Genomic DNA, 72,089 nt, shown 5'->3' with positions numbered 1-72,089 from the left:
TTATCTACAGAGACACTGCGCTTGAAATCTAGACTGATCTTCAAGACACATTCAGTCAAGGAAATGGCACTAAGGTCTTCAATCTCCAAAAACAAATTGCAGATTCATAGGAGAGCAATCACTCACTGATTACTTCACTCAGCTCAAGGTTTTGTGGGATCAACTTCAAAATCTTAGTCCATTCCCTCAGTGCACTTGTGGAAAGTGTGTGTGCAACATCAACCAGAGGCTGAAAAGTCTTCAAGAAAAGGAATCCACAATGAAGTTTCTCATGGGAGTTAATGATGTGTTTTCTCAAGTCAGAACACAAATCTTGCTCATGGATCCATTGCCTTCTGTTAATAAGGCACATTCTTTGTTTATTCAAGAGGAGATGCAGAGGTCTAATTATGTGAGGGTTGAATCTACTGTTTTGGCCACCAAGAGTTCAAGCAGCAATCCTAAAGGAAAGGAACGGCCCATGTGCACTCACTGTGGAAAATTAGGTCACACTGTGAATAAGTGTTACAAACTCCATAGTTTTCCCCCAGGTTACAAATTCAAGAACAAGAACATTATGGCTCATCAAGTCTCAACTGTTGCAGACCAATTTCAAGGCAATCACTCTCATCCAACTTCAGATCATGCTTATGTTGTTGCTCAAGCACCTGCTTTTACTCCTGATCAATACCAGCAACTCCTTTCTTTAATTGGTTCTTCTTCAATTGGAGTGCACCAAGCCCCAACAGATCAGGCACCTCATATGGTCAATGCTATTTCTTTGCCTTCCAATGCAATTGCAGGTACTATTCCTTGTTCTTCCCATTCAGTCTTTTCTGTCAAGATTGTGAATAGAAAAGCCTTTGGTATTAAAACTTGGGTTGTAGACACTGGTGCTACAGATCATATAGTGTGTTCATTACATTTGTTGACTTCTTTTACTGCAATTACACATACTGTGGTTGAACTGCCTAATGGGGAGGCTGCTATTGTGACTCATGTTGGTACAATTAAACTCTCACCACATATTACCCTAACAAATGTTCTTTGTGTGCCTTCTTTTTCATTCAACTTGATATCTGTTAGTGCATTAACTCATTCTCAGCCCCTTTGTCTTGTTTTTCTTTCCAAATACTGTTTCATACAGAACCTTACCTGTTGGAACACGATTGGAATGGGCCAAATGCTTGATGGACTCTATCTGTTACAAGGTTCAAGTCTTTCCAAGGCTTCCAAGTCTCTTGATGACTTCCTTCTCAAAAATAAGTTCAGCTCTTTCACTGCTTTCTCTTCTTCTGTTTCACATGCCAACTTGTATTCCTTATGGCATTCTAGACTAGGACATCCATCTGATATGAAACTTCATTCTTTGAGTCATCTTTTTCCATTCTTACAACATTGTTGTACTAAAGATTGCAATGTATGTCCCTTGGCTAAGCAAAAGAGGCTGCCTTTTCCTTTTGATAATAAAAGAGTTTTTCATTCATTTGATCTTGTTCACATGGATGTTTGGGGTCCATTTTCTTCCTACTGCTGGGCATAGATATTTTCTTACCATTGTAGATGATGCATCAAGGGCTACTTGGGTTTTTCTTTTAAAAGCTAAATCAGAAGTTAGGCCTTTGATTGTTTCTTTTTACAATATGGTACATACTCAATTTAACACTTCTATCAAGTCCATTAGAACTGATAATGCCTTGGAGTTCAATATGGTTGATTTCTATAGTTCTAAAGGTATTATTCATCAACAAAGCTGTGTGTATACTCCACAACAAAATTTAGTTGTGGAGAGAAAACACCAGCACATTTTGGCTACTGCTAGAGCCTTACAAATTCAATCCAATCTCCCTCTTGTTTTTTGGGGAGATTGTGTTCTAACAGCTGTCTATTTGATCAATAGACTTCCTACCCCTTTCCTAAACCATAAGTCTCCTTATGAGGTCCTTTTTCATCAAGTTCCTTCTTATTCTCACTTAAGGACCTTTGGCTGCCTTTGTTTTGCTACTGATGTTACTCCACACAGACACAAGTTTACTCCTAGAGCTAGAAAGTCCATTTTCCTAGGCTATCCTTTCAATATTAAAGGTTACAAATTGTTTGATCTTCAATCTCATACCATTTTCATCTCTAGGGATGTAGTGTTTCATGAAAAAGTCTTTCATTTTGCTTCATCCTCTTCTCTTCCTCCTACTGATCTCATTCCTTTACCCAATGTCCCTTCTATTCCTTCTGTTTTTCTTGGTCATACATCCTCTGTCACTGCTGATTCTATTATCCAACTTCACCATGATCTTGATTCAGATGATCAAGCTTTTCCTGATGCTTTTGATCATGTTCCATCTGATGCTATTGATCATGTTATATCTGCTGATCCAGCTGTACTCCCTGCTGTTCCTAGGAAGTCTTCTAGGATTTCTAAACCTCCTTCTTATCTTAAGGCTTACCATTGTAACCAGGTTTCCTCAACATCCATTCCCAATCAATCCCAACCAGGTACTTTCTATCCTCTTTCTTCTTTTCTCTCTTATGCCAATCTATCTCATGCCTACAAATCATTTTGTTGTTCTATTAGTACTACCACAGAACCTACATCTTTCTCACAAGCAGTTTCTGACCCCAAATGGCAAGATGCCATGGATGCTGAAATTGCTACTTTGGAAGCCAATAACACTTGGTCTGTCACACCTTTGCCTCCTACCAAACACCCTATAGGATGCAAATGGGTCTATAGGATTAAGTACAAGGCAGATGGGTCTATTGAACGATACAAGGCTAGGCTGGTTGCAAAATGATTTACTCAAAAGGAGGGTCTAGACTACCTTGAAACCTTCAGCCTTGTTGCAAAAATGGTTTCTGTCAAGTGTGTTCTTGCTGTGGCTGCTGTGAAAGGTTGGTTCCTTAGCCAACTAGATGTCAATAATGCATTTCTTCATGGTGACTTACATGAAGAAGTGTATATGGCTCTTCCTCCTGGCTTTCACAGCAAGGGGGAGCATGGAGAGCAGCTTGTATGCAAGTTAAACAAGTCCCTCTATGGGCTTAAGCAGGCTTCCAGACAATGGTTCTCTAAATTCTCAACCACACTCATTCAGCTTGGTTTCACTCAGTCTAAAGCAGACTACTCTCTCTTCACCAGGCAGCAAGGAAGTTCTTTTATTGTTTTATGGGTATATGTAGATGATGTTCTCATTGCAAGTAATGATAAAGAGCAGGTTGATCAGTTTAAGATGCTATTGAATCAAAAGTTCAAGCTGAAAGATCTAGGAGAGCTGAGGTATTTTCTTGGTTTGGAAGTAGCAAGAACAGATAAAGGCATTTCTTTGTGTTAAAGAAAATATGCTCTTGAGATTTTGGAGGATGCAGGACTACTTGGTTGCAAACCTGTCAAGATTCCCATGGATCAAAACTTGAAGCTTAGTAAACATCAAGGTTCATTGCTTGATAATCCAGGGCAGTATAGAAGATTGGTGGGAAGATTGCTTTACTTGAGCATCACAAGGCCTGACATTACTTATGCAGTGCATAAGTTAAGTCAGTTCATGGCTAGCCCAAGAAAACCACATCTTGAAGCAGCACTTAAGGTTCTACAATACTTGAAAAATGAACCTGGGAAAGGGATTTTCTTCTCAGCAAGTTCAGAGATTCATGTGAAAGGATTTACTGACTCTATTGGGCTGCATGTCCAGATACAAGAAGGTCCGTCACTGGATATTGTATTTTCATAGGGGATTCACTAGTTTCATGGAAATCAAAGAAACAATCCACTGTTTCTAGGTCCTCAGCTGAAGCAGAATACAGAGTAATGGCTATCTCCACTTGTGAAATTGTTTGGATTCTATATTTGTTAAAGGATCTTCAGGTTGATCACAACAGGGAGGCTTTATTATTTTGTGACAGCCAAGTAGCTCTTCATATAGGTTCCAACCCTGTTTTCCATGAAAGAACGAAGCATATAGAGATAGACTGCCATGTTGTAAGAAATAAGGTGTTGGAGAAAGTTATCAAACTTAATCATGTTAGAACTCAGTCCCAATTAGCTGATTTTCTCACTAAACCATTGAACCACAAGCAATTTTCTGCACTTCTATCCAAGATGGGACTTATCAACATTTATCAATCTAAAGTCCATCTTAAGGGGGAGTATCAAGATCAAGGCAAAATAGCTGAAGAATTGAAGCAGAGGAAGCAAAACTCCACTGATGTGATTGAGGTTCAAGAAGCCATATCTGATGCACTTGTAGTTTAGCAGCTATGTAAATAATTGTTTCCATACGACTTGTAGTTTTACTTGTAGCTTGTAGTTTTACTTGTAGTTTTCTATTTCTGACACGTGAGCTGATTAGTTAGTCACATGTGAGAAGTTATTTAGCTGTTAGTTAGATTAGTTGGTTCTGTTTCAGTCACTAGTTGAGCCCGAGATTGTATATAAAGAAAACAAACTAAATTTATTCAAGTAAATTTTTCAGTTTTCCCAATTCTGTTGTTTCTCATAGTATTTTACTATTTTAGGACCCTTTTTTTGGGTACCTAAAGGGTAGAAATGCTCGAGTCCATTCCAATCGCAATCGATGATTATGAGGGCGTTTGGATACAGCGTTTTCTGCGTCTGAGTTTTATCTTTTTTTTTTTTCTTTTTCTTTTTCTTCTGCTGTAGCAACACGGGTCAGGGGGGACAAGGCTACTGTTCATGTTATTGTGCATGAACAGTAGCCGCATTTTGTTGACTTTCAGCACATTTGTGGGTCCCCTGTACTGTTCATGGGACCCACAAACTTCACTTTACAGAATTTTTTTTTATTAAAAATGGGTCCCACGATACTATTCACACATTTAAAAATTATTTTGCTACAGTGTTTTCAGTTTTCAGTTTTCAGCAATAAGTTCTATCCAAACGGACCTTATGTATGATTGGTCTATAAGAGTGACACTTGGTTCCATATTAACTAAGCTAGTGTTTACTGTTTATTTGTTATTTGGGGTGTCCTTGAGAATTTCTGTATACGAACTTCGAGGAAAGACAACCCAAAAAAAAAAAATCATAATAGTTCCTAAACTCAGGAATGGATGTATCAATTAAGCTAAAGGTGTAGAAACAAGTGAAATACCAATGCAAATTGAGTAATTTATATGGAATGCCATAATTGTATGTAATCCTTCTTTTTGGATATTAGGTGGAATTCTATCGAATTTTCATGATAAGCTTGGAATTCCCTTTGAGTTTGGTTCCTTGCATTTTAGTCGGGATTGATCTTTAGGCATCGACGGATAAGTCACAACTTGAGAGGGGTGGAAATTGTGGGATTAAGTCTCAAATTATTAGAAGTTGGGGCTCTTATTAGTTATAGGATTGGAATCTCTAGCCTCCAAATATTATTGTGTATCAATATTTTTGAATACCGTTTTAATTTGTCTATTAGAATGAAACATTTCTGTAACGGCTACTTTAAACATACCGTTTTGGGGTTGACGTTAAAAGTTATACATATTACAAAATTTATATCTAAATCTACATCACATGATATTATATCATATCAAATTATTAATTCAAAATCAAATAATGCACATTCTTAATATAATCTTCACATAAAATAAATATATTACTTGTCATATACATAAGAAAAAAAAATTAATGAAGAAAAAAACCATGTCAAAAGTGAGTAAGGAAACAATAAAAACACATTATTAAAGGACATAACAAAATTTCATATGTGATTGAAGTGAAAAAAAAAAAAAAAAAAACAGTTTTAGGAAAAAAATAATGATTTGTTTACATACTGGCTGAAATCACTGTACCATGTGGAATGTAGCGGTGATAGGGAACATTTTGACCAAAACTAAATAAATCGAATACATGAGAGTTGTCATGTCGCCAAGAAGTCGTTACATACCTATAGGTTGTCAAGTACCCTTCCTGACACCTTTTGATGTATGTAACCTACCTAGTGCCTACTCTTCTAAGATGCCATGGTGATAGACGAGTAGGGCCTAACAGAAAATCACTTACACTTGAATCTCTAGCTCTTGCATGTCATTCACTCCATAATCTTCATATGGAAAGAATTTGTACACCTCGACCAAAGATCCTCCTACACATCTGTATCTACTAAGTATGGAATATTAAACCCAAAAATCTTGGGGCATTAACTCCATACACTGCCTATATGAGAAGTACCTAATTCATGGGAACTTGGTTAGCTCTAGACCACTATATAAGCATTAAGCCCCCTCCTCTTAAAGGTACGTGCACAATTTCCAGTCTCTTACACTTCTAGGCAAGGAAGTCAATACCGTATCAGAAGCTGTACCAGTTTGGCTAGTGGTATGATATATTTCGGATACTGGTCAATACCGGTGTACTGTTTCGGATTTACCGCTATTTTTTACTATTTTATACAGTATACAAAATTAAATTTCTAATAACTCAATATATCACTTTGACAACTTTTTATATTTTTTTGGTTGAGTTAGAGCATTAGCAGCAGTGAAGCTAAATAGTTATATAGCTATTTTAGCTTCACCAAAATACAAAAAATACATGTTACAATAGTGGAGTCATAGTTAAAATTTTTTTAAAATTTATTTTTAAAATTATAATAAGTTACTAAAACAAATATTAATATAATTTTTTTACTCATATCTCTTCTACCTTGTCAATATCTTTTTTTTAACCCTCTTTTATTTTCCTTAACTCACTACTCTCTTTCCTTTAATAATTGATATATTAAAAGCTCATAAATATTTAAAGACTCATTGATAGATTCAAATACTTTTCGGACAAAAAAGAAAAAAGAAAATTTGAACCTTTAAATAAATTGAAATGATTTACGTACACCCATCCAGTCAACTACTGAAGTCTTAACTCATTAGGATTTTTTTTTTTTTTTTTTGTCATTCTTTTTTCACCTCCACACATCTTGTTATAGTTGTAGCCCATTAGTTTATCATTATGAGTTTATTTATTTATTTATTTTCATTCTTTTTTTCTCCTCCACACGTTTTACTTTGAAGTCTTGTCACTTGCTTCTTGACAGACTACTCTTCTACTTTCAACTTCAAGTGAGTGTGCCAAAACTAAAAAGAGAGACAGATACCTGTTGAGAAATAAAGGAAGAAGATGAAGGGGATGTAGAAACAGAGGCCGAAAAAACAAAGGAAAAGAAGAAGAAATGCGTAGCAGAGACAAATACGAAGAAGAGGAGGAAAAGCCAAGGTCAGAGTGAGGAGGTGGATCTTGAAATTTGGGGGTTTTCTGAGTTTTTTTTTTTTTTGTTGTTGTTGTTTCGCTAGGTATCCATTTTCCGGCTGAAACCCGGTATTTATCCCGGTATGTCCGAAACGGCTCCGGTACAGCCAGTATTTAAACCGAAACGAAACAAGAGCATTTCTGTACTGGCCTAAGCACTGGTACGGCAAATTCCAGCGGTACCGGCCGGTATGGTAAGAAATTAACTTCCTTGCTTCTAGGCCTATTGGGAATCATTGTGAGTTACGAACTTAACATTCGAAAAGTCTTTGGCTAGGAACACATTGGTGCATTCTATAGGTATTTCATTCTTCAGGTATCTTAGCGATTGCGCATTTGGATGATTTGTTCACTGACGATTTAGTGCATCATCTAGTGGAATTGACCAAAACAAGTGGTATGGAGTGGAATGGGTTGGGATTTATAATGAGATCAAATAGAGGAGTCATTCAATCTGATTAACTAACTAGAATGGAAAATTTTCAGTCGTTTCGGTTGAAAAGGAATGAAATTCATAACTATGTTGTGTATTGAACATAAATTAAAGTGCCACCATGCAACAGGAGATTCAAGGGCATTCCCAGCCAATACTCACAACGATGGGCTTAGAAAGGATAAAGTTTGGCTACAAACTTAGTTGTAACTTAAGACTACAATTTCACTCAGCATCTTTTTATTGAATGTGAATTTTGGTGAATCTATAATTAGATTACGTTTTCTTATATTCTCTATATTTGCTAAATTTCCAGAAAATTGAAGACCAATAGCTATGTTATTTATGTTTATATCATTTATGTTGTAATTCACTATGTAGTTTATGTTTCTCTGGTTCCAATTATCAATTAGAAACTGTGACTGATATTTGGGTTGAATAAGGAAGACATAGTGGAGTGTTATGTTGTGTGGAATTGAGTTAAGCATGGAATGGGTGTTGTTAACCGCAGGATTTTGAGTGATGCTGTTGAGATTAGAGTGCTACACTGCGACTCAATGTTTAGTTGATTCCATAGATCATCAATTCATCATGAACTACTCCTATAGGATTCTGCTACCAATGGTAAATTCTAGACAATAATGCTTTTGAGAAAGTTGGATTGAGATCAAGTGTAATACTCGTGATGCAATACCTTTCAATGGATGAGATTTAGAGTTGAAAACAACTTTTAAACTCAACTATTGATTAAAAAATAGTTAAGAAAAGTAAAAATATGAAAGTTAAAACGTAAAAAGGTGAAATAGATTTGTAAGAAGGAAATAAGGTATTGCATTAGGTGCAAAGTATGAAAGTGATGTTAGAGGTGAACTCAAATGAAAACTAGTAAAAGCTTGTCAATTCAATAGATGTAAAAAAAATTGTCAAATTTTTTGTGTAGGTAACATTATCCATATTGCTTAGTTAATGACCAGAGGTTGGGACCAGTTCATGCCAAAACCAATTCTAGTAATCCGTTTAGTGCATTAGATTATTTATAACACACTTGAAATTACTTTGTAAGTATGCTGCTAAGTAAATACTATCTGTAAAATTGTTTTTAGATGATATTCAAGGATATTAGAAGATGAAAGTTCAATTAGTGTGTAAACAGTAGTGCTTGTTTGGACTCCCTAATTTTAAATTACTTCTTAATTTCTTTTACTTTAACTTATCTAAGTGCGGAATAAGAGTAAAACATGCGCAATAAACCAGAACACTACTCTAAGCCATAAGTAAGTACAATAAGCAATAAATGTAAAGCTTAAAGAGTAGGGAAGAGAGGTGCAAACACAAGATAACACTGAGACATGTTATTGAAGAGGAAACCAAAGTACTTGATGAAAAACCTCTCCGTAGCCCTCTAAATTGAAAGCGATCCACTAGTGAATAAGTTGGAGTACATGAATATCAAAAAGACCCTTCAAGCTTAATCTACCCAATGTACTTTAGCCCTCCAAGCTCCTGCTACCAACGGACTTATCAGAGTCTTGTCTTCATTAGTTATTCGGATCTCGCAATTCCGTCCGATTGCATCCGCCACTTAATGGCTTCTTCTAAAGACACCAAAACTTCTCTTAACACTCATAGTGGGTGAGGCAAGTGTTTGGGCTAACAATCTCTCAAGGATATGTAGATGGAGAGGTGCGAGTAGATGGAAACTTTAGAGAAATGATGTAGAGGATTGTGGGTGAAAACAATCTCAAACTCTCAAGTGTTTGGCTAGGGTTTCTCTCTCAAAAGTTTCTTCAGAAATACTCATTCTCCTTCTTACACTTCGTGAGTAATGAGGGTTTATATAGTGTTGGTAAAGAATGAGAAAAGTCACACTCCAAAAAACAATAGGCAGTGAGTTTCGCAAGTCACTTGTGACTTGGCCTTAGTCGCGAGTCACTCGCGAAATCCAACCTATCAATTACTCTTCAATTTCTAGCATGTGCTTCTCACGTGGCTTTTTCCGAGGTCAGCAGTCGCAAATCAGTCGCGAGTCAAGTCGTGAAAACCACTTCTTCACAGATTCTTCACCAAACTCTCACACATAGCCCATACATTAAATCCCACAAAAATACAGGGAAATTATTGAACAGAAATGCAATCAAATTTGACACAGAATTAAAGCCAACAAATACATAGTTATAAATCACAACTTTACAGAAGAGATGTGCATCCGTTGTGTGCCAGTTAAAGTTAGTAACTCTTCTCCTAGCTTGCTATATGGTTATATTTTAAACTAGTGCTTACTAGCTATTAAATTTGCCTATTCCTTTATATTCTCTTATAAATTTTTATTTAATTTTTTTGGGGTACATTCTTTTAGATAAAATAACTAATAAGTCATTATTGTTGAAATGATATAAATGTATTTGATTCAATGGTTATTGGGGCGACCCTCTATTTTATGTTGTATAATTTTGTGAAAGAAACCAAAGTTTTGAATTTATATTTATATAGAACTGTAATTTATAATATGTGATTTTGGACAATTTGACCTTGCTTTGGATCTAGCCAATTTGATGTAATTTTCTTGAGGATAAATGTTAGTGTTTAAGAAGGCCTTGCATATTTGTAAGGTGAAAACTTTAGAAACATGCGGCCATTATCACATGCCTAGCTTTTGTTTGGGTTGGGAGCATGGAAGTTTAACCACTCCTCTTACTACTAAACTTAGAAGGTGTTCCAATCAAAACAGACGTCAGTCTATACAAGGAAGAAGACCCACCTTTAGATTTGTAAGTTTTTTTATGGCACCTGACATTACACACCGCAAGCTTGTTTTTATAATAGTTTTAGGAAGCTAAATTGTAATCCCTCCCTCACAATGACTCACCCATGTTGCAAACCCATCACCTTGACTTTAATATCACTTTTTGGACTATGAAATGTACCATTCTACCTAAAAACCAATTGGTGATGAGGAGGATACATTCAAGTTTATTATAGTGTTAAGTTATGTTTTTTCACATAACATTTATGTTGACTTTATTCTATGACAAAAAGTATTGTAATTGCATTAATTTATTTCCTTGTATTTTGTGGGATTTAATTGTAATGAGTTTAGTATTAAATTGGTGAAGATTGCTTAAGACAGTGAAGTTCACGACTTGCTCGCGACTAACTCGTAAGTGGACAACCCGCGAAAGATCACATGAGAAGCATATGTTGGAAGCCAAAGAGTTAAGTGTCAGGTTGTATTTCGCGAGTCACTTCGCGACTTGGCTAACCCGTGAGTGACCCGCAAAACTCTCTGTCTGGATGATTTTAAGTGTGACTCTTATATCCTTCACTCCTACTATATATACTCTCATTACCCATAAAATTGTAAGGAGGCTATTCAGAAGAAAACCCTAGAAAAGTTTTTACAACACATCCACCTTGTTAGAGAAAGCAACTTATCCTCAAGAGAGAAATCCTTGTAGTTTGTAGACACTCAATTTTGCACTCATGATTTAATAAAGGAGAATGACTTGAATGACCATTCATGTACCTCAAAAATCATGATTGCATTACATGCATCAATTTGTTCTTGCATTGCATGCATCAATTCATTCATTGCATATCATAAAAATGATCTTGAGATTCTAACAATCGCAACGATGGGTCTGGTTTCTAAATCGAACCATCGGATCAAAAGCTATCACATGATCAAATTTGCACGGTCCATATGCATTGTGTCTAGGAGGAATCGACCACACACGATTAATTTAAATTAATTCTGATTGGTTGAACAATTAAAATTAATTAAATAATTTTGTGATTGGTTGATAATTAGTGTTTAAGATAGGGATGCATGCATAGGAATAAATTGGATGATTGGATAACAATGAAGTTGTGGATAATCTAAACTTTACCAAGATTTATTTTAAAGGATTTATCCACAAGATAATTGTTCTTAAAAAGCCTAAATTATCTAGAAAAGAGAAAAACAAAATCATGGACGGAGGATGAAAACTCGCCTAGATACAAGGATTGGTCAAAAAACCCTATAAAATCAGTCCAAATGGCACTCGAACATGAAAGCGCGTTCGGCCTCCAAGAGCCAATTTGGCACTTTTGGAGTGCCGAACGGAACTTTGAAAGTGCCGAATTGTACTTGGTTGGGCTTTGACCCAACGGCCTTTGGGTGACGATAAGGCACACCATTTTCAACATTTTCGCAAAAGGATGCATCCAGATTCAAACCCTAATCGTCCGTCCTATTTTTTAGAGTCCTCTGACCTCTATAAATAGAGATTGAACCTCATAATTCAGCACATTTTTGCTACGCTTTGAGAGGCATACGTTTTAGGCTCTCAAATTACCCATATTTTCTGATACCTTCTTTGAGTGTTGCTACCTAAATTAGGGTTTTTAGGTTTCAAAGAGAATTGAAAAAATTTCTTTGAACCCTAAAACATCCTTTCAAGAACGAAGTGTGCTCATGCAAGAGGTTGTTCTCTATCTCTTTTGCTTTTATGCTTTTCTTTATCATGATGATGCATGTTTAATTGTTTTAGATATTCATATTTTACCATGATTAATTTAGTTCATGAAAATATGTTCTTGATTTCTTTATTGTCGATATAATCTGTTTCTTAATTTTAAAGATCTGCATGTAGTCAACTTTTTTTCTTAAAACAAAACGGACCTGCATCTTTCTTAGATGCAGATCTAATTTTTTCTTAAAATAAAATGGATTTGCATCTTTCTTAGATGCAAATATGATTTTTTCTTAAAATAAAACGGATCTGCATCTTTCTTAGATGTAGATCTGAATTTTTCTTCAAAATAAAAAGGAGTCTGCATCTTCCTTAGATGCAGACTTAAATTTTTTCAAATCAAAACTGATTTGTATCTCTCTTAAGATAAAAAGATGAATTTTTAATATATGCAGATCTTTGAAATAAAGGAAAAGATAAAACCTTGTTTTATTTGTTTCATGTTGCATAAATTTGAATTATGAATGAAACTCTCTTCTTAATTTTTTTTTTCATTCTTTTAAAACATAAAAAACAGATATGATTTTTTTTTATTATCAAAAAATATCATTTTTTTATCATCACAAAACAGATCTAAATTTTCATCTAAAAAAACCACTTTTTTTCTACATATTACAAAACAGATCTGGTATTTTGACAAATCAAAATTAGTTTTTTATCAACCAAAACAAAGCTGATTCTTTTCAAGAGAAGAGACTTCATTCATAATAAATTTGTGTGATTTTATTTTTGTTTCACATGTATATAACATATCATTCATGTCATGCATAAAATAGTACATTGGTCACAAGAGTCTAGAAGACTAGACTCTGTTTGGGCGGAATGGGTGCCTAACACCTTCCCATTCCATAACCTAACCTCTGGATTTAGGTCTTTGGTTAAGTAGATCTAGCTTTATTTATGTTTTATTTATTTTATTTTGGGTAGATTGTAACTAGGACAAAAGCCATGTATATTTGGTAGATTGTAACTAGGACCCAAAGCCAAGTAAAGTTCAAGTTCTCAAATTTGTATTTTTTTTTATGCAATCAATGAAACGAAGCAATTCAGCCATGTATTGTATTTTTTAATTATTTTTTCTTATTTTTTGTATAAAAAATAAGTGGCGATTTCACACCACTTACCTAAAAGAGAGGTGTCCTAAAAGGTACCCGAATCTTTTTTTTGAGACACTTTTTTCGAGGTCTCTCATAATGGCGACTCCGCTGGAGACGTTGAGGGCTAAGCTTCATATTAGACTTAAGTGACCAAATATGTACCATTATTTTGCATGGTCTTGCATGATATAGTTGTTGTTTGTTTATTTATGTTTGATGGGATGTTGTATGATATTTTGGTGTATGGATTTGTTGTTTGTATTGTTTGTTAAAATCTTTTCCTAATTGTCATTGTGTGTGCCATTCAAACAATATGTATGCACCCCTTTTTAACAATTTTGTAGTGGTAGTAACCATAGATCACTGGTCTTCATTAGATTCGGGTACCCAGTGGTGAACTCACCAACTCATAGCCCAAAGTCACTGAATCATTTCCTGTTGACTATAAAGGACAAACCCTGCCGTTTGGACCAACGCAATGTTCATTACATTACAAGTTGGGAGGTGTAACGTCCTAGCTATGGGAAATAATGAAACAACAAACCCACCCTACAACGTAATGACTTAAAACCTATCCCTAGGTCGGTCCCAATTAATATTGCATTGCATGTTTTGTATGTTTGTTTTGGTTGATTGATGGATGTGGATGGGGTCTTAGCTTTGATTAACCCGACTAAGGCTGTCGTTAGGGGATAATTTGGTCAAGATCAGAAGGAAGGTTGCAAAGAGAACCTAAGTCCGACACTCAAGCCAGTAGCTCCAGTTCCAAGCCTATCACTCCCATCACCTTATTGAAGCCGTCAAGCATAGAAGAAACTCCATTGCTACAACATCACAACCCCATTTTAGACCTCCAAGATAGTTCAAGCCACCAGAAGTTTGAAGCTCCCCACAACATGGCAGAAGATGGAGAACACCCAAATACAGAGGAACCTATGAACACCCAAGAGCTACTTAACACTATGGTAGCTAGTCAGATTCAGCTAAGGGAAGAAGTGAATCGTATAATGCAACAGTTCCAGAATTTGAAGAGTAGTCAAGAGGAAGACAAGACTAATCATGATCCACCAACCGTAGAAAGTGAGAAAAAGATCAACGAGAGGATGAATAAAATGGAGGAGATGATTAGAAGAGCCTGTAAGATGGAGGACCTTATGGACTACAATTCTCTCTCACTGTTCTCTAATGCAAGATTGCCACCCAAGTTCAAGATGCTAGCCTTGGACAAGTTTAATGGGACCGACTGCCCAAAGTCCCAGCTGAAGATGTATATGAGGGCTATGCAACCCTTAGGTGCAACCGAAGAAGCACTTGCTCAAATGTTCCAAAGCACACTGACCGGAGCCGCTCTTAGGTGGTTCCTCAACATGGACGATGTAAGAGCAAGAAGTTGGGAAGACATTTGTCGAGAGTTCCACAAGCAATACAAGTACAATACGAAAGTTGACATCACAAGAAGAGACCTTGAGACTACCAAGCAAGAGCCGAAAGAATCCTTCTCTACTTTCATTACCAAGTGGAGAGCCAAAACCGCACTGATGATAAGTAGGCCTAGTGAGGAAGAACAATTAGCCATGGTTGTAAAGAATTTGTTACTTGTGTATCATAAGTATTTGTTTGCATAGTATTTTCCCAATTTTAAAGCTTTAATTGCTGCCGGAGAGAATATAGGATCTAATTCCAAGGCTGCAAAAATTTCTAATATTCATAAAAATGATCCATATCAATTGATTGCACTCATTGCACCTGTGTAAGTACCACAAGGGCCTAGGCCTAAAAGAGAATTTCATGAGTTGTACATGCCCATGAGCCAAGTGTTTGATAAGCTAAAGGGTTGTTGAAGCCCTTGGACCCAAGACCAATTCCAAATCCCTTGCCTTCAAGGTTTTATGTAAATAAAAGATGTGCCTACCACCAAGTCCCTGGTCATGTTATTGATCGTTGTTTCACCCTTCATCATGCAATTCAAGACTTAATAGACAACAAAGTGATCGCGCCGCCTACAAGGCCTAGCATCACTAACAATCCCTTGCCCAATCACAATTTTGGGAAAGGACCAAGGATTAATTGTTTAATGACCAAAAAAGAGAATAAGGAAGACCCATCCAACCTGATTTATGACCTACCCGAATGCTTCATGATGACATGAGAAGAATTAATGGATAGGACATCTACCACCACCACAGGATATGCCACATGGAATGATGAATTAGAACTTGAGGATTACCAAACACCCACAAATGGGGGGAAACACTTCAAACCCCAAATGAACAACCAAACATCTACAAGTGGGTGGAGACACTTCAAACCCCAAGGAAACCACCAAACATCCACAAGTGTGGGGAGACACTTCAAATTCCAAGAAAACAACCAAACACCTACAAATGGGGGGAGACACTTTAAACCCCAAAACACTGAATCCGATGATCCAACAAAAATTGCCCACATCACAAGGGGGGGAGACACTTCAAGCCCCCACATTTAGAGACCTACAACCGAGTGGAAGCTTTGAACAGATTTACCTAACAAACACCTGTCGAGGAAGATGAAGTCCTCAAGCAACTACCAAAGACACAAGCCAACATATCCTTATGGGGTTTACTCATGGCCTCATACAAACACCGTTAAAACCTAGTAGACCTGCTTAATCAAGTCCAAGTCCCTACAACCACAACCTCCCAGGAGCTGAATGCCATGATTGGGTCCATAAATAAGGAACTCATTATTTCCTATTTTGACAAGGATTTGACCAAGAAAGGGAAACACCACAATTACTCGTTGCATATCACTGTAGATTCCATGGGGAAGAGGATACCAATGGTTTTGATAGACGATGGAAGTGCTTTGAATGTGTGTCCTTTGAAGACTGTGAGTTGTCTGGGCCTCAGCATTGAAGACTTTGTGCCTATTGATCAACATGTGAGGGTATATGACAACAGTAGAAGAGAAGTCTTGGGAACCATAACCTTGGAGCTTACCATAGGACCAGTGGTCAAAAAAGTGGATTTTCAGGTCCTTAACATAGCCTCATGCTTCAATATGCTCCTTGGATGACCCTAGATCCATGACACAGAAGCCGTACCTTTTTCCCTATATCAAAAGGTTTGGTTTCCACATAAAGGGGCTATTGTAACCATCTATGGGGATACTCTGACTGTGGATAAATTTGTTTATGGTATTGATTCCAAGAAAGAGCCATTGACCTTGGATGGCTTCGTGATTGAAAGGCCTAGCTTTGAAAAGAGAGAAGGAGAAGTTAAGAAGATTCCAATGGACTCTACTCCTTATGGTAACAACAATGTGGTAGCAATGATGAGAAGAATGAATTACCTTTCGGGGATGAATTTGGGAAGAATTGTGAAGAAGCCAACTGTTCAGGACCCGACTATCGCTATTGCCACACCACCTTTTGGGCTAGGCTACAAGCCCACTAATGATGATCTGCTAGAAATGGAAGTGAGAAAGATGGCCCGAGCCAAAGCTCAAGCAAAAGGACTCCCTTGTCCTCCAGAATCTCTAAAGCCCTACACTTCTACATTGAATGGGAAGTTTGTAAAAGCCAGAGAAAGTCAACATTATTGGGGATTCCCCGAACTAAGATTTGATCCTATGATAAGAACAATAGTGCCTGGGTTCGAGATGCTACTTGATTGCTGCAACAAGGTTCCAAAATTGAAGAAAGAAGACACAACGTGGGTTCCTACTGATTGGGCCAATTACATGGATCCTGATTCCATGACTACACTCCTTTGAGATCCCATTTGTAACATCAAAGATGAAGAGTATTGGGAGGCTAGTCAGCATGCATTGAAGAGCCTGTATGAACTAAGAGCCCATAATGAAGATAAGGAAGGGGGAGCAACCCCTAATGATGATGAAAATGAAAGCAATGACAAAAGTGATAGTAGTAGTGACAACAACAGCAATGATAGTGGACATGATGATTATGACATCAGCACCAATAGTGAGGACAACAATAGTAGATTTTATGATAGCCCGTATAGTGGTGACAATTGGGGTGAACCCCCTAGTGGTAGAGAAGAAGAAGAAGATGAAGATGCAGACCTATTCTATAAAGAATATGATAGTGGTGTGGACTATTGTGATTAAGACATTGAAGATGACGCCGATGCTAACAGGTGGAGCGATACTGATAATGATCAATATAGACTGGTGAACATGTTAGAGAATGCAAGAGAAGAGAAAGCACAAGCCAATCGAATGTACCATGGAGAAGATCTTTGTGGGCACCTTTCAGATTGGAGTGATATCACTAATGTTAACTCAAGGTCTGGCCCAAGGTATGACAAGCATAGAAGAGAAGTTCCAGAATTGGGGTCGTATTTTGATTCAAAACCAAGTTCACCCATTACTGAAAAGGAGGATGATATAAATGCCAGATTGGCCGCACTAGACCATAAGCTGATGGTCCATAGTCTCAGAATCATGACACTTGAGAATGCTGAACGTAGTAATGAGAGGGAAGAAGGAGGTGAGCCAGAGCATTTCCCTCAACCCACTGACTTGGGCAACAAGGGCAAGCACGACCTGTTTGATGAATGGATGGATAGCATAGAGAGCCTGGATGCTTTTGTGACTGACAAGCCTATAGACATGGAGATTGAAGAAAAAGCTACAGATTACTAGGAAAAGCTACAGATTGAAGAAAAAGCCTATAGATCCCATAGTATTGATGTTGAGGGAAGAAGGAGCTTACTAGGAGCCACATGCCAAAGCCACAACCAAGTTAAAGAACTAGGCATAGGAGGGAGCTGCCCACCCTATGGAAGACTTCGTGAGGAAGATCAATACCGTCAAGTCAATCACCTTTGCCAAGAGGATCAAGACCGCTGAGCCAATCACCCTTGCCAAGAACATTGTTTCTATCCCTATTGAGTCTATTTCTAATAGTATTTAAATTCCTGTTAAGTCTGTTTGTGATAGTTTTCTAGTTGAGTTTGTCAAGTCTCTTAAGTCTGTTAAGAACTCCTTTCCCTTTAACATGATTTCTGATTATGCTTATTTGCTTGCTTTGAATGTTTTTATTTCTAAAATTGGTAAAGAAACTCTTAATAATAAGGAATTAAAACATGGATACCTAGAACCTATAAAAGAAGAAACCCAACCCGTTAACCTGAGAACAGAAGATGAGCCAAGAATAATCCAAGTGGGCAATACCCTAACCCCTTTCAGAGAAAGATGCATTAGTGGCACTATTGATAGAGTTCAAAGAGGTCTTTGCCTGGTCATATGAAGACATGCCTGGGATTGATATAGATATAGTACAACACTGCATTCTAATAGATCCAACCATGAAACCGGTCAAGCAAAAGTTAAGAAGAATGAAGCCGGAGTGGACTCTCAAGATCAAGGAAGAAGTAGCGAAATAGTACAATGCTGGATTCCTAAGAGAGGTCAACTATCCAGAATGGTTAGCTAATATGGTTCCGGTACCAAAGAAAGATGGAAATGTCAAAATGTGTGTAGATTTTAGAGATCTAAACAAGGCCAGCCCAAAAGATGACTTTCCATTGCCTCACATTAACGTCTTGGTTGACAGCACAGCGGGCCATGCCCTACTATCGTTTATGGATGGATTTTCAAGATACAACGAGATCAAGATGGCTCTAGAAGATATGGAGAAAACCTCATTTATTACTCCATGGGGGACATACTGCTACAAGGTATGCCATTTGGCCTCAAAAATGCTAGTGCTACTTACCAACTAATGGAAATATGCATGTGCGCAGCGGAAAAATAATGGATCTACTTCATTCATAAATGTTAGCATGTACTATGTAAGTTTCAGAATTTGAGAACAATAGAGTGTACCTTGGAGCGGTGAATTTCAAAACCGAAGATCAGAAATACTTGGGAACACTTTCAATCTTCACTCCAATTCCACTAATGCCTAAGATATGTGGTTTCTCAATCAGTTCCAAAAGGAGAATGTCAAAAAATGTCTAACACTTTTTTTTACACCATTTCACATTAGTGTTCTTACAAAATTCTCTACAGAAAAATCTGTATGTTTCTCTTTTTGTGTCTAACCAATTATCTAATTGGGCTGGCCTTTTGGGCCTTTCCAATTGGGCTTAAGTGGGTGGCTTGGAGTGGGGCCAAAAGAGATCAATAAGATACTAGCTCCAATAGGCCTTGGGTTTTTCTGTCAACTTTTGACAAGCCCAAAGTTACCATTAACTATATTTAATACTACTATATAAATATAGTTGCACTCTAGGAATTATCTATAAATTATATCCCAAGACTTTATTGTACGTGCAACCCCTTCATAAAATATTCATAGTAACACAAAGTCATGGATGTAGACTGTCACTTTGTAAATTACTACATCTTATTCTTGAGTACCCAGTTTAATCCTTCAAGTTATTCATCATATATTTATAAAATTCAATTTCATAAACATATACTCTAGTAACTATTTACTAAAGTAGTTAGGCCTAACATTCTGAATAACAAACCTATTAAACTTATCTCAAGGGAATATTTTGTATCTCCATTAAGAGACTATGAATTCTATCTTAAGAATATATGTTCCATCAACATTAAATGTGGTTACCCAACATACTGAGGTTTTGACCGTAACTCAAGATTTCACTCCTGATATATTAAAGCAACCTACACCTCATGATCAAGTCCATTATTTTCTCAGGATTAAGAGTTCATGCAAATATAAGTCGTGAGTTTATTATTCATTAGATAGTCGTTAGGAGAATAATAAATCTCACACCGGTCCAGTTCAATATGTTTTAACTCTTAAAACATATCAACATATTAACTAGAAATCTCCATTTCCATGATCAAGACAAATCATCTTAGTTGATATGTTATAATCTTCACAGATGAAATGCCCAATCTCATCACCGACTACGAACTACATTTTGAATTTACAAGGAACTTGTGATTTACATCTTCTGTGACTAAATTACATAAATCACATACAATGCATCTCATGGACTATATGATAATGTCCCAATATTCATGTTACCATTATTTTTAGATAATAATAAAACAACTTTATTAAACACAACATTAAGTCATACATAATAAAATACATAGCATCATACAATAGGATTTAAGGGCACTAATCCTAACAAACATGCAGCCACCACTCTATTGCATGATTTGATCCACAAAGAAGTAGAAGTTTATGGTGATGACATGATAGTGAAGTCCAAAGACCGTGAAGGGCATATACCGGCTTTGAAGAAGTTCTTTAAAAGAATCCGATTCTACAAGTTACAATTGAATCCCAAGAAATGCACTTTCGGAGTCACATCCGAAAAACTGTTAGGGTTTATGGTAAGCCAAAGAGGAATAGAAGTTGATCCTGACAAAATCAAGGCAATTGTAGAAATGAAACCTCCAAGAACTGAGAAGGAGATTCGAGGATTTCTAGGGATGATACAGTACATCAGTAGGTTCATAGCCTAGCTCACCATGACTGCTAAATGGAAAAACCCGTGCAAGATGGGAAGACTGCTAAATGGGTCTTGTTTTTGTAAGAATTTGATATTAAGTACAGACTTAAAAATCTGTGAAAGGGAAAGCAATTGTCAATCATTTAGCCCATTGTTCATTGGAAGAAGCTGAAGAGATCCAAAGAGATTTTCCAGATGAACATATCATGGATATTGAAGTAGAATCATGGAGGATGTATATTGATGGAGCAACAAATAAAAACGGAAGTGGAATTGGAGTTCTATTAATTTCACCAAAAGGGACGTACATTCCATTTTCTGGCAGACTTAACTTTCCTGCCACCAACAATGCCACAGAATATGAAGCTTGCATTATGGATCTACAAGCAGCCTTAGGCCTAGGAGTGAAGGAGATGGAGGTATATGGAGATTCAACTCCAATAATCTCTCAGATTCATAATAAATGGAAGATCAAAGAAGAAAGGCTCATGTCTTATCATGAATGTCTTCAGAAATGGGCGTAAAAATTCAATAAGATCCAATGCCAGTATGTGCCAAGGATGCAAAACCATATTGCAGATGCACTAGCAACTATGACATCCAAGATGGATAGGCCAAAAGAAGATGAAGCTAGACCGATAGTGTTGGAACAGAAAGAAGAACTAGCCTACTGCATGACAATAGAAGAAGATGAGGGAAAGAATGGGGAAGGTGAATGGTATTCAGACATCTCACAGTACCTTAAGGATGGGACATACCCACCATCTGCAGACAAGAATGACCAATTGACCATCCGAAGGTTGTCTACAAATTACATTATTTGTGGTGAAAGAATTTACAAAAGATCATATGATGGAATTCATCTCCTTTGTGTAACCGCTAAGGAGGAGCAACAGATAATTGAAGAGGTTCATGAATCAAGTTATGGGTCACATATGAATGCACACATGTTATCAAGGAAGATAATAAGACAAGGCTACTACTGGACCACTATGGAAGCCGACTGTGCGACTCATGTTCGCAAATGTCATCAATGCCAAGTCCATGGAGATCTGAAACACATGCCACCTATGCCATTATATACCATGACATCACCTTGGCCCTTCTCTACACGGGGGATAGACATTATTGGGAAGATCCACCCAACGACATCCAATGGCAATGAATTCATACTTGTTGCCATAGATTACTTCACTAAATGGGTAGAAGCTGCCTCATACAAAGTTCTAAATTCAAAGAAAGTAGCTCAGTTCATTCAGACCAACATCATCTGCAAATATGGTGTACCGCATGAAATTATCTTCAACAATGGGTTACATTTTATGGGAGAAATAGAAAAGCTACTGCGACAATTCAACATTCAACACCACAAATCTTCACCTTACTGTCCTCAGACTAATAGAGTAGTTAAGGCTACTAATAAAAATATAAGGCGAATCTTGAAGAAGAGTGCAAAGAATTACAAGGATTGACACCTACAACTACCCTATGCAATTTAGGGGTATAGAACATCAATCTGATCTTCCACAGGAGCCACTCCTTATTCGTTGGTGTATGGGATGGAAGTAGTCCTTCCTATTGAAATGGGTGTCCAACCATTGAGGACAGTATTGGAAAGTGAAATCCTCAAAGCGGAGTGGTTGCAAAGCAGATACGACCAGTTATGCATGCTGGATGAGAAAAGACACAAAGCCCTGTATCACATTCAGGGATACCAAAGCAGGCTTAGGAAAGCTTTTACTAAGAGACTAAGAACTAGAGATTTGAAGTTAGGAGATCTAGTGTTGAAAGAAATACGAGCCCCGGTTCAAGATGCCAATGGAAAGTTCAAGCAAAATTAGGCAGGCCCATACATTATCAAGTAGACATAGTCTAGAGGAGCACTAAGGTTGATGAACTTAATGCAAACCCTTTTACTAAGCCAACCAACATGGATCAATTGAAGAAGTACCATGTTTGAAGTGGTAGTTGCAAACCAAGCCATAAAAAAAAACTCTCAAGGTTGAAAACCTGAAAGGGCGGTCTAGGCAAAAATTAGAGCAACAAAAAACAAAACAAAAAAAAGGTAGGTTGAAAACCTAAGAGGGCGACCTACGCAAAAGGAGAGTAAAAAAAAAAGTGAGAGAGCCTGCTAGGTTGAAAACCCGAAAGGGCGGCTTAGGCAAAAATTAAGGTGAGTAAAAAAAATCAATGAACTACGTGATGATATGATCCTTCTATCCAAGGGGGTACATAGGCAACCATGCATTGGTCCGGTCACAATTTCCCAAAACCCACAATTTGCCTATCAACTAAAATTTTCCATAAGCTCAACCATTCCATTAAACCATGGCAATACATAAAAACCTAAACGCTAAGCCAAACCATAAAAAACCAAACCTTAAAAGCCTACACGATAAACAAAACCCCTAACCTATAAACCCTAAATAATTCCTAAAAATAAGAGTTTTTACATCAACTTCTAAATAAACATGCTTAAAGCCAAAAATAGGAAGGTCATTTTGTCTTCAGTCTTTTCTTTTTCTGATCATTAATTTCTTTTGTGTTTGGTGCTTCATCATCCCTGTCTCTTTTTTTGAATTCATAGTTGTCTTTCTTTCCCGGTTGTCTCTGAGAAATTGTTCTCTCATAGCAACCCTCTCAGCTTCCTTGCCAACAATCTTGTTTATCAGCCAGTTAGAATATCCTGTAGTCATCCTGTGAAAGTGAACTTTGACAAAAGATTGGTCCACCTGGTAAGCCATCTCTAAATCCAATAGCATATTCTTTACAGAAGTAGGATTCGTGTCCAAAGGAGAGAAATGTCATCTTCTTTTACCACCAGGCATTCCTTGCTCATATTTGAATTGCCTCAAGAGTCTATCTCCCTTGTAAAAAGTTGCTTTCCGCAATCCAACAAGGAAGATGTGGTCTGACCCTAGAGACCTCAGTAGAGGAGGTAGGCACTTCCACTAATAATAGTCCCATTGAATTGAAGTACTAGATTTCTTGTCCAAAAACTTCACCCAATCACTCTCAGTTTGGCCCTCAATTTTGATTACAGCCCTACTGAGAAAACTGGTAGGCCTATAATTACCGGTTATAGGCTTGGCAATCATGTCCAGTCGCTCCATCAGCCATATCTGCAAAGTCAAAGGACTCCTTAAGAAGTTTTGAGTTTCTCCACCATGAAATACAACATCTAGTCCTAGAAGAGGTTCTACCAAGATCAAAGAAACAGGATTGTCATCATCCTTAATTTGGCTCACAATACTTATGACTCGAGCATTTACAAAACCGTGTTTCCCAGAGCAAAGTAAAAATTCTCCCACGAAGCATAAGGCCAAACTGAAGTTTTTCTGCATATTGTTGGCCACTCCATAAGTGCATTTGTCAATCAGCCGAGAGATAATTGCACGAAGATTCACCATATGGCCTTCAGTCATACTATTAGTAATGGAAGTAGGAAGACCAATAGCATCAGACAAGGATTCCTTATGCCTAGGATCACAAGAAACTAAAATAGATTTTCTACTGGGATCATAGCCCAGTATAGCGAAAAACTCTTCAATTGTCGGACAGAGTTCAGCAGTGTTAAACTGAAACACATGATCTTCTGAATCCCAGAATTTCACAGCAGCACGAAGGAAGTCCCACTTGATCTTGACATTCCTCTAAGCCTTAATTCCCTCTAGTTTGAAGGATGTAAAATTGGTTTTAGTGCTGAAATCAAAGCTATGAACCCATCTGTTGATATCATGAATTGTTGGATGAGAAAAATTTTGATTACTAGCCATGGATGACTTTTGCTCATGGATATTGTGTTTTTTTTTTTACCTTTATGTAGATAATTGTCGCAGGAGGATTTATTTATATGAGCCACATCAATTCCCAATTAGGCTTGAAATAGGTTTCGTAGAGTTATTAGCTGACTAGGAAAGTGTTTCATTATCACAAACGAAGTAAACGTTTTTCAAGAAACGTGAAAACTCGATACATGCATTGGAAAATCATAAGGAGTCAGCCCACCATGGCGCGAACATTATAACGTGGCCCACTGCCATTCGACACTTTACTAGAAGTGCCAAATGGCACTCCAGAAGTGCCGAATGACACTCCTCATTTGCCAAGTGGCGCATAGCCCTCGGTCCTACACTCAGGCAATTCCATGCAGTTTTACATTCTCGAGTAATTTTTAAAGACCATGTGACAGTCAAAAAGATTTTTTTTAGTCAAACTGGGACATTCTGACATATCTAACACATTTGTTTTCAAAAAATCATCACTTGCATCATTGTTTTCAAAATTGATCAAATCAAATTTTTTTTTTGAGACTCATGGATTTATGTTCCAAACTAGGGGCATTCGCCCATGCCTCATGTATTTAAAAAAAAAAAAAAAGAGACCATCATCATTTTTCTTAAAGAAAAAATCATCATCATCAAGATTTTCAAAAATCATGCATTCCTTTTAAACTAGGGGCATTCAGCTCCAAGATCTCATCAGGTGAATTCTAAATCTGTCTTAGTTAAAGTCTCTACATGATCCAAAGGGAAAAGAGCTAAAACATGGAAATTAATACAAGATTATCTAAGGAACACTTCCTTTTGTTTTGCAGGAAAAATAAAAAAAACAAGTCATACATCATTGGGACTCCGAGTCGGCCTGCGTGAGGATCTCCTTGATCCACCTCTAGAGGAGCCATCTTCAGTATTTCCTTCTTGACTCGAGAAAAAGCAAGGATCGTATTGACAATTTTCAAGTTCAAGGATCTTGATCTTCTCCTTCAAAGTTCTTCTGGTAGCAACAGTAGCTTCCATTCTATGTGCCTGAAAAGTCAACATAATCAAGTGTTAATTTCACCATCAAGCATAGTTCAAGCAAGAGATACTCAGAAAGCAACATGGCATACCTAGTACGAATCATTGAGCACATATTGGGAGGATTGAGTGCAAGCCAATGACTGCAAGCCTCCAATCATACGCATGCTTTCCTCCACAAGTTCCACATCAACTTGAAGTAACTCTACCAAATTAAGTGCCATTTATCCAGTTAAGAAGAAAATAAGGACAAAGAATTGAAAATTCAAGAACACACTGGATTGGGCCAAGGAACATTCGGCACGTACTCTGCCCTATTCAAAGGCATGGAACTATACAATCCATCAAGATTCATCACATCATATTGCCATGTCGGAAAATGAGGATAAGTCTCTACAAAAGAACTAGAAGGACTACCAGCATGGTGAGGAAGGAATTTCTTCCTCCTCATCTTCCTCTCTTTTAGAAGGTGGAGGCTGAAAATCCAATATATAAATTTTGGTCACCAAGCAAAAAAATTGAAAGAATTTGCAAAATGAAGATTTGACTTTAGAAAGGAAAAGAAGTATCATTTGGCCAGCCAAGCAACCTTGCAGATGAGTTTTAATAAATTTAGAACAAGATCTTGTTGTTCTTGGAACAACAAAGCCCACACAGGCCTGTGCAATCTCTTCATCAATCAAAAAGTCAACTAACTGGATGGACGAACAAGGAGAAACTAGAATTGTCGTAGGAGGATAAACATGTTCAACTTGGGGAAACACCCAATCACCAAGATACCAATATTTTCCATGCCCACATTCAAACAATACTTGGCGGTCATTCAATTCTAGAGCCCGCTCACACTCAGCATACCCTTCACATCCAGCCCAAGGATTTAAGTTCATCTAAAAAATCACAAAAGGAGCTCAGAAAGGGAAGAGACTGAATCATAACCAAGTGCTGAAGAATTAAAAGGAGAAGGAAGAAAGAACTCACATCATCAACGGTCAAATTTTCAATCACCAAGCACCAAATCTCCAAAGAACGTCTAGAGAGTATAGACAAACGATGTTTGGGCAACCAACAGAGAAATCTAGGAAAAATACTAGTAACCTCCTGAATTTCTGGACCAACCCCAAAATACTCATACATCCAGGCTTGAAAACTCCAAAACACCATTACCACAAAACCAAAATAATTTCCCAAAACTTAAAAAAAAAAAAAAAAAATTCAAACCTCACCTGCCGTATAAATGGAGCCCCACCCAAGCTTGAAAGACTCCGCCTAGAGAGTTGGGTCATGAAGTGCATCAGAGTGGCATAGGCCATGCTGCCCCAGTCATAATTCTGAATTTGTCCCACTCTTTTCAAACTTTCTAAGCAGCGCAGATTCACAGTACTGCCTAGATCCGGACATAAAAAGTTTCAACGAAAAGAAGCATGAACATACGAGCACCTTTTGCCGCAGTCTTACAATGAGGAATATTTTCACATAGCCAAGACAAGGAGATATTGTTACTCCTCATTCTAGAAGGCACTACACCTAGAAGTATTTTAAGTTCTGCTGAAGTAAAGGAATCATTGACAAGAATTCTTTCACTACCCAACCTCAAACCAGTGATAACAAAGAAGTCATAAGGTGTCAACATTACCTCCCCAATACGAGGAAAGTGGAAGGTACACGTATTGTCCCAGAAGCATTCTGCCAAGGCAAGAAGTAACTGAAGTCTCATGATTCAACAAAGCTTCGAAGAATGTGCCAAAACCCGCTTCATTGATAATGTTTTGGATGCTAGGAGACAACACTGCCCATGCACTTATTAACATTTGGAGACTGCCTCGACTCTTAAGGCTTTGCAACACACAAATTCAACTCATTAATTTCCATGACCAAACTACATGTCCAAAAATATTTCCATGACCAAGCCCACATCACAACAAAAAAAAGCCAATGCCCCACCACAATTTCACCACAATCAAAATTCTTCACATATCCCTACACAACTACCAAATTTTTCCATAGCAAGAAAGAAAAAAGGGTTCCCACATTTCCAAAATAGCAAAACAAATTCCACAAATACATGCCCATTCATAAAATAAATTCACACATGGCCAAAATCATAATCATAAAAATTTCCAAGAACCAACATCACATGCCCAACAAAATTCTTTCAAAACTTCATACCCACAAAATTTGCCAATACCTACCAATACATCCATGCATATACACACAAAATTTTTCCATGTCCATAAAACAAAGTTTACATATACCAATAAACTTTTCCCACATACACCATGAACACATTCGTAAGAGCCTAACATAAAATTTTCACAATGCAATGCTCTCAAAATCCAAACCAAAGTTCATCCAACAACATCACAATTTACCTACAGTGTCAAAATTCCAAAAGCCACCAACATTGTCCAAATTGCAAAAAAAAAAGAAAGAAAAAAAAAACACTTCAAAAATGCTCCAAAGCCAACATTTTCAAACATGATCAATCACATAATGCCCCAAAATCTCAAAAAAACTAAATGACAATACCTCATCATGAAACTTTCAATAAAACATGCAACAACATTTTTTCCAAGCAAAGAAACCAAAGAAAAACTCACATTGGTGTCTACATGACAATATGGAGCATGGGTCCTAGGGTCTTGAAGAAGTCCATCCTCCTCATGCCAATCAAATGTTGGATCATATTTCTTACCATGAAAAGTAAGAAAACAAGGTCTTTTGGAAGAAGAAGCCATCTTGATAAAAAGAAAAATGGATTTGAAAGATGGGTTTTCACCAGAATGGGTGTGTGATGAAAATGCTCAAAATACAAGGATCTAGAGAAATATTGATGGAGATGGATGTGGGAAACTTGAAAAGCTTAGAAAAGTGTTTTTTGTGAGAAGAAATGATGGGGAGAAGAAGAAAATCCAAGGGGAAAAAGAGAGTGAATAGTAACAATGGAGGAAGAGAGGTAGAGAAAGATGAAACAAAAAAGAAAAAAATAGATAGAGAAGTGGGGGGCCAAAATTTCGGCCCCCACACACTTAAACTCAGCCAAAGCTGAGTCAACTCCAAAAAAAAAAAACTTTTTCCAAAGTTTTCAAGTATCTATTAAAAATATAAGTTTTCAATTCAAAATTTTCATTCCCAAATTTTCATTCTCAATGCCCAAATTTTAAACTCAAATCTTTGGTTTTCGAAATTTTTTTTCAAACCTCAAATTTCATGATCAAAATCCCAAGCCTCAATTTTCAAAATTCTAAGGCTCAAAATTTCAGATTTTAAGTTTCGGATTTCAAGAAAAAATTTCTAGGTTCCAAAGGTCCCAAAATTTGAAATAAAAATTTCAAAACTTCCAAGTTTCAAAAAATCAAATGTTTCTCAAAAGAAAATTCTTTTCTCAATTAAACTTTTCTTGGTAAAGTTCAAATCAAGAACGAGCAAATGACACATTTCAGAAGCAGTGGGATCACGAAGCACCTATCAGTTAAAGTCTAACTCTAAGGGCACGTTTGGTAGACTGTAATAGACACTATAATGTAATAGATATTCCTATGGCATAACTATTCGATTGTTTGGTTATATTTTTATTACAACGAATAGTTATTCCTTATGAATAGCTATTCTTCAAAATGAGGAATAATTATTCCTTATCAAAAGTACTGAATATTTATTCCTTCACCTTATGTAATAACTTTTTAAAAAATTTTCTTAAAAAGCCATTAGTTGCCACATCTTCAAAAGGAAAGAAAATAAATTTTCATTGTTGTTAATTATTAGCTCTATTTTGAACACCCTAAAATAAGTGTATTTTAGAAAATTTGACTTAAAAATGATTTAATTAAACCTTCTTTTTATACTCTACTAAATTGTGGATGCGTATTCAGGATTCTATTCCTAAATGGTCACCAAACTAATGACTAGTAATACTTATAACATTCCAACTTAATGTATTCCTTGTAATACTTATTCATATTCTCATGTAATAATCATTACAATGTACCAAACGTGCTTTGAATTTTGACTTTTAAAAAAAAAAAAAGCAAATCCAAGATCAAAGTAGAAGAGGGCCTTTGATCGTCATTCAATTCCAGATCAAAGTAGAAGATGACCTTTAATCGTCATTCAATTCCAGATTAAAGTAGAAGAGGACCTTTAATCATCATTCAATTCCAGATTAAAGTAGAGGAGGACCTTTGATTGATATTTCAACAATTCCAGATCAAAGTAGAAGAGAACCTTTGATCATTATTCAATTCCAGATTAAAGTAGAAGAGAACCTTTAATCGCCATCCCATACTAGATCGAAGTAGAGGAGGATCTTTGATCGCCATCCCATTCTAGATTAAAGTAGAAGAGGACCTTTGATCGCCATCCCATTCTAGATCGAAGTAAAGGAGGACCTTTGATCACCATCCCATTCTAGATCGACGTAGAGGAGGACCTTTGATCGACATTTCAACAATTCTAGATCAAAGTAGAAGAGCACCTTTGATTGTCATTCAATTCTAGATCGAAGTGGAGGAGGACCTTTGATCGAAATTCCATCCCATTCCAGATAGAAGAGGACCTATGATCGTCATCCCATTCAAGATCAAAGTAGAAGAGCACCTTTGATTGTCATCCCAAACAACTCCATTTTTTAAGATCAGGATAGAAAAGTCCTTTGGTCACCCCAATTGCCAAGAATCATGTCTAGAGTCATCAACTACTAGCTAAGTCCAGTATTTTCATCTTCTTTTTTTTGTCAAAAGATAAGGCTAGTTTTGTGTTCCAAGGTTTTAGGTTCGAGAGCTAGATAATCATTGAAAATCCAACCTCAGTTAAATCATGGTCGCTAAAATCCATGTCTTTGTTTTACATTGGCATTCTCTTTCCAAGCTTTGTCAATGAGGGGCATTCTGTAGACACTCGATTTTGCACCCATGATTTAATCAAGAAGAATGACTTGAATGACCATCCATGTACCTCAAAAATCATGATCGCATTACATGCATCAACTTGTTATTGCATCACATGCATTAATTTGTTTCTTGCATTGCATACATCAATTCATTCATTGCATATAATAAAAATGATCTTGAGATTCTAAAGATCGCAACGGTGGGTCTGGTTTCTAAATCGGACCATCGGATTGAAAGTTATTACATGATCAAGTTTGTACGGTCCATATGCATTGTGTCTAGGAGGAATCGACCACACACAATTAATTTAAATTAATTTTGATTGGTTGAACAATTAAAATTAATTAAATAATTTTATGATTGGTTGATAGTTAGTGTTTAAGATAAGGATGCATGCATAGGAATAAAAGGGACGATTGGATAACAATGAAATTGTGGATAATCTAAACTCTATCAAGATTTATTTCAAGGGATTTATCCACAAGATAATTGTTCAAGATAATTGCTCTTAAAAAGCCTGAATTATCTAGAAAATAGATAAAAGAAAATCATGGACGGAGGATGAAAACTTGTCTAGATACAAGGATTGGTAAAAAAACCCTAAAAAATCAATCCAAATGGCACTCGAACACGAAAGTGCGTTCAGCCTCCAAGAGCCAATCCTATACTTTTGAAGTGCCAAACGGCACTTTGAAAGTGCCGAATTGCACTTGGTTGGGCTTTGGTCTAACGGCCTTTGGGTAACGATAAGGCACACCCTTTTTGACCTTTTCGTAAAAGGATGCGTCCGGATTCAAACCCTAATCGTCCGTACCTATTTTTTAGAGTCATTAAACCTCTATAGATAGAGACTGAACTTCATAATTCAGCACCTTTTTGCTACGCTGTGAGAGGCATACATTTTAGGCTCTCAAATCACCCATATTTTCTGACCCATTCTTTAAGTGTTCCTGCCTAAATTAGGGTTTTTAGGTTTCAAAGAGAATTAAACAAATTTCTTTGAACCCTAAAACATCCTTTCAGGAATGAAGTGTGCTCATGCAAGAGGTTGTTCTCTAACCCTTTTGCTTTTATGCTTTTCTTTATCATGATGATGCATGTTTAATTGTTTTAGATATTCATATTTTACCATGATTAATTTAGTTCATGAAAATATGTTCTTGATTTCTTTATTGTTGATATAATCTGTTTTTTAATTTTAAAGATCTGCATGTGGTCAACTTTTTATTTATTTATTTATAAAATAAAATGGATCTGCATCTTTCTTAGATGCAGATCTGAATTTTTCTTAAAATAAAACGAATCTGCATCTTTCTTAGATGTAGTTCTAAATTTTTCTTCAAAATAAAAAGGAGTCTGCATCTTCCTTAGATGCATATTTAAATTTTTGTCAAATCAAAACTGATTTGTATCTCTCTCATGATACAAATCTGAATTTTTAATATATGCAGATCTTTCAAATAAAGGAAAAGATAAAAACCTTGTTTTATTTGTTTCATGTTGCATAAATTTAAATTATGCGTGAAACTCTCTTCTTAAAAAATCTTTTTCATTCTTTTACAACATAAAAAGCAGATCTGATTTTTTTTTTTTTAATAAAAAAAATATCATTTTTTATCATCACAAAACAGATCTGAATTTTCATCTTCAAAAACCACTTTTTTTCTACATACTACAAAACAGATCTGGTATTTTGACAAATCAAAATCAATTTTTTACCAACCAAAACAGATATAATTCTTTTCAAGAGAAGAGACTTCATTCATAATAAATTTTTGTGATTTAATTTTTGTTTCACATGTATATAACATATCATTCATGTCATGCATAAAATGGTACATTGGTCACAAGAGTCTAAAAGACCAGACTCTGTCTGGGCAGAATGGGTGCCTAACATCTTCACATTCTGTAACCTAACCTCCAAATTTAGGTCTTTGGTTAAGTAGATCTAGCTTTATCTTTGTTTTTATTTTGGCTAGATTGTAACTTAGACAAAAGTCGTGTATATTTGGTAGATTGTAACTAAGACCCAAAGCCATGTAAAGTGCAAGTTCTCAACTTTGTATTTTTTTTATGCAATCAATGAAACGAAGCAATTCAGTCATGTATTGTATTTTTAATTATTTTTTGTATAGAAAATAAATGGCGACTATACACCCCTTACCCAAAAAGAGAGGTGCCCTAAAAGGTACCCGAATCTCTTTTTCGAGAGACACTTTTTTCGAGGTACATAGTCATTTCTCCTTTCCTCTCCCATTATTATACCTTGAGAGGAAATTTGCACTCAAACACAACCCACACCTATTCGGAGTATAAAGAGTGTTTTGGAGCTTGGGAAGCATTAGGTATTTGCCAAAAGAAGATAGTGAGGCTTGACAGTGCAATGGGCGGTATTGTGGGATCTAGATAAAATCAGCGAAGACAGGATTCCGAGAAGTCCGTTGGTAGCTAGAGCTTGGATGGCTCAAGTACTTTGGGTAGATTAGGCTTAGAGGTTTTTTTGTTATCTTTGTACTCCCACTTATTCACTAGTGGATCGTTTCGACTTGGAGGGTTGCAGAGAGGTTTTTCACCAAGTTTTTCGGTTTCTTCTTCGATAACACATCACCATGTTATCTTGTGTTTGCATCTCTCTTCCCTTACTCTTTGTGCTTTACATTCAATTGTTGATTATGTATGCTTTTGCACTAGGAAGCACTCCCAATTAATTGCGTCTTGATTGCTCTTATTCCACACTTAGTTGAGTAAATTTAAAGCAATTAAACCGTAATTTAAAATTAGGGGTCTAAACAAGCAATGATGTTTTACACTATTTGAGCTTTCATATAGCATTTGGCATCACGTCTTGCGAGCCTATTTTTAAAGTGGCTGTACGGAGAAAAATTTTGACCCCCCAACAATAAGCAAAATTGCCAAACAAATACTAGCAAACATTGAGTAAACCCAAGCAGAAACAATCAGTGACTCGTAATGGATTGTGGCAAATCAAGATAGGTTTCAACGAGCCTTAAAGGGCAATTTGTGACAAAGAGAGAAAAATTCAACTGGTAGCAGACATTTTCTTAGGGTATTTGAGAGAGAGAGAGAGAGAGAGAGAGAGAGAGAGATTTCATTAAAAAATTATTTTTCATTTATTAGAAATGTATGTAAATTTTTTTTGAATAATATATTAGGAAAATTTTGAAATTATGTCATTTTAAAGAGGTTTCAGGCCAATTTTGTAAACAGAATGGACGAAAGTTACGAAATGACCACATTTGACAATAAATATGAACTTACAGACCAAATAAAAAAAATATTGAAACTTAAGTACTAGAATGTGACAATTAACCAAACTTTAAGTAACTACTGCAAATAATCTAACATCCTCCTGTAATGGTTCGTGGAGAAAGCATGAGCTTGTATCAAAGTCGAAGAAATCCAGACGAAGCTAGACACTTGTTTAGTGTGCTAGCTAGTCTTTTGTGGAGATGAACTGGAGCTATATGTCCTTTCAAACAACCCGTTCTCTATTAAAGTTGAAGTCCACTTCAATGTTCTTAGTATGGACATGAAAGACCGATTTTGAAGCAAGAAATGTTAAATTTTAGCATTAATACACCATGTTGAATATGGTAGTACGGATACAGATGCGAAAGCGAAAACATAAATTATGGTTATGTAGTTAACACACGAGGGTTATGTGATTTAGCCTAATGACTTATATCCACGGAGGAAATCCTACAGGGTTACATCAATAATATATTAGAGTGTAGTACAAATCTTGTGTTATAATGAACCATAACATGTGTATATATAATAGACTAAATCCTAAACTAATAGACGTGTAGTACAAGTAAGAGACTTGGCTTGCACATAAAGTAGAATTAGGTTTGAGCTTATGCTAATGAGCTAATATATATCTAACACCCCCTCTCAAATTCAAGATGGAAACTTGATGAAATCTTGAGATTAAATTGGGGTTGAGAAGATCCCTTGAATGAAGTTTGACTCTGTGACGGTGGTTTGAAAAAGGCAATGGTTTTGCAGTGTTGATGCGACTTCTAACGGTGGCATGACTATACCAGAGAGTTTTGATAGTAGCAGTGGAAAGCCAAAGAAGATGAATGTAGCAAAGAAATACCGAGGAGACAAAGATTGCTCTTAATACACCATAAGGATAGAGAACCATGACCACAGGAACTTAGCTCTGATACCATGTTAAATATTAGCATTGATACTCATGTTGAATATGCTAGTACAGATGCGGAAGCGAAAACATAAAGTATGGTTATGTGGTTAACACTCGAGGGTGGTTCAGCCTAACAGCTTACATCTACGGAAGAAACCCTAAAGAGCTACATCAATAATATATTAGAATGTAGTACAAATCCTGTGTTACAATGAACCATAACATGTGTATATATAGTAGATTAAACCCTAAACTAATAGACTTCTAGTACAAGTAGAAGACTTGGTTTGCACACAAAGTAGAATTAGACTTGGGCTTATGCTAATGGGCTAATATATATTTAACAGGAAAAAATGCATTGCTATTATTAATTACACCAAATGGTAAGGATAAAGGGGAGACAAAAGCTCAAGTCACGGAGAACCATGCAAAGCCAAACCAATTCAACAACACACATTGTTAAAGAGCTGTATTTAGCTTTTGTAGAGAATCATGATACAATACTCTGTTTCTTGGACATCTAGATAATAGGATTGTGTCCAAGGAAAATAACGAAATCAGTAGTGGAGCTACAATCAGAAGGATCCCCATCCCAATCAACATCGGTGAAAGCATAATTACACTGACGGAAAAAGAACCTCAAGAATTTTATTGTCAATTCAATTGTAGAAGGAACATACCTAGTTATTGTGTAAAAGATAATTATGGATGAGTCTGCAAGTGATGCAACAAAGTCGAGCTAAGCTGTTGATGGTTATTTAAAGGGAAAAGTGGTTTCATCAAATACAACGTATTCCGTGAAGCATAAAAACGATTAGATTGGAAATCAAAACATTGGTAACCAAGTAACACACTATCAGTTGAATGAAGATGAAGTTTGTGACTAGGATAAGGAATCGAAAAAATGTGCACCCAAAAGACTTAAAGGTAAGATAATTGGGGATATATAGTGCCATATAACTTTTGCCACTGACTAAGAGAAGATAGATGATTTACGAGGAAAACAAACTGTTAAAAAGGCATAGTGCCAAAGATGAAGGTGTAAGGACGATGATTGAGAGATAAGTGTCTATGTGCACTATCCACAATATGTCAATGTTTCTTTTTAGCCATTCCATTTTGCTGGTTGGTGTGAGATGAGTGTATTGGTGAAAGAACACAAATTTTGAAAATCTATATTGGTGTACTTGCCTCCATAACTCTCATATGTTATTGTGTTTTTACTTTATGTTTCCGCTTCCGTATCCATACTAACATATTTAAAATAGTGTAACAATACTAATGAGCTAATATATCTCTAACAGTACTAAATACCATTCAAAGACATAATAAAAGCAGGGCCCCAAATGTCACTCTGTACAATATGTAAAGGCATTATGGTTTTAGAATGAGACACAAAAAACATCAGTTATGTCATTTTTTCCTTGAAAACAATGTTTACATCAAGATAGAGACTCTAAAGTTGAACATGTAGATATCCATGTAGCATTGCTATGATAATAATGATATGAAACAACTTAATTTTTTTTTTTTAAAAAGGAAAAACCGAAAAGTTTGACGAAATTCTTTTTCCACGATAATGAAAAAATGATCAAATATTGACAAATCTCATTTATCCTGAAAGGGAAAGCAGATCTCATGATATCAAGTTCTAGAAATTAATTAAATCAGGAATGTCTTGATTAGAAGAAGCAGGTACAAACGTTACTAATGCATTTGAAGAGGCTGTAGTGGTAGTGCTTCTAACATCAGAGGAACTTCCTCCCCAATCAGACATTAAATTGTCTTCAAAAACCTCCCATTTATCCGTAATTATTGTCCTCAAAAGTCTCTTTGACTCCCTGTGTTCAACAATTTCACCATTTCCTTTCACCACAATGGCCTTGTCCTCCTGTGGCATGACCATTCCATCTATGCTCTTCCTCTTGGGAACCCCATTGATTATTCTCTCAAGATCTTTAATATCTTCTTCCGGGACTTGCTCAACCTTTGGGAACTCGGTAGCATTAAGAACACCAATGTACTTGCAAAATTCAAAATGCCGAGTGAGTTCTCCACTTTGCTCTCTTGCCTTTTGAAGAATTCTAAGCGCCATTGACGCTTCAACCTTCCCGCCATCCTCGTATATCCTTAACAAAGCATGCGCCATCCCACTGCAAAACTTGCTGTAAACATCGTATATCTCCACGATTGCACATTCCATAGCTTCAAGAATGAGAGTAACAATCGTAGTCTCAGCCGGTGGCTTGATTTGAAGCAGCATGTCAAGCAAAGATTGCCATTTCTGTAACCTTGTAAGCTCATCCACCAGCGGTTCCTCCATTTGTTTCGAACGTAGTACTCTTTGTACCTTCATCTCTGCCGCTAAGAAAGCAGACTTTTGGTCCAGAAATAGAAAATAAGCACGAATGAAAACATTGTAAGCCACTGCCTTGTCTTGTTTTGAATGAGCATCAGAGAAACTTGATAGATCAAATGGTAACCTGCCAATCATTTGTACGCCTGGGGTTTTGCAGTGGAAAATGCCATGCATGAGCATTAAACCCTTCAAGGCCACAACCCAATTCCGAGTCTTTTCCATACGCGTAGATAACCCCCACATTAAAGGTTTCACATAAATAGGAGAGGTACGTACCCATTGAAAGACCCTTTGAGAGTTCTTGTAATCAAGGTAGGATTCATCATGGCTTGTGGCCTTGATGATCACTGCTTCAAGATCAGGGTTACGATATGCTGACTTCCTTGATATGCTTGCGATCAATATGCTATTCCTATCTTTCAAAGCTCCGGCTGCCTTTTTCCACAGCCTCATTTATTTTGTTTGTTTTCTATTGTTTCCCCCAAAAGCTTGTGACTTTGAACTATATTTGCTCCTCACATCATGACAGCCTGAAATTGAACGTGCTTGCCTTACTATTATAAATAAACAACCCAATAGAAAAAAAAACACTAATATTGCCGGCCAAAATAAGCTATGCTTGTTTATTGAGGATGATCAATGATGTGCTGTACTGTTGGTTTTCCAATTTTACTGTTGTTAGAAATTTATTTGGACTTCTAAGTTCTGACATGTTAAGACTTTGTCAAGGTTGTTATGATGACATAGTTGACGCGCTTTTGCATTGGGGACAAGCTTGCTGAGGAAATTAAGGCTAGTTTTCTGGGAGCAAATTAAGCATCATTTCTGTTTCACTACTTTTTCTTTCTTTTTTTTTCTTTTTTTTTAATGAGAAACTTGTAATTTTATTAAAAGGAAGATAAATTTAATATATCATGAGCAATAATTAACTCAATCAGCGATAGATTTTCCTCTATCTATGTTACATAATTTAAATTCATTTCATTACTCCTATAGTCATATTAAGTATTACAACTCTAAATTTGTATCATTTAAAATTATTTTAATGATGTAAAAATGAAATTATAATAGTTAATTAATAGATTCTCTCTATTTTAAGTTACCATAGGTTGAAATTCTCAAAAAATATATAAAAAGTTCAATGAAGTGGAGCTAGTTGTTTCCTCAGTTTTTGCAGGAATTCTCTTCTCTCTTTTCTATTTTTGGTTTATTTCCCTATGTCATTTTTAAGGAAGATATATTTTGCAAATTTCATTTATATTTGTATTTTGTTAAATATATGACGAGTTCCGTTGACTAACTAAAATGAGAAATGATGGATTATATTTGAAACTACATCGCAGTAGAAGGAAAAAGTTCAATGAACTACTAGTTTTTACTTCCTCCATTCCACTTTGTTTGTCATATTTGAAAAATCAAACTTTTTAAGGGAATATTATTTATTATCTTGTCTGCTTTATAAAAATGTATAAGTTTTCAAAACTAACCTTAAATAAATTTATAAAAAATAGTTTTGAAAATTAAATAGGGGTATAATAGGAATATTAGTAAATTAATGACTTTTATTTTTAGTTTAAGACAATATTTTGGGATACCCCAAAATGGAATTGAAGACAAACATACTGGGACGGAAGGAGTATTTTTGTTTTACATTATTAATTAGGATTTTTTAAAGGTAAAATTATTAGTAAAGTTCTTACATATCCAATTATTCTTTGTCAATTCTGTGTTTAAAATTTTTTGACAACAAAAAGTCAAGGCAATCTCGAATTTCTTGACTTCGTCTTGATCGATTGATCGAGAATCCTAATTCTCAACAAGCCCATTAAGTCGGCTAATTTAGGGGAATTTATGCCCCGATGCAAACATACATAAGGGCACATAAGAGTCAATCAAAAGGAAGTTTTAGGAGAGCTTGTGCAGTACTACACAAAAGAAGTCCTAAACCTTAATATTACCACTTCTGAGTGTTCTTTAAGTTAATCTCGAGTTTGGTATTTTGACTTGGCGATCAAAGCTAAAGAAATTGTAACTTTCTTGTATTATACCTTTACTTGGATTTGGAGTGAAGATTGAAGAGAATAATAGAGGGTTTTGGAGTGAAAAATGTGGTTTTGAGAGAAGAAGAGGCGGAGAAGACAAAGGGACAAACACTTTATGCGAGGAAAGTGAAAAGTTTTGAAAAAGTGTGATTTTTAATATTATTTTTGCAAAATACGCATTTTTCGTGACTCAACTGACTCGAGAATGAGTCACCAAGTGAGTTGCCAAAAACCCTTAAACCCAGATTTTGAAAAAAAAAATTTAAGTCTTTTTCGTGACTAGGACTTACAGTCGCAAGTGAGTCGTGAATGCCTCGGGATGGAAAACTGAAAAAATCAAATTTTCTGAAAAATTCAAAAAAATTTCTAAGTCTTTTTCGCGACTAAGTAGATCACTCGCGAGTGAGTCGCGAACCCCTCAGGTTTTCAAAATTTTGCAAAACAAATCTTGGGGATTTTCGTAGCTGAGCTCGCGACTTGAGCATGACTCGCAAGTAAGTCACGAAAATGTAGAGTTGCAAATTTTTAGATTTTTGTGAAAAATTTTCAAATCAAAATACTTTCCAAAAACCACTAAAACACTCAAAAATCTTTTTGAATTTGATCAATAGATGCTTGAGCATGTACATCACATTTAATCAAGTACAATCACACAAATGAATAAGACAATCATTGAACATAGACATGTGTGATGTGGGTAGGTATCAATTATGAGATAGTCCTTAGTCTAATGTGAAGTTTCAATGATCGATTTAACCAAGTTATACATAACTAGCACTTAGTAGACATGTGTGATGTGGGTGGGCATCAATTATGAGATAGTCCTTAGTCTAATGTGAAGTTTCAATGATCGATTTAACCAAGTCATACACAACTAGCACTAAGTAGAGTGACCTATCTCAATTGTAGAAATGTGAACATATATAACCTCCCATATAAACTTGATTACATTGAGTTAGAAGCTTTTCATTTGGTTTCTTTTCTTTGAAAACATTTGAACATTTTGATCTTTACATCTCTTTTTGAGATCAATGCCTGAAATTTTTGATATTTCAATTTGATGAGTAGGCCTTTGGCTTTTGGCACCATACATTTTAAATACATGTCGCTTTCCCTTTTTCCTAGTCAAATACTAGTTTGTGCGACGACTTTTTCAGCTTATTATCTCTTTTCAAAAATTAACATTGGTTGAGCTTTTAAGCAAAAAAAAAAAAAAAAAAAAAAAAAAAAAGAGTGGGAAGAGATATAGGCATAAGTCTACGCATGTCTCAAGATCAACAAACTATTGACTAATCATTTATAACAAGTTTGATGATCTATTTACAACAATCACATAGATGTCAAGATGTTTCCTACAAAGATACAAGTGAATAGAGAACAAGCTAAGCTCATTAATGCACAAAGTCATTAGTACGGAGGTACAAGGCTAAACATGCATGTGACAATCAACAACACCGTCAATCAAACTTTTTGGATTTTATTCTTTTTATGTGTTTTTGGATTTTTTTATACAAAGCAAAGAAGAGAATGATCAAAATCAACAAACAACCAAAGCTTTTAAACAAAAAAAAAAAAAGTAAAAACATGCTAGAATGTAAAATAAACAAGCAAACAACAATGTCACATTATATAGGAAGAATTAATGCATGAACATGTTATAATGCTTATGGATGAGTACCCTTCTTCACCCACACAGTACGTGCATTTGGGGTGATATCCTTTGAGGATTGGGTACTTGAGTCATGATTCTCAAACCTTAAGGTGAAGTTGGCCAAACATGAGGTGATGGTGTCAATCATCTTCATCACATCACTCATAACGGGTTCTCCTTCTTGCCATTTTGGTTGCTTGGGTTTCCCATTGCCTTTTCCTTGTCTTCTTGGCTTTTGAAGATCCACATTCTTCAATGCTTGGAGCTTGTAGCAATTTGGTTTAGTGTGCCCTAGGATCAATAATAACAATAGTGTTGCGTGTGTGGACCTCTTTGTCTCTTAGGAAGATACTTTCCTCTTGCCTTGGGCTTAGCCATAATTGGCTTAGGAGACTTTGTCAAAACCATTTGATTCACGACATTTGGCTTCTTTTCAGATTTTACATTGTCAACAAGAGGAGTTGATGCTTCTTTAGCTTTGATAAACTTAATTTCCTTTGACATTTTAGAGTTTGAGTTACCTTCTCCGGTATACCCTAAGTCACTTCTATCTAAATAGGGCTTTTGATAGGGAAGCGCTTCATCAAGTTTCTTGGAAGTAACACCTCCACTTTGGCATTTTCTTGAACAACCTCAAGCTCAAGAAACTTTATCTTGGAATAGAAATTGTTTAGTTCTTCATTTAACCCTTCAACTTCACATTCGGTCTCTTTGTACTGAAGGAAAAATTCTGGTTTTGTATCTCATACAAAACACATAGCGGAAGCAACAAACAAGGATCTATTTCATTCATGATTGATAACGTGCACTATGTAAATTTCAGAAATTAAGAACAAGATGGCATACCTTGGTGTAGGGAAATTCAAAACAAAGATTAAAATCACTTGGGAACACTTTTAATCTTCACTCCAATTTCACTTTACGCCCAAGATGTGTGGTCTCTCAATCAGTTTTCAAGGGAGAATGAAAGTGTGTCTCACACTCTCTCACACACCGTTTCTTATTTCCTTTTTTTTCACTAAATAAAAATTCTGTATGTTTCTCCATTTATAACTAACTGATTATCTAATTGGGCTGGCCTATTGGGCCTTTCCAATTGGGCTTTAATGTGTGGCTTAGAGTGAGACCAAAAGGGACCAATAAGACACTAGCTCCAATGGGCCTTGGGCTTTTCCGTTAACTCTTAACAAGTCCAAAGTTACCATTAATTATATTTAATACCACTATATAAATATAATTGCACTCTAGGCCTTATTAATAAATTATATCACAAGACTTTATTATACATGCAACCCCTTCATAAAATATTTGTAGTAACACAAAGTCATAAATATAGACTGCCACTTTATAAATTACTACATCTTATCCTTGAGTACCTGGTTTAATTCTTTAAAGTTATTCATTATATATTTATGAAATCCAATTTCATAAATATATACTTTAGTAATTTCTTACTAAAGTGGTTAGGCCTAACTCTCTGAATAACTGAACCCATTAAACTTATCTCAAGGGAATATTTTATATCTCCAGGGAATATTTTATATCTCCATCAAGAGACTATGAATTCCATCTTGAGAATATATGTTCCATCAACACTAAATGTGGCTGCCCAACATACTGAGGTTTTGACATTCACTTTAGATCTCACTCCTGATATATTAAAGCAACATACACCTCATGATCAAGTCCATTATTCTCTCAAGATTAAGAGTTTATGCAAATAAAAGTCGTGAGATTTATTATTCATTTGACAGTCGTTAAGAGAATAATAAATCTCACAGCGGTCCTGTTCAATATGTCTTAACTCTTAAAACATATCAACATATCAACTAGAAGTCTCCACTTCCATGATCAAGACAAACCATCTTAGTTGATACGTTATAGTCTTCGCAGATGAAATGCCTAATTTCATCATTGACTACGAACTATAAATTCTGAGTTTACAAATAACTTGTGATTTACATCTTCTGTGACTTTTCACATAAATCACATACAATGCATCTCATGGACTATATGATAATGTCCCATATTCATATTACCATTATTTTGGATAATAATAAAATAACTTTATCAATCACAATATTAAGTCATACATCATGTCATACATAATGTCATACAATAAGATTTAAGGGCACAAATCCTAACATGTACTGCACGAGGATGCTTTTATAGTCCTCTTTGGCTTTCTTCATCTTTCTAATGGCTGCCTTAGCCACTCTTGCATATTCTCCACTCTTTTCAAGAAGTGCATTTTAGGATTCTTGTAATAAATTTGTTTCTTCATAAATGAACTATTCTTCATCATCACCAGATTCATTTCCAACACCAATAGATTCCACTTCGATATGCTTACCAAGCTCTTCCTTTAGAGTACTTAAATCTTCCAAATATTCTATGATTGCAATGGCCATGAAAGCGGAGTAGTTTCCTTCCCCATCACAGCTTTCATCAAAATCAGAGTTTGAGCTATCCGAATCACTAAGGGTTGTAGCAAGAGATCTACCATTTCCCTTCAAATAGGTAGGGCATTCTTTCTTCAAATGACCATGCCCGTTGCATTCATAACAAGTGATTCCTTGAGGAGGAGAAGAGTCTTTGGAATCCTTCCTTTTGAAGTCCTTCTTGTCTTTCTTAAAATTGGAGAATTTTCCTTTCTCAAAGGACTTCCCATCCTTTTTGAACTTCAAGAACTTGCGAATGTTCTTTGCAAGGAATGCCACCTCTTTTTCAACATCGTCCTCTTCCGAGGAATCTTGAGCTTCAATTCTCTCATGGATCATCTTAAGAACAAGGATTTGCTCTTCCTTTGAGATGGTAGAGTGAGCTCATATGTTTAAAGAGAGTCAATAAGTTTTTGGACCTTTATCTCATCAAGATCCTTGCTTTCTTCAATGGCAGTCACCTTGGCTCAGAAGCTCTCCGGCAATGATCTAAGGATCTTTCTTACTACTTTGGAGTCTTCCGTCTTCTCACCCAAGTTCAATTTCCCGATTACCACTTCATTCAACTTTCCATAGAATGAGTCAAATGATTCATCTTTGCTCATCTTCAATTCTTCAAACCGAGTGGTAAGCATTTGAAGCTTGGTATCCTTCACCTTCTTGGTGCCTTCATAGGTAGTCTCCTAAATTTGCCATGCCTCCTTGATAATTGACACATGAGTAATCCTATGAAATTCATTCGGTGAGACATCATAAAATATAGCATTAAGTGCATTGCTATTAGCATTAGCCGCCGCAAGAGCTGCCTTATTCCAAGTGATTTGGCAACCTTCAACCTTGTACAACCAATTTCTACAGCATTCCACACACTCTCATCAATGGAGCACAAAAATGCATGCATACATACTTTCCAAAGTGCGTAATTACTCCCATTAAAGAAGGGAGGTGCATTAAGGGATTGAGACCTATCCATCCTAGAGGTCAAGTATCACACCAAGGATATAGAAATCCAACAAGGTGTACCCGCTCTGATACCAATTGAAAACTCACTTAGTATATAAAACACTTGTGAATGTTTAGACCCCCAGATACAAATATTTCAATACAAAATTATATTCAAACAATATATGTGCAGAATATGAAATATAAGCAATACCCAAATTAGCAAACTACTCTAAGCCATTAATTAATCACAACTAGCAGAAATTAAAAGCTAAGAGCAAGATAAAGAGAGATGCAAATACAAGATAACACCGGCACGTGTTATCGAAGAGGAAACCGAAGAACTCGGTAAAAAACCTCTCCACCGCCCTCTAAGCGGTAAATGATCCACTATAAAATTAGTTAAGATACATGAATAGCAATAGACCCTCCAAGCATAATCTACCCAATGCACCTAAGCTCTCCAAGCTTCTTACTTCAACAAAGTTACTCTGAACCGTGTCTTCTCTAGCTTTCTAGATCTTGCAATTAGCCCATTGCATCAACCAATATGAATTAGTTCTCTCTTGAACTGCTTCCCAAACACCAAGAACCTTCTCACTACTCTGAATATGGTGAGGTAAGGATTTGGTTTATGATCCTCTCATAGGTATGACAATGGAGAGGGTGAGAGTAGAGGAATTTGGAGAATCAATCTTGTTTTTCTCTAGGCTTTCTCTCTTAAAATTTTCTTTGGAAGCTCTCTACATTTCGTGGGTATAAAGGTATTATAATAGGGTATGAGATGGAATGTGAAAATTTTCTTTTCAGCAAAATAGGGTGCACTGGCGAGTCATTCGCGACTAGGATGAGTCATGAGTTCCAGTCGCTAGTTACCAGACTAGGCCAAACTATACTTTTTGTCCTGTAGTAATCCAGCTGACTTGACTCTTCATCTTCCTACATGCTTTACACGTGTGCTTCATTTTGGCGAGTCACCACTTGCGAGTCAGCCGCGAGTCCAGCCGCGAGTCACCCTCTTGTTGCACACTCTTGATCAAATCTTTGCACTCTCTTACACACAACTCTTACATTATTCCTACCTAAATACAGGGTTTCTAAATGCTGAATTATAAACAAATTTGACACGGAATAAAGCCAATACATAGTTGAATAAATCCAACTTCACAAGAAGATCAAAAAAGCACATATTATAAGAGTCCAAGGTGATGGGAATAGTGTGAGATCACATCTGTAAGTTCGACTATAGGTAGAAATTAGAGATAGGGTATTATTTAAATTGTACTAAATTTGATTCTAAAAGTGGATTTTTCTTTGGGTTGGGGTTGGTAGTAATCCTCATTTATATATTTTTTCCTTTTTCTTTTCGATTTGTCAATTGGTTTTTCACTTTATCACCAAATCACTGTGTTAACCAAAATTCCATTGAATAGCATAATTGGTTAATTTAATCAAGTTAGGTTAGTTCCACTAAAATCAATCAATGAAGTCTAAACTATCCTTTCAATTGGTATCAAAGCATGGCTAACTCTAAGGTAATATTTAGTTCCTGAGTTAATCATTAACCCTTGTTATCAATAGGTTATATATGGTTAGCCTCACTGCATGCCATTGCACTTTTACGACGGTAATTATGCATATGGGAAATTGCGTATGAAAGCCTTTGTAAAATTCATAGATGAAAAAGTTTAGTTAGTAGTAAAGAAAGTTGGACCAAGCCCATAACCTCCAAGACTGAATGGTCCACAAAATAGTTAGTAGTAGCTAACTTAAATAGTAAAGCCTCAAATGAAATTTTCATTTGAGAGGAGGGAGTACCATTTTCCATATTCTAGGAGTACTTAAAAATTTTCCGAATATCAAAAAGAGTTCGGAAGGATTTCCAATGAGGAAGTTGCTAAGACAGCTTGAACAATCCTAGAGACCACCCATAAGGGTACCATAGCTATAAAGCTAGTACTGTTTTAAGAATTTTATCGAATTTTACAACAATGTTTTAAGGAATTTTATCGAATTTTACAACAATGTTTTAAGGAATTTTGTCTAGGGCCAGATCTTTCTTTTTTCAATGCATTTACCTTGCTGCTTGATAAAATGTGTGATTAATGCTAAGTGAAGCTAAAAATTTATATTTCTCAATTTTCCAAATTTGGTTGGATAAAAGGAGAAATACAAGGGCCAAATTTTTTTTTTTTTTTTTTTCCAGTTCATTTTGTTAGAAAAGTAAAATAAAATAAACTTTTTTGGCCCATGCAGGTCTCGAACCTGCGACCTTCGCGTTATTAGCACGACGCTCTAACCAACTGAGCTAATAGGCCAATTTCTATAGGGTTTCGAAATATTTATACCTATCATAGTGTTTAATTACCAAATAAGATTTCATTTCCAAACTTGGTTTATGTTATTATTCAACAAGCTTGATCTTGTTTATTAGCAACTTGACTAACTCATTCCTTACGTATATATAATAAAACCATGACTAAAATTTCTTATTCCCTCACAAATCTATAAATGTTAATATGAATCAATGAACTATTTATATTATCAATATATTATAAATAAAAACTTGGTATTATATGTCTAGTTACAAACATACTTATTCCATCCCCAAGTCTATATAAATATATTTTTGGGCATGTATACATATAAAAATAAAATACTTTTATATTATATTATATATATATATATATATCCTCTTTTGGACCTATGTGTAAATTCATACATTAACTACATAGTTAACGTTATAAATGGCTTATTGGGAAATTGCATCCTTTTAAAATATGTCTCCAAAAGATTTCTCCAAAAATGATAGTTTTCAAAAAGCTTTTAGGTTTCTACTAATAAATGTTTTTAAGGCTTTTTTTTATAGAAAGTTTTAACCTATGACGCTCGCTCATTATGATAACTCTTTATCATTAGATCAAGACACCAATCAGTTTTTTGTGTAGGCAGGGTTTGAATCTCAAATCTCTTATACAACCATCAGAGACTTTACCAGTTGAGCTAACTGGAACCCACAATATTTTTAAGGCTTTTTAAATCGAAAACTCATGAGAATTTTCTTCTTTTCCCTTCTAGAGAATTTTTCAAATCAAAACCCATGAGAATTTTTATCTCTTCCCTTCTAGGGAATTTTTTTTCCAATCAAAAACTCATGGGATTTTCATCCTTTTTTTTTTTTCCCTGCAGGGAATTTTCCAAAATACAAAACCCGTGAGATTTTCATCATTTCCCTTTAGGGAATTTTCTAAAAATAAAAAATCATGAGAGTATTTACCCTTTTCCTTTTAGTAAAATTTTCAAACTATCAGCTAGCTCATGAGATTTTTACTAAAACCTTTATGAGAAATGATATGTCCACAACATTTTTACAACAAATCCTAAATGGCAGGATGTTACTGGTTGTTATTGTTGGGGCAAAAAAGTAATCTTAGTGTTAGGTTCAAATTTGAACCAATAACAACTAACCACCTATGATTTGTTGTAAAAATGTTGTAAAAATGTTGTGGACGTAGCACCTCTCAACCCTTATAGGGAATTTTCCAATTCAAAAACACATGAGATTTTCACAAAAATCCTTTTAAGGAATTTTTCTAGATTAAAAACTCATGGGAATTTTATTTTGAGTGTTTTAAAATGTGATGGTAGCCCATGGCTTAAATTCACCAAGTCCATGAGCTCCCTAAAAAAACCAAACAAAAACACCCCCCCTTCTTTTTAAACTAGCGTCTTGCCTTTTTGTTTTTCATTTTTGAGATGAGAATAAGTGTGATTATTTATTTAAAAAACGTCAAGTATATTATCTGGCAATAATTCATTTTTTAACATGCCATCTTAGGATACACTACACATGCATTTTTTTTCATGTCATCCTAAGATAGATTATACATATCATCCTAGTATAGATTACACATGTCATTCTAGGATAGATTATGCATGTCATCCTCACATGCCATTCATCCTAGGATAGATTACATGTCTTTACCTTTGTTTTGTTTTATTTCACATGTGTATGCATACCTTTTTATCTTCCAAAATGCTAAATGTTTTAATAGTTATTTAAATGGTGAAATTTAAGATTAAATTTGAAATGATTTACACATGTCACACACTTGTTTATTTTTGTAAACACCACTGACATCGCCAAGTAAAACATCCCATGACATGGAACATCTATGAGAATCCGGGTATGACACATACTCTTTCGAACTTTTTCAAGTTAAATGCTAGCAAAAGACATGCTAGTGAGAAAGGGTACGTCTTAGACCAAGGCATAAGAACCTGTGCTCTTGCTTAGTGAGTTGGTTAAGGCTCTCAGGTTTTTAACTTAGTTCCAAATGAAGGTGAATTCCTCTCATCGTTTGCGTCATCATTCGAGGAATAAAGCCACATCATCTACACAGCCTATGCCATGTGAACTGTGGGTGAAGAAAGCTTCCGAGACTTTATTGTCTCCTTGCTATCCACTATTAAAATTCATTCAAGTTTTAGTTGGACTTTGTTGCTTTAACTCCTTTTGTGTGTCTTCATGCATCATCATCCATGTTAGTAGTTTAAAGCGTCTAAGAGTACGTAGTTTCTATTTGTTTGGCAGTTTAGCTTATGTCTCTGTTTTTAGTGTAGCTTATTTTCATAATTTTTTTTTTTACTTTTTTTTTTTGTTGGGATTAAATGGAAAATAACAAAAAATGAAAAAGAGAAAAACACGAAAAGAGTGTGTATACTAAGTGTAGGTACCTTTGGTTGGCCATAGAATTCTTCATCTATGAGACTATGACCGTGTGTTAGGGTACTTTTTTTTTTTTTTTACACCTAATTTTATTTGAGTACCACATATTTATTTTCAAATACTACTAATAAGTTATTGGGTTTTTCCAAATATTTTTTGCTCTATTATTATGTTAATCACAAATATTTCATAACTCATTATCTAAATTGGGTCATGATACAAATTATCACAAAAAACCCAAAAATTCATATTTTTATCCAATTTTATTATCATTATTTAACTAAGCCCAAAACCGACCCTATGAACCCAATACACACATCCTATTCTATTTAAAGCCCATGAATACTTATGCTTGGCAATATTTGAAAAGCCTATGATTCGAATCCATGGCAAAACAATTTTATCAATAGAATTCAAATTTATAATCAAAGCCCATGATTTAAACCCATAGAAATTTATTTATCTAAAGCCCAATTCACATTGGCAACATAAAAGCCCAACTCTCATTGGCAATATCAAAGCCCAATTCTCGCTGGCAATGTTTAAAGCCCAATTTTCATTGGCAACATCAAAGCCCATTTTTCATTGACACTATTTTATCAAAAAAGCCCAAGATTATTAACACTTGGCAAAGAAAAAATATCATGGTATAATATTACCATGGCAATCGTCTTATAAAAGCTCATTGGAGTTATCTTGAAGATTATGTTCTCATATTATAAACCCATGAAATACATGGTCATCATTTGCAGCACAACATTCATAATATATACCTTCAACACTCATGTTAAGTATTCAAACCCACAAGCTCATCATTTAAATTATGATGCGATTATTAGAAACTGAAGGGGATAAAAATAGGAGACGGGTATTCCCATAGAACACGAAGGGACGGAGGCCATGTAGACGGATCGACACCGTAGGTGACGCGACTATGACGGTTAAATTAACTGAGTATCCGTCATGTACGAATTAATTGAAGATTCCAGGTTGTGTGTCATCTGATATGCTTTAAATCAACTTTTGCTTTATCCCCACGCAAGCGTGCATACTTGGACTTCTTGCGACACACGTTTGAAAATACTCCTATATGGAAAGGAACTTGAGGGGGAAGTTGTATCCTAAAAGAAAGGCAATTCTACCCAATATAAATACCCTAGAAACCCTAGATATGAAGGTACGCACAATATTCTTAACTCTAGCACTCTAGGGTTAAAGAAACAAGATTCTAACTTGACTTTCGGAGGGTTTTTGGCCGGCACCACACCGGTGCTCTTTTTTGGGTCCTTTATTTTCTTTTTGCAGGTATTGCTTTAGTTTGAGGAGTGCTAGCAACTCACTGGTGATATTTTCAGCATCATCAGAAACCATGGACATTATTTACAATATGGAATTTATCATAGTAAATGTTATTTACAAAGGTATTTTGAAACTTTTCCTATTGTTTCAAACATTACAAATAAGCCCATTGCAAGTATCTATGAAAAACCCAAAAATATTTACTAATAAAAGTCCATGAGGAATGAAAACCCATAGCAAACATGTGTTGTTAATGTCCATTTTGTAGGATGCACACAACCTAGCCCAAAGGAACAAGCCCATGTGAGCAAGCCCAATCCAAAAGACCCCAGCAAGAGGCAGAGGATTGAAAGAGGACAAACCAGCCCTTGTTCATCCCTGATCAAAGTACAGCTGGAGCCCCTTACAAGAAAACCAAGTCTTTGAAGATGAACTAAAAGCTGTCCCATCAGCTTTTTGTCACCCTCTACCTGAAGTGCACAGTGCCCGAGGGTTATGATGTCAGCTGAAGTCTAAAGGATGATGGAACTCCATCATCTTCCTCAAAACTATACCTCTAGCGAAAAGGGAGCTAAAACTAAGTTATCCAAACCTCAACAAATTGATGTTATAAATGTCAAAAACGTTCAAGACATGATTCATGTGCCAAGCCCATGAACCCTAAAGGGGAAAATTGAGAAGATGTGGTTTGGAAGGCATAAAGGGATCTTCACCGGAACCCTCTAAAGTGGACTTAAACTTTAACACCTGGCTTGGGGTGTTGAATCCTACTTCCTAGGGTCCAAATCTCAGTTGCAACACTAGGATTCTTCCTTAATACTTGTCTTAATCCCATTGGCTAAACACAATCTCAGTAAGCTTAGCATTTAATGCAAGATTACCCTAAATACTACTTATGTGTGACATTGCCCAAAGAAGCAAAACAGCCTCAAAAGAAAATCTCTCATTTTTAGGCCAAATCCAGGTTATTAAATCAGCTGTCCTGCTCCCCTGAATGAGACCTACGTTTTTTGGATTCTTGTTAATTAATGCTTCTCTAAACTCAATTATAAAAGCATAAGCACCTCAGCCCACAAACACAATAGCCACTCCCTCTGAAGCTCTTGATTCGTTTGCCATCTTTTGCTGGTGTTTTAGCTCTTCTTAAACTTACCACTCATTCCTCTTAGACTACACTCACTTAACCTCATAAATTCTTCTCCCCCATTACACAATCACAGCTCATAAATGTCTCTCAATTAGTTACAAACAGCCCACTACTCACTAAAGCTTTAACATTAGTTTTAATCCTATCCCATTCACTCAAAATAGCCTACATTGCCTCATTCATGCTTTACGAATGCACACTCATCAAAATCTTAGTTTAATACTTGCTGCACTGAGCTGGGATCTCTCTCTCCCTTTACACCATGCCAATTATTCATTTTCTTCTTCCCATGGAACCTTTAATCTTTACTTTTTATTTTTCTGTTGAAGGATATTATGTATTTGTAACAATCGAACTCTTCCCTCACATTGATGTAATGATGGCTGAAAGTATAATAAATTCCCCTGACCGAGATGTACAAGAACCCCCAGGAACTAACACTTTCCTAAATTTATTTAATCATTGACTGTTGGACTGTGTAATTTCACCTTTACCGCTGGAGAATTTATTTCCCTTGTACTATCAGAACAGGACCACTAACGTACTAATTAAGTATTGTAAAGTATTTTTCATTGGGCTTTTGTTGTTGTTTTGTCAAGTGCAGCCTTTGTTTCTTGCTTGGATAGGCTTGTCACCACACCGAAAGCCTTTGGGTACCATCTCAAGAGCCCATAGTCGAGTTTCGGCTTGGCTTCCCGACATTATATTCAGAGGCATCAATTTTTCCCTCAACACTGTGTACCATCATTAGTCTAACCTTGCACTTATTACACTAACTTAAGGCGTCATGTGTGACCTTATCACTTGGTTAGACTGTGTACTAGACACTCTAGAGAGAATTATTTAAATGACTATTCTACCGTTAAGTGTTTTTTTTTTTTTCCTTAAATACATTACCCTTATGCTTACAGATAAAGTTAGGCAATTAGTCAAGCGTCATATGTGACCTTATCGCTTGGTTAGACTATGTACTAGACACTCTAAGGAGAAAGGTTTAAATGACTATCCTACTGCTAAGTGTTATAGTCTTAAATACCTTACCCTTTTGCTTATAGATAAAGTCGATGCACAAAATCTAGGAAAAAGGTGAGCATTGTATAATAAAAAATAAAAAAAGTTGTAATAATGGTGCTTGAACATAAAACTATACGTGTTATGTATGTACCTTAGGTATCACATAGTAAGAGAAAGTCATATGAAGTCATATGATATTACCCAGAAAGAGAATAGCATCGATCAAGTCCTTGTGGTATAAGGTGTGTGTTTCATTTGATTGGTTTCTTGTATATGCCTAAACCAGCTCACAAATATTTTGTAACTAGTTCATTAGCATGCTTCTCACACTACACACAAGCTTTGCTAGCTATGCCACATCTCGCTTATGCCCTGTAATTGATCAATGGATGTTACATATGCCTTCTGACTAGTTGAACTTAATGTGCTAAAGTTTGTGCTTTAGAGAGTATCAAAAAAATGAGATTGTCAATGTCATAATTTTGAGTCAAAATTGCATAAGCATAGCATAAATTTCATGCATTTTGCATCTTATACAAAACCGTAAACCATTATGTCAATTCTACATAATTTTTTCATTTCTAGGATTCATCCTTGATTCCTCAATCAATCAAAATAGTTGTCGTTTTCCTAAAGTTTCTTGTTTTTCAATCGCTTTTGAATGTATCTTGATTGATTAAACATTTCCTCGATCAATTCTTGATTTCAACTATAACAAATGAGCTTAGTAGCTAGGAATCCTGGAAGTTTTTCATTTTTTGATCAAGTCTCAATGTCTCTCGAACGACCAGGTTTCAGGAGTTTTAAAGCCTTAAGCCCCCTTCTTGGTCATTTAAACAGTTTGGTTTTGCAATCTTTTTCGCCTCTCTCTTGACACCAAGGCCATTGATCATCCCAAACTTATTCATCGAGCCAAAATTCTTTAGTTTACTTCAATTAAAATAGAAGGTATTTTCTTGAACTAAAATCCTTTATAATTTTCATGCCTTTCATGTTTTAGATTTTAGGGTTTTATATACATGGAAATTCTAAATTTGCATTAGATGAAAATTTAGAGTTAGGATTTCAATTTTTTGAGACGTTGGGATTATCTAAAGGTAGTGTGTACTACCCATTGTACTCAAATGTAAAAAAATTGGGAAAATTAATGTTCCCCAAGTTCTCCACATGTTTGTGGTTTATGTATGCATATGAGGTGTATGGTAAATTCCTCAGTGCGGGATTTTTGGTTTTTTACCAATTTTGTGTTGCTTCATTGCATCATATTCACATAGGTTAGGGAATGCATAGTGTTTTCATGCATTGTGGGACATTTAGTGGTTTTTGCTTTGAGTGAAAATTGAATTGTATTTAACCAAATACTCATGCAATTCTATGCCTTCGAATTTCATTTCATTTCAAGTTTTCTAATATCTTTCTATCAATTCTCCCAACCTTCCTCATCTCGCCACACTGAGCCATAATTAATTAATTATCTCCTCCATATGACCACCATCTATTTAGGGATATAGAGGCAAGATGTGAGCATGCCGAAGTCCTTGTCCATCATTGTATATAGGTGAGTATGATGAGATAAGACTAAATGAGCTTGATCACGTGTGTATATGTGGTGCAACGTACTACTTTACCCTTGATCTTATGCCTACCGCCCTTAAGATACCTACGATTAAAAACTCTCATTTCCCATTCTTCATTGAAGACGAACCCTCCCTTCATCAAAAAACATTCATCAAAAAATGAAGACGAAACCCTCCCATAACCAAATACTAACTCTTTATACAGGCCGTACTTCCAAGTGGACATCTAGTCCAAATCAGGGCCGGCCCTAGGCCACTTAGGCCACTGCCTAGGGCCCATACTAGAGGAAGGCCCCAAATTTTGGGGCAAAATTTGATATATTTAAAAAAAAAAAAAATTGGAGATATAGAAAAAAAAAAATGGTTTTATAATTTTCCTCTACTTTTTTAAGAAGTCCCAAAAAATTGAGTAATGGTAGAGATAATTTAACTTTAAATACATGGGTCTTACAAATAGAATAATGCTATAGTTACAAACTATTTTACAAAATGTTGTTATGGCTAACTTCTTATTGGTTCTCATCTAGGCTTACCGATAACATCACTTTTTTATTTATCTATAATCATTCACCACATTATCAATTTGTAAAAGTTTTTGCAAAAGAATTTGTATCTCTATCTTTTTCCCTTACAAATATATGTGTCACTAATCGCAAGAAATAATTCAGATAAGAAAATGTTAGAAACATTATTAATTTTACTTGAAAACTTTACAAATTGATGTAACAATTAATATGATATGTGAATGTCAATAACCTATTAAATGCATTTTTTAATTATTTTTTGTGATTAATTATACATTTTTGCAAACCTCATGTTGTAAAATTTATATCATCTCTGACATCATTCATTCAAATACTTGTTTATTATCTTCTTGAAGTGTCACTAATCGCATTAATTTCTACATCATTTGAAAGTTTTTTTAAGTAAAATTTGTTATAGCTTTAGCATTTTTTCCCCAAAAAAAGCATATTACAAAATAAAATGAATAGATTTTTGTTATAAAAAAATTATAATATTAAATACTAGTTAAATATTATTTAAGTGATAACAAAAAGACCCTATTTAAATATATTGCCTTAGGCTTTCAAATTTGTTGGGCCACCCTGGTCCAAATGTGTGCACTTCCTAACTTTTTATGAAAGTCTCCTCATGAACAAAATTATGTGCCACACCATTTGTCATATGTCCCATATCAACATGATCATAACAGCTTATGCTACCATGCTTTATGCCTTACTCACTGATGTCCCCGTTGATCTTCCTAAGGTCATTTGTAAATCCTTTATGGATTGTCACTACAATTCAAATAAGAGGTTTGTGCTCTCAAACCCTATGGTCATCACTCATATTCTACTCCACTTAACTGTATTTATTTTTCCTAAGTTTGACTCTTTTGAACCCATGTCTACAATCAATTGGTGCACCCTTGCTCTCATAGGCACTCAGAGCAAGTCCTCTAAGAACAAAGCGTCTACTTCCCATGCTACTAATGAGGAGGATGAGATACTTACTGAGGAAGATGTTGCACATGTTACTGTCGAGTCTAATTGTGATGAAATTCCTACTGCAACTTCTGCACTGATGATAGACCTGATGATTCGTATCCAAGATGTACTAGATGCTTTAAGTTCAATTTCTAAAAACTTAGGATGTCATCTTGGACGAACTGACAAATATTATAGGCAAGCTATCTAGTCTTGAGCGTCAATTTCCACCCCTTTTCAATGATCAGTGATTGCCCTATGCCAATCATGACTAAAATGGGAATGATAGAATAGGGTGAGAATGATATGTTTTAAGATGTTTTTGTTAGGGGAACCTTTTTTTTTTTATGTAATTAACTTAGGGGGAGAAGTTATTTATTTTTGCTTTATTAATACATTTGCTATTTGGTAGCCATTTATTGTTCTGTTTGTACATAACGTTCTATATCTATCTTTTGGATATCAAACTTTAATTGGATAAAATGGGCATTTGCCCCTTTCACCAAAACTTTTCAGCAAAATGTCTCATATTTGAAATTAATTAGAGAAATGCCCCTATTTTGAAACTTGATTTTTTAAAAATCGAGTTTCAATTTAAAACTCGATTTTTGGACAATCGAATTATAGCAAACTGAAAAAAAAAAAAAAATAAAAAAAAATCTAGAACTCGAGTTCCATGTAGAGTACTCGAGTTATGAACTCAAGTACCATGTGAAGTACTCAAGTTCCTTAGAAAAATTCAAGTGGAACTCAAGTTTGATGAACTCGAGTACTTTACATGGTACTCGAGTTCCAAAAAAAAATATTTCCTAAGTCCACGTTCACTATAACTTGATATTCAAAAAATCGAGTTTTACATTAGAACTCAATTTTTAGAAAATCGAATTTCAAAACAGGGGCATTTTCCTAATTAGTTTCAAACATATGGCATTTTGTTAGAAAATTTGTGAGAAATGGGTAAAAGCCCATTTTGGCCAAACTTTGTGCTTATTTTGCACAGTCGTCAGTTCGTCTCTAATTTTGTTTGACATTGCTATGCTTATATTGAAAAATTATTGCATTGTGAATTCTGTTTATATCATAAGTTGTCTTGAGCTAACTAAATATATGTTGTCATTGTTTTTTACATGATGCACGTAATGTGCTTGCTTAGTGTTTGTAGAAAGACAGGTGTAAAATTTATCAATTCTTATTGTCCTAGTTTGTTCTGTGGCTTCTAAGATTGAATGATCCTTGCTAAGGTGTTTCTTTTTTTTTTCTTTTGTAATTCAGTTTTTTGTAATCTTGGATGTTTTATATTTACAATTATTGGATTTTTTCTCAGACTGCCAATGGAGGAGATTAATAGCTGTCTTTTCTAGACTTTTGTTCTTCTATGTGTTTGAATCTCCTCATTTTCATATCCCAATCAAAGAAATGTTGGGGAAAAATCCTAATCCTTTCTATGTCTATGTGTGAATTAAAATATATAACTACCAAACAATAACAATATTATGGAAACAAAAAAATTTCAGCAAGTACCACATAAACTTCACCACACAAGAACACCAAATCTTATGTGGAAAACTCTCCGGTGTAGAAGGAAAACCATGGGTCATCTCCGAAAAATATCCACTATGAAATAGAGATCACAACTATCAAGTTTATGCTAAACTTGAGTCCACAATAAATTGAATATACAACAAATAAATCTCAAAGAGTAAATTCAATCTCACCACAAAGCCAATCGCAAAATCTTCCTCTGGATACTCCAACTTTCCATGGTTGTAGCTCTAACAAACTTCATGAGAACTCCACCAATTTATCTTCCTTGTGTGCAACTTGGGCAAAGAAAAATGTATCCTTTTGCATTTTCACACTCTCACCGTGTTTCTCTCTATCTTTTCAGACTGCACCTCTCAAGCTAAAGCACTCTCTTTCTCTGTGTCTTATTCTCTCTGAAACTCACACAAAATGGCCGAATGGCTCTCTGTTTGCTTCAGCTCTCCCACAAGGCCAAATGGCCTTTCTTTTCTTTTTCTTTCTTTTCTCTTTAGCATGTCTCACACGCCTTGCATCACTTCTTAATAAGAAAAGTCAAACCTCTCCCATGCTTTGGTCATTTCTCAATAAATGAAAGAGTTGCTTTGAAGACTTTTGGAATGAGCTCACTGTTCGGGGGCCTTTTTCGGTTGCTCGGCCACGTGTGGTCCTTTGGAGGGGTGACCTTGCTAGACTCGGGTTCATTTGGGGAGTTGCGTCCCGGAACTCAACATTGGGTCACGTGGTTCAACAGCTACCGCTGTACTTTCAAGCCTACCAAACCATTAAAGCCAAAATCTAAGAATCATGATAATGGTCGAATAAATATACAATATGCGTTTGATATGATAGCTTTGATTAGTAGTTGAAATAAAGTAGTATTCATTTAGAAGTAGAGTAATAATGTGCTCGATGATGTAAATTTAAAGATAAGAAAGCAAAATCACTTATCTTCGTATGGTTTGTAGCCCAGCTGTGTAGCATCAGTGAGCTGATAGGATTCCAGCAGAGTGCCAGCGATAGAGGCTGGTTAAGCTTGCCCCTTCATCTTTATATGATTTGTAGCCCAGCTGTGTAGCATCAGTGAGCTGATAGGATTTCAGCAGAATGCTAGCGGTAGAGGCTGGTTAAGCTTGCTCCTCTTGGCATGCATTTAAATGAGTTTAAGCCTTAATTAATAGTTGTATTAGTAGTTGGAATAAAGTAATGTATATTTAAGTGTGAAGTAATCATGTACTCAATAACGTAAATTTAAAGATAAGAAAGCAAAATCACTTATCTTTGTATGGTTTGTAGCCCAGCTGTACAGTTTCTGTGAGTTGATGATATCCCAGCAGAGTGACCCCAGTAGTAAAGAGGCAGTTTGCCACGATACCTTCAAGATTGAGGGAGAAAAATGGGTGCAACTGGAGGGAGAGAAAGTATGCCCAACTGTGTGTAGGGTTGATTAAGCTTACCCCTCTTATCATGCACTTAAATGAGTTTTCCCCTTTGACAATGCTCTTTTAGTTGTTGTGAAGTTATGAATAGTGTTGCCTTCCATGAGAAGGGCTTTTGTATGGAGTATTTGTGCCTTCTAAGAGAAGGGCTTTATGTAAGATGGATTTGTGCCTTCCATGAGAAGGGCTTTGATTTGAGATCTTAGTGCCTTCTAGGAGAAGGGCTTTAGCATTAGAAGTTTGTGTCTTCCATGAGAAGGGCTTTTAGCATAAGAGATTGAGAAGAGTATTGATATGTGTTTATGAGCAGCAAAACAGTAGAACTTTAAAGTGAGAGAGTATGAGAATGGAGTTTAGAAGAATGTAGTGAATCATATGAAGTGGTGTAGTAAATGTGTATAAGATTGTGTAAGAGAAGTGAGGAAAGAGATGTTTAGAGATATGAGTGTTTTGTGGGATGTAGCATGTGTAATATGTATGATATATGGAAGTATGAGAGATATGGTAGTTAAAGATAATAAAAATATGAGATTGCAACCGTTGGAGGAGTTGTAGAGATTGCTTTCTAAGAGGAAAGATTTTGTAATAGAAGAGTATGGAGGTGTGTTTAAGTATTTGGAGATGGGAGCAGTAAGATGGGTTTATTATCTGAGTATGAAGAGTGAGAGAATGAGTATATAAGGGGTAATAGTGCTGCAGTGTGTTTAGCAACGTTGCTGGAATTTTCTGCTGGGGAGGAGCTGTACGTTTTTAAGTAGAGGTATGAGATGTGTTTTTGAGCTAGGAGTGGGAGAACTTAGTTTCCATGTTTGAAACTAAGAGTTTTATGACTTAGAACTTTGCTAGAATTTTGAGAAGCTGAAACAGAAGGGTTTTTGTGAGAGTTTTTTCCCTGTGATGTGTCTTTCTTGGTATGTTCTTGTTTCTTCCCCCCTTGAGGCATTAATGGAGGATTCTATTTATAGTTGAGATTTAGGGGGCAATTGACAAATAACTTTTGCTAAACCTTTCCTAATTTTAAGAAAATCCTTAGGGATTTGTTCTTAGAATTTTAGCTAAGAATGGTAAGCTTAACTTCTTGGAAGACCCTTGCTGTTTTTGGGTAATATCAGTTGGGATTCTGACTTAGCATTAATGCTAATTAGTTTTGGCTGATGGGGTTAGAGCAGCAGAAAAGGAAGATATTTTGGCAAGAAAAAAGATGGTTAGTTTAGTTGGTTTTGGTTTTAGCTAAATGAGAAAAAAAAAAAGTAATGCTTTGGTTGCTGGGTCAGCTATCACATCTATTTTGAAAAGGCTGTCCCAGCTGTTAGGAAAAGCTGTGCAGCAATTATGAGACAGCTGTCACAGCTGTCATAAGACAACTGTTGCATTGGGCAAAAACAAATGATGTCAGATGAGTGATTTTAGACTGCTGGAGATGTCATTCAGCATTTACTTTATGAATTTGGCTGAAAATGGTAAGATCTCTTTCAAGGGAATCTTGCTATTTTGGGGATAGCAGCTGACAGCTGGGATTTCAGCATTAAATGGCTGATGATATCACTTCCAACCAGGTGTCAAGTGCTGAATATACTGCCGGGGTTCGGCTGGAAATGTTTTCTCTTTTGGGCGTTTGTGTTTTTGGTGCAAGGTTTCACTCATTGTTATTAATACCGTTTCGGACCCCGTTTCGGTTTGTCTAGTGGAATGGAATATTTCGGTACCGGCCGATTTCGGCGTACCGTTTTAAGGTGTTTCGGGTTCCTAAAAATTAAATTATATATATTCTTGTAAAACATAAAATTGTCAATTCTAATAAATAAATAACTAAATTTCAAATAATACAAATCATTACTCATTACATAAGCCCATAATAATTAATAACTAATAAGCCAACAAAATTTATAACATAATATTAGCCATCAAATAATAAAATTTTTTTTTTTTTTTTTCCATAGGCCAAATCACGTACCGGCCGGAATTCACATCTCGGCCGGAATTGGTCGGAATGGCCGGAATGGACCGGAATGGCCCGAAATTTGGCCCGAGGTGGAACGTTAAGTATCTCGGTACCGGTTTGCATACCGGAACGAAAAATTCCGGCCGTTCCGGCCGGAACGGAACGGAATCAATAACAATGGTTTCACTACAACACATTTCTAGTAAGTAATAAAAGGATTGGTCGAAAGGTAACGAAGGTTTAGAGATTTAGTCAATGTCTCATTGTGTTGTGACATAATCTTGCTGAGTAAGAAGAGTATTTAATGCTCTGCTCTAGCAGCTGGCAGAAAAATATATGGTCTGATTATGGCAGACAGCAACTGGGTATGAGAGATATAATGAATATTTTGCATATAGTTGGAGATAAAGGATAGCCAATCAGATTAGGCCATGTGTCTGAGTTGGATTTTAGCTGAAAGCAGTAATGAGATTATGTAGAATAATATAATGAAATTTCTAAGTTTGTATAGCAACAGCTGGGAATTGAATGAACAGTTATTTCCCAGCAATTAGATGGCTAGGAATATTGAATATGTGTAATGTGATGAATATTAAGCTTTAGGAAAAGAGCAATAGGGAATTTTATCATCTAAAGTGTTATGTGATAAAAGATACTTACCATATGTTTCCCGCTACACACGGACTCATCAAAGTTTAGGGAGTTGAAGAAGACATGCCAAGCAACATGTTTCTTTTATCAACTTTAAACCGCTGGAACTTTACTGAACATACCTCATGGCCCTCCAAACCATGACTCCCAAAGTTTCCCCAAAGAAACTTATGAGCTTGGATCATAAGCTGAAGATGAGATGACGTACCTCGAGTTTTGTTGTCATTTTGTGTGTATATGGGCTCTTGTTGAAGAAGCCGCTTACCATGAGTGTAAGAGAGGTAATATAAGCCGTGAGTTTTGATTCATTGCTTAAGCCCCATCCATATGTTGATATTGATGATGTCATGAGGTTATGATCCCAATTGATGAAAATGAAATGTGGACCATGAATTCGCCTCTTGAAGTAAGGATCTTGTGGGCCATGTGAGCCCAATCTATGAGATATAAGCTTGTTTTGGGCTTTATTGAGATTTACCCAAAAAAATCAATAATATGTTGATGTGGCATGGGTTGCCAATGAAGTAATGCCAATTGCGCCGAAAAAAGAGTCCTCAACACTCATAAATGAGCTTTGACAAAATGTGTGTACTGGAATCCAAAGGGTGTCATGTGCACCCAACAAGAAATTCTTCTCTGTACTCATAGTAAATCTTTTTTATGTTTCAACTTCACCCTTTCTTCTGCTATTAATCACAAATGGATTTTTCCTCACTAACTAGATGAAATTAGTGAGTGATCATCGTCGCTTCCTTTCCATATTATATGGTAAAAAAAAAGATTCGTAAATAAAAGATTGAAAGCAAATACATGATGAAGCATGCGTTTGGATAGCTGAAAAACTCATGCGTTTTCAGCGTTTTGCTTATTTTTGAGTTGGAGGTGGGTCCTTTTTCACTTTTCATTGGGTCCATTCACAAGAGAGAAAAAAGAAAAAAAAAACTGTTTATTTTGCCCAAAACGCACTTTTTAGCAACGGTAATATTTTGAAATATTAAGTTTTTCTTTAGCCAATGGTGTGTATCTTGCAAGATCTCCATTCTTCAATTATGGCAACCCGACCTCCTCATCAATGCCCCAACTTCTTCCTTTTCAATGATCTTAAATTTTACATTTACCCACCAACTGCCCAAATTTATGCTTCACATCTAATACAAAAACTCTATTCTCACTTTATTCAAACAAACCCACCAACAACCACTCTTTTCTTCCTATATTCGAACAAACCCTTGCCGGTGATTTTCTTGGTTGTGAGAGAAAATCAACCACAAAGCTGACGTTGCCACTGTTAGGGAGAGATGCTGATGTTGTTAGGAACTTGTATTTAAATTTTTTATATTCTGATGTGTCGATGTGTTTTCCCTTTTTGTTGGGTGTGGCTAAATTTTGAATTAACAAAATATCAAAGGAATTGTGTAGGTTTGTTTGTGGGTTTTGTATTTTTGTGTGACTTATCTGTGGGTTTCTCTCGATTTCATTTAATTCTATGGGTTTGTCTTTCTGTCTTTGTTTGTATTTGGATTGTGTGGGTTTCATTCAAATTTTTCTATGTGGGCATGTATCCACCGGTAAACTATGCATAGCAATGTTGTTGTGGGTTTCAACTTTTTGAGTTATTTGTGAGGTTTGGTGAATTGAGTTGATTTAGTGTTGTAAAGATATTTTTAGAAATTTTATGTTTTTTTACAGTTCAAGTGGCTATAATTGAAATGCAATTAACTATTTGATGAAATGCCTCTATGAGCTATCTATTATTGGCAATGTCCTCAGTCTTATCTTCCTTTAACCCCAATATGATACATGGTAGCCCCCACACCAACTTCTTGTTCGGGTTGATTTTCTATCATGTTTGTCTAAAACTTTGATATTTTAAAGGGACTAGCTAAGCCATTTACACAACTAACGAAAGAATTGTTTAGCTGAAACCTTGTATGACCAAACTTTGCACAAATGCATGATCTTGCATTGTTAGAATAGATACATAATATGCATGATGCTCAGTAGTGGTTTGGGAAAAAATTTATAATTTGAAGTATATTTCATTTGCAGTTTGTTTGAGGCTTAATCATTAATCATCACAGGGGCATTAGATTCTCCACCAAATAAAAGCTAAGAAGGGGCTTTTTGCAAATAGAGAATTGGGTAATAGGATTTAGAGAAACAGCTACAAAAACAACTCTTCTACCTCTATAGAAACAGCTACACAATCCTCACAACATCCAAAAATAGTTTCACACATCAGCAGGAATAGCTCCATAGTAGGTAACTCTTTCATGATGATCTTAACAAGTACATAATTATCACTTTATTAAATTGTTACTCTTGTTTGCTGCATGTCTTTATGTACACAATGTTTATTTTTCCTTGAGAAACCTATGTAGACAACGTTACTTGGGCTGTTATTTAAATAAATGTGCAATAATGAAAATTTACCCACAACGATGGTGGTCTAATTAGGAAGGATTAATGGTACATGGCTTGGAAGGTGTTTGTGTTTTATACCAGTAATTTTTTTAGCATATGAACCATACGAAAGGATGCTTATGAGTATAGAATTTCTTTGTAGCCAAACTGGTTAAGGGGAAATCAAAGGATGCTATACGAAAAAATGAGCAAACAGAGTAGAAAGATTCAATAGAACTAAAAGCCTTTTGTGATTTATGTGTTGCTCAAGTCCTAGTAAGCAATAGGAGCGGAGGATCTTTGAAAAATGAAGGGTATGATAAAGTTATAAAGCATTTGAATGAAATTAACAAAGTGGTGACTCGCTTGCAAGTTAAAAACAATGGGATCATTTGAGAAGCCAATGGAAGGTATGGAAGCAACTTTTTGAGCATGAGACTAGGTTGGGTTATGATCCTGACACTGGGAAGATTGATGCAAGTGATGAATTATGGGAAAGAAAGCTTAAGGTTAGTTTACTTTTGAGAATATTGACAACCTCAATTTTCAACAACTAAGAAATAGTACTATAACTATTGTTTGTAAAGATGTTGGAATATCCCAAAGAAAAATTGTTTCTTAAAAAATGTTTGCCAAATGCTGCTTCCATGAAAATCATGTATGAAGGCATGGTTGCAATGATAAAACATGCATGGACCCTAAGCGGTCAAATACCAAAGGAAAGCATCAAACGTTCTAGGGTCTCCCTGATAGCAAAGAATTTGTTGATCCCCAATGTGAGTCCCCTATGGATGTTGACCCAATGGATTTTGAATGCCCATTATTGTTGAGAGTAGGACCGGAAATGAATAAGAGAAAAGGTTTGGCAAGAAATGTCCAACTCTACAAAGGAATTCACAAGAAACGTGGTAAAAAACGTTCAGTTGTGCGAGAAATGTCTGACTCTTTGAAGAGCATGACATATATCATCATTGAAAGTAAAAGTGTAAGTAGTACTGCACCATTTACTTCCACAGTAGCTATTGAGGTTCAAGTAGTTATGGACATGGTACAATCGGGTGATCACCTCTATATGCTCAGCTCCATTTTTTTCACAGAAAATCAAAATGTGATACACATGTTTGCAACAAATAGGCATGATAAAACATTCCAACTGATGTGGCTAGAGAAACAATATGAAAAAAAGCTTGATCTTTGGTGAAGGAAAGGGGATTGTATTGAAGGGGTTGATTGGAATGGTGTTGTAGTAAGAGTTTCTCTATGTTGGTGTTGTAGCAAGAGTTTCTCTATGTTGGTGTTGTAGTAAGAGTTTCTCTATGCCACTCTATGATATACGCATTCAAGAATGCATTATTGTTGCTACAATGGTTCTTTATAATTTTATTAGAGCACATGAAGACAATGACCTTGGACAAGGGTTTCTAAACTGGGCACATGTGAAAGTAACAAGGGAGGCTATTACGATGAAATGGCACATATGATCTCTTCTTTAGATGAACTTGAGATGAAAGTGGTTGGAACAATATCACAGCATTGACTTGTGAGATGCCCCCATCCTAAGACTTCATTTGTTACTAATGTTATAATTACCGTTCATATTATGGTTTTTTTTTTTTTTGGTCAAAATCTAAAAACTTGTGGTTATAATTACCATTAAAATTATGGTTTTTTTTTTTGGTAAGCATAATTGATGGCTTTGATGAAATATGTATCTTAATTATGATACACAAACTTGATAGTAAATTAATATCTAAGACAAAAAAAAAATGAGTTATTATTATTGTTGTTGTTGTTGTTGTTAAATATTTTTCTTTCATATTTGGAAGTCACTTTACATATTCAAGCATTCAAATAGGGTTCAAATTACACCCAAAAAAAAAAAAAAAATCTACAGTACTTTCAACTTCAGCTATAGTACTTGCAGCCAAAAAATAATCAGCTAGCTTTTAGATTATTTTGCAACATTACTTTCAACAATAAGTTTTTAGTTTCAGCAAAATAAACAGATCTCAAACAAACCCTAAATGATTTACTTATGGATAATGAAACCTACCAAAGAACTACATGATATGTACAACATTTCTTCCCTCCCCGAATTTAAGCATTACAGATCAAAGTATTGGAAAATCCTTGTATGTAGAGTTGATTGAGTTGTAAGAGCATCCACAGCAGTGGAGCTATTTTTTTAGTTATTTGGCACCGCAAAAAACTACTTTATCTATTTTACCTACACATTTTACAAAACATCCAATAGCAGTGGATCTATTTTAGCTTTTAACACAATAAAATAAGATAAACATCATAATAAAATAATATATCTACTAAAATAAAATAATACATCCCACCACCACCACCACCACTTCATACAGCCCACCACCACCACCACCACCCTGCCCACAGTCTACTCCTACCGCCATCACAACCACCAAAATCAGCCCATAACTATCCAAGAAAATCAAGCCACAACCACAAAAATAAAACCCACAGAGCTTCAATCACAAACCCAACAATCAGAAACCAGAAAAATCCATGAACCCAAAAAAATTCCCGCAGAAAGGAGTGAATGAAAACCTCAAAAAATCTCCTTCTCCTTCAATCTCAATGGCGTCCTCAGAATCGGTAGATGATAGCTTCCGAGCTCGAGTCGAAAAGGTGTTCGGATCCCTCGCATTCTCGAAATCATCGTCGTGGTCCCTTACCGACGGCAAGGTTGAGAGACGAGAGTGGAGGCACGCCATGCTCATCAGCGTTCAATGAGTGCTTTAAGAAAGACCAAAGAGCTTCGCGAAGAAAGCTTCGTAGAGAGCTCGATGACAAACCCCATAACCAAACACCTAATTTGTGAGATGAGAGAGAGGAGCTTTGGTCTGAGAGAGCAGAGAGGGAAGTAACGTGAGAGAGAGAGAGAGAGAGAGAGAGAGATGAGCTGTGAAAGGAAGAGAAAAGAAATATTATTTTAATGAGAAGTGTAATAAAAAAAAAATTTAGCTTTTTGCTACAATGCACATCTATGTATGGATGTGCACTGTAGCAAGAAGCTAAAAAAATTTAGGTATGGCTCCACTGCTGCAGTATGTATTTTTGTGTTTTGATGAAGCTAAAATAGCTATATAGCTATTTAGCTTCATTGCTGTAAATGCTTTAATGTTGATATTCAAGGGCAAGACCAAGTCCAAGATTCAACTTAAGCTAAGGCAATCTCATATTTCTCGACCACATCTCGATCTATCAAGAATTGAGAATCATGATTCTTAGCAGGCCTATGAATTTGAATGTTTAATTGGGAGTTCTTGCCCTGAATGCAAACATATATAAGGGCACATAAGTGTTAGGTAAAGAGGAGTTTTTGAGATAGGTTTTGTTGTATCACATTGAAAGAAACCCAAAACCTCAATATTCACCACTACCAAGTGTTCTCATGAATATGGAGTTCAATTGTTCAAGTTGGTGATCACACTTGAAACAACGGTAACTTCTATGTGTTACAATAAAGACAAATCTTTAATGTGATCCTTGAATTCATGGAGAGTTCCATATCAAAAGAGTCCAAGGAGCTTGGAGCGATGTGGGGTCACAATTATAAGTTCTACTGTAGGTAGCAATTAGAGATAGGGCTCTATTTCAATTATAAAAACTTTGATTCTAATAGTGAATTTTTCTTGTGATTTGCAGTAACCTTCGGAGCGGGTTTTTTTTCCCCTTTAGATTCTATCCATTGGTTTTCACTTAGTCAACAAATCATTTTGTTATTTTACATGACTGCACATTAGTTTACTTTCTAATTTGTTCGTTGTGGCTTATTAATCAGAATCCCGTTGAATAGCATAACTGGGTTACATAATCCAGCTGGATTAATTCTATTAAAATCAATCAATAAGGTCTAAACTATCATTTCAATCAGTATCAGAGCGTTATAAACGTTAAGTTAGGATTTAATTTCAGATAGAGAGGGAGGATTTCCTGATTTTTAAATACTAGATGTGAAAATAAAATTCTTAAATGTTATTTAAAAATCATTTTATTAGTACAAGTTATTAAAAGTTTTAGTAAATTTTAATGATGTGTCATGCTTCTATTGCATTAGTTGTAAAGATTATAAGTTTAAAGGCCACTTCACTAACAGGATTAATGGAGGGAGTAAATCCAAATGCGATGTAAGGTTAAGGGAGCATATCAAAATTTTGAAACTTTAACAAGTAAAATTAAAATCATCCCAAACATTAAATGTGTAATTTGCAATTTAGTCATTTAAAAAAATATAAAACTGTATTTTTATCAAATACAACCATACTTTTGTGTGCCTCACTTTTCAACTCCAATATCCTAAGCTTTATTGACTACATATAAAAGCTAGTAAAAACCTATAAATTATAGGGATTTAGACTTAGCTATTGCATCTTACAGTTGCATGCACAATTATTATGAGAGAACAAATTGTAATGTACCCTTTTACCTTTCTACATTTTTAACTCTGTTCTCTTCTTCTTTTTTCAAAAAAGAAAAAAAAAATATGAGAACAAATTTAAAAATGGAAAATATGAGAACAAATTTAAAAAGGGATAAAAGGGTCCTCCCCCCCCCCCCCCCCCATCTACTAATTCATTCACAATTTTCCTTCTAAACTATAAAATTGACTAATGTCCCCCTTAACTATTGGAAATAAGTAAATACCCTATACCCTGTTTTTTTGTTGCTATTAACACATAATGGAATCTTTTGATTCCTTTAATATTCCAAAGAAATGACTAAAATATCCTTGAGGGGGAATTGCAAATGAGCCAATAGTTAAGGAGCCAAAAGTACAAATAACCTAATAATTAAAGGGAGTAATCACAAATGACTCAACATTTTTGGATCATACCATTCAAAGAACTCACAAGATGCATTTTGTTTGTATTTACCATGACTGAAAAACCTTTTTCAAATCATAATGCACTATTGTTACATTCATTGTGGAGCACGAGACAGACATTAACATTCATTTTGCTAGCTTATACTATTGTTACTTGAATATGACATTTTCACATCTACCAAAAAACCATTATGCACTATCATACTACTTTTTAATTTTGGGATTTTGTTTCAAATTATGGGGTTTTTGTTTCAGATTTAGGATTGATGGTTTAAGCCATTTGTTTTGGTTAACTGATTTTGAGGTATCGGAATATTGGGGATTAGATTTTATTTATAGTTTGAATGGTAGTTATTTTGGGAAAATGACCAAGCAAGTCAAAGTAGTATAATGGTGCATTCTCAAGGAACTGGTTTAGTCGCGGTAGTATAGTGATTAATAATGGTCTAGTTTGTAGGTGTGAAAATTTTATATTCAAGTAATAGGTATAACCACCGCGCACCCTTGGTGCAGTGGTCACTCCACAATATAAGTGCTTGTGGGATGTGGGGGCCAAGGGTCAGGTTCAAGTCTACAAGAGGAAGCTTCACACATATATACACTTAGATCAAGCTAGAATAGAAATTCTATCTTGTATAAAAATAAATAAATAAATAATAATAGGCATAACTCAGCAAAGGAATGTTACTGTTTGTCTCAGAATCCACTAAAAACAATGTTCTTGAATAGAAAGTTTTTTAGATGTAGAGTCCGTTTGGATACAGCTTATTTTCCTGAAAACACTGTAGCAAACTAATTTTTAAATGTGTGAATAGTGTCGTGGGACCAATTTTTAATATTTTTTCTGAATAAAGTGGAAGTGGGTCCTGTGAATAGTGCATGAACAGGCGTGAATAGTAAAAAACACTGACAGACGTGATGGAGCGCTTCTCAGTAATAAAAAAAAAAAAAAACAAAAAAAAAAAAGCTGAAAACGCAGACGCCAAAATGCAGCCGCTATCCAAACACTGCTGTAGTAAAATAAAAAAAAAAATACGTTTTGTGGGTTCTTGAATGGCATGATCCAAAAATGTTGGGTCATTTGCAATTCCACAAGGGTATTTTAGTAACATTGGTATAGAATATTAAAGGAATCAAAAGATTTTGTTATTTGTTAATAGCTAAACAAACAATAGGGAGTATTTGCCTATTTTCAATAATTAAGAAAGGACATTGCATGATTTTATAGTTTCAGAAGAGAATTGTTAATGACCCAAAAGATAAAATAGGGAAAGTGTAATTTATCTCAAGTAATAAGTTCAAAGGTTAAAAATTTTAAAATCTGAATAGGCTTTTTTAACTTTCATTCGAATGAACGAACACAGAAACATTGGGTGAGGTATTGCATCGTTACCATTGTATGTAGAGACTCCAACATACAATATAGGTCACTATACGATCGATTACATTGAAATGAACAAACGGCTACTAAAAGTGTGTAAAGACAGGCCTCTATCTCGTGCTTTCCGCTCAGACACTCTTTGCTTTGCCTCTCATCTTTTTACTACAACAAGGGTATCCTGGCAAAGCAAAACATGATAACAGCTCAGCTCATGTATGTACTGCTATCCTACATTTTCCATGTTCTGCAAAACCAAGAAAAGCAGAAAGTAGGAGATTGTTAAGATTTTTTTTCAACCAAATTGCTACTGTTTTTAAAGCAACAAAGTGAAAGGTAAAAAAAAAAGCTCTCTCATTCTTGTAGGTGAGAGATAGGGACCCAATAAAGAAAGGAAAAGGTTAAGAATAAAGTACTTCACAAAATCACAAAAAGAGGAAAATGGTGGGAATCTTTCTTCGTCGTCCACTGTGCAGTTGATCCCACAGCGCCACCTCTCTCTTACCCTCATTTCTACTCCTTTTCATGCTTACTTTATCTTTTCAGTTTTCCTTTCTCTCTCTCTCTCTCTCTCTCTCTCTCTCAAACACTCACATACGGACAAAGTTGGATTTGTTCTGCCTCTCATTATGAACATTTCTATGGGATTTTCTTGTGAGGATGATTATGTAAGTCTCTCTCTCTCTCTCACTCTCTCTCTCTTCCTCTCTTGTTTTCACAGCTATGGTAATACATTAGCTATCTTTTTATTTAAATATGCTTGTTATATGTGATTTTACGTTAGTTTCATATGCTAAGTTGCTTCTTTTTTAGGATGCAAATGAAAGCGAAGTTCCACTGATAGATGAAAGCAGAGACGCAAGATACAGGCTTGGTATGGATTGGCACCATCTTGAGGTTGAAGTGGACATGGATTTCTGGCCAGTTGAACACCCAATGGAGCCACCGGATGAAGATCAACCAGTGAAATGTCCAATGCCTGATTCTTCTGTTATCAATGTAAGAATGTTTCAATTATTTTCGTTAAATTCAAGTTCCACTCATGTTTCATCCTTCATTCTTGGTTGGTTGTATTGATGTTACCTTAGAGCATGTGCCTTTTTGGTTCATTAGTCATGATATTTTTCTTTTTTGGTTCTTTAAATATCTCACATTTTAATAATATTAATCCAACTAGCTCAGCTTTTCAGTCTCTTGGTAGCCTCCTTAAACTTGAGTTAAATCTCTCCTTCATCAGGGATTAGTGCTTTGTACATAATAGGATTATTGTAATTGGGCAAAACTTAAGTAGGTATAGTTCCGTATCTTAGGCTCCACAATTCAACAACATTGTTGCATTAAGCAACGAACCACGTGATTGAATTTAATGTCATAAGTAAAAAGATGACATTATGTTTTTGTATTAATTAATGGAAAATGATAACGGATAGTTAATAATCAATTTTAAGAAAGTTTTTATAAAAAAAGAAAAAAGAAAAAAAAGTAATTAATGTCTTTTTTTCATTTCCTATAAAAAGTGTGTTAAAACTTTCCTAAAAACACCCGTTAGTATAACTCTTAATTAATATAACCATGCAGCTGAATTTAATTGACAAAGTTAAGGTGTAGTTAGCAACTGTACTTAAGTTTTACTCGTCATTTGATAGGGGAAGAAAATAGTGCATTGCATTATGGTTTTATGTTTTTTAATATATAATTTTTGGCTTTATGTGTTAGTTATATTTTCTTTTTTCAAGTAATATGATACTCTCCCTGTCCAATTATGCTCCCCTTTGATAAAGCACACATTTTAAGTTGGGATTGTTATATGTTTCTTTCCATTGCTACCCTTTGCTCCTATACGAATTATGTTCTTTCGAAAGTAATAAATGTAATGATAAATGGCAGTGTGAGAAAAGAATTTCATATGAACAGGAAGGAGGTGTGAATGAGAAAAGGTTTGGTGAAAGCTTGAGAAAAAGAGCAGAAGCGACTGTGCCAGCAGCTGTGAACAGACAAAGAGTGGTTGCTGTGGATGCAGAGCCTCCTGTTCGAGCAGTGCGAAAAAGGCACCACACTCTCACCCGTGGAGACTATATTATGACCCCTACAATGAGAATGGCCCCTGTGCCTCCTCTCCCAAACCAGAACATTACCATCTTTCAAATGCTCCAGCAGTTTGACAAGTTTGAGTCTGAATAAACTATAATGAATGATTTGGTTCAAAACTTTGTTCGTATAAGCTTTTCTTAGCCCATTATTAGGAAGCCATGATACATTCATCTTGATTAGCAAATGGTGTAGCTGCTTCAGAACAAAAGAAATTCTAGATGTAGCAAGGAGTACTTTGTAATTCTACAGCTGTTTTGTTATCATATTTTGTATATTATCATCAGAACTTGTTGCAGCTTATATTACTTATAATATGGCAAAGATTTTATGCTTAAATTTACATATATGAACATCAATCAGAACATCTCCGATTATGTATCCTAAGTCTTGGATAAATTCACCTTTTGGAAGCTCAATCTTAATTAGATTAATTTTCGTGCTGATGGTGAGACTCAAAAGGACTATGAGTTCAATTTCTTTTTCAGGTATAGCACCATTTTGTCTTCTGAAGAATAGGATAATTCTATACCCAGCTGGAAGGTAAATTTAGATTTAGTTGG

At 35.5% G+C, this 72,089-nt stretch overlaps 2 protein-coding genes and 1 non-coding gene across 4 annotated transcripts; 1 reads left to right on the top strand and 2 right to left on the bottom strand.

Annotated features, from left to right (window-relative positions):
- Positions 1–36,185: 36,185 nt before the first annotated feature.
- LOC142627068 (putative clathrin assembly protein At1g25240) lies at positions 36,186–37,376 on the bottom strand. The gene has a single exon (XM_075800867.1). It carries the CDS (start codon positions 37,374–37,376, stop codon positions 36,216–36,218), a length of 1,161 nt encoding a protein of 386 aa, XP_075656982.1. The 3' UTR covers positions 36,186–36,215.
- Positions 37,377–46,243: 8,867 nt separating this feature from the next.
- On the bottom strand, positions 46,244–46,317 carry TRNAI-AAU (transfer RNA isoleucine (anticodon AAU)). Its single transcript has one exon. It is a non-coding gene; the product is annotated as a tRNA-Ile (tRNA).
- A 23,658-nt stretch (positions 46,318–69,975) lies between these two features.
- Positions 69,976–71,865, top strand: LOC142629325 (uncharacterized). 2 transcript variants are annotated; one of them, XM_075803287.1, is made up of 3 exons: positions 69,976–70,106; positions 70,252–70,437; positions 71,326–71,865. In XM_075803287.1, exons 1-3 carry the CDS (start codon positions 70,068–70,070, stop codon positions 71,617–71,619), a joined length of 519 nt encoding a protein of 172 aa, XP_075659402.1. In that variant the 5' UTR covers positions 69,976–70,067; the 3' UTR covers positions 71,620–71,865. The 2 variants fall into 2 exon arrangements, with proteins under 2 accessions (XP_075659402.1, XP_075659403.1); XM_075803288.1 differs by having other exon boundaries at positions 69,987–70,106; positions 71,353–71,865.
- The last annotated feature ends 224 nt before the right edge of the window (positions 71,866–72,089 follow it).

The sequence above is a fragment of the Castanea sativa genome, chromosome 3 (genome assembly GCF_040712315.1).
Source record: "Castanea sativa cultivar Marrone di Chiusa Pesio chromosome 3, ASM4071231v1".
In the NCBI taxonomy this organism is placed as follows: domain Eukaryota; kingdom Viridiplantae; phylum Streptophyta; class Magnoliopsida; order Fagales; family Fagaceae; genus Castanea; species Castanea sativa.
This window is presented reverse-complemented; position numbering and strand designations above follow the sequence as displayed.

Coding starts and splice junctions, on each gene's coding strand:
- LOC142629325 (XM_075803287.1), top strand. CDS start 70,068: ATGAACATTTCTATGGGATTTTCTTGTGAGGATGATTAT. Junction 70,107..70,251: donor TTTCTTGTGAGGATGATTAT/GTAAGTCTCTCT, acceptor CTTCTTTTTTAG/GATGCAAATGAAAGCGAAGT. Junction 70,438..71,325: donor CTGATTCTTCTGTTATCAAT/GTAAGAATGTTT, acceptor GATAAATGGCAG/TGTGAGAAAAGAATTTCATA.
- LOC142627068 (XM_075800867.1), bottom strand. CDS start 37,376: ATGAGGCTGTGGAAAAAGGCAGCCGGAGCTTTGAAAGATAGGAATAGC.